Source organism: Malania oleifera, chromosome 4 (assembly GCF_029873635.1).
Source record: "Malania oleifera isolate guangnan ecotype guangnan chromosome 4, ASM2987363v1, whole genome shotgun sequence".
NCBI lineage: Eukaryota > Viridiplantae > Streptophyta > Magnoliopsida > Santalales > Ximeniaceae > Malania > Malania oleifera.
The window spans coordinates 85,678,058-85,750,146 of NC_080420.1; the positions used below are offsets into that span (position 1 = coordinate 85,678,058).

The 72,089-nt window shown below is 35.4% G+C and overlaps 1 protein-coding gene across 5 annotated transcripts; it reads right to left on the reverse strand.

Annotated features, from left to right (window-relative positions):
• Positions 1-2,168: 2,168 nt before the first annotated feature.
• LOC131154075 (uncharacterized) lies at positions 2,169-59,015 on the reverse strand. 5 transcript variants are annotated; one of them, XR_009136320.1, is made up of 10 exons: positions 58,703-59,015; positions 57,591-58,546; positions 55,822-55,921; positions 51,363-51,419; positions 50,057-50,174; positions 29,701-29,780; positions 16,524-16,588; positions 16,305-16,401; positions 3,536-3,642; positions 3,069-3,386 (listed from the first exon to the last, which is right to left on the reverse strand). XR_009136320.1 is itself a non-coding variant. In XM_058106579.1 (9 exons), exons 2-9 carry the CDS (start codon positions 57,920-57,922, stop codon positions 2,670-2,672), a joined length of 855 nt encoding a protein of 284 aa, XP_057962562.1. In that variant the 5' UTR covers positions 57,923-58,546; positions 58,703-58,910; the 3' UTR covers positions 2,169-2,669. The 5 variants fall into 5 exon arrangements, 3 of the variants coding, with proteins under 3 accessions (XP_057962562.1, XP_057962561.1, XP_057962560.1); XR_009136321.1 differs by having other exon boundaries at positions 16,524-16,585; positions 58,703-58,926; XM_058106579.1 differs by lacking the exons at positions 3,069-3,386; positions 3,536-3,642 and adding an exon at positions 2,169-2,678 and having other exon boundaries at positions 16,524-16,585; positions 58,703-58,910.
• Positions 59,016-72,089: the final 13,074 nt, after the last annotated feature.

Below are 72,089 nucleotides of genomic sequence, written 5' to 3' on the forward strand. Positions count from 1 at the left end.
TTTATAGTGTCTTATTTTACGTAGCTGCAATCATATTTTATAGTACTTGCTCCACCTGGCCTTCACTAAGCACCTTGGTTAAAAGATGGGCTCCTGTTTTCAACACATATCAGTCATCCTAATTATCTTATTTGATGATGAACCCAACAATTTCTTCCTAGTGAATTGGTTTTTTTTTAATAATTGAATGAACAGTTCTGAAAAACAGAGACAGAAAATTCTGAAATTCAAAGGAGGGAAAACAAAAATTGTAGAAAACCTGAAATGGAGGAGATGTGGGAGCGGCACAATGGCGGTTCGCAGGCAGTAGCGGAACACAAGCAAGGGCAGGGAGCTGGCATCTGCAGCAAGGGTTGCTCTGTTGCTCAAAGGAAACTAACGAAGATTATGAAAACAAACGCAAGGAAATAAGAGAGAACAAATTCAGAAGGCCAGGAAAATGTTGGCAAACAACAGCAAACTAGGCTAAAAGTATCAACCCCGGCTTGGGCCTGGTCAGCTGGGTTGCCGGGTCTAACCAGCTTTTTCACGGGCCAATATTCATGCCTTTCTTAGCTGTGAGCATACTCATGCCTTTTTCTCTGTCTGCATACCTGAACAAATGGTAGAATATGGAGTAAACTTGACACAGCTTTGATTAATAATACTGGGGTGCAGCAAGGCCTGAGGGCACATGCCCACTTTCAGCTTCCTGGAATTTTTTCTGACCACTATTATTGCCTTGTGTATCTGTTTGGGGGCTGATAGAATGGGGAGAAGGCCATTTAAGTTCTTTAATATGGGGGCCAAACATGACAAGTTTCAAGAGGTATTCAGGTCTGGCTGGCGACATAGGGTTTAGGGCTGCAAGTTTTTTAGGATTGCTAAAAAGATGCAAGCCCTCAAGAAGCCTTTGAGAGCACTAAATGCTCTCCATTTTTCTCATATCTTGGCTAGGGCTGAGAGGGCAAATAAAGACTTAATCGAGATGCAACAATGTTTACATAAAACCCCAGGGAATGAAGTCCTACAGAGACTGATCTCATCTAAAAGAAAGGAGGCTGTCAGGATAGCTGAAGCCAACATATCCTTAATTGCACAGCAGGCAAAGAGTAAATACCTATAGAATAGTGACACATGCACCTTTTTTCTTCGTTCTTTAATGAAAAGACACACCAATAGAAAACATATTACTGCGATAGTTAAGGAAAATGAGAATGAAAATAAAAAATAAGTCAAATATATAAACAAAAATTTGATTTTACATATGACTAATATTTAGTTTTTCCTAATTTTTAGTCATATTAAAACAAACTATCATTTTTTATAATATTTTATAAAAAAGAAAAATACAAGAGAAAATAATTTTTCCCCTTATTTTCCTTTTCCAAAATAAAATTCTTGATCCAAACGGACCCTAGGTGAACACACTAGTGCTCTGCTGGAATTTCGCAAGGCAAGATGAGAATCACCATTGCTTAGCCAGATTAATCCAAGGCCTCTACAAATTTAGCAATAGAAGGAAATGAAAGATACAAAATGTGGATCATCTGTTTTATTAATGACAATGCACAATTCATCACACTATTTAGTAATGGAGATAATTTAGTAATGGAGGTTATTAAGGCACTATTATCGTCCCTGAAAATATATCTTTAAACATAATTAGGTTCAGTAGACTAAAATTGACATGTTATGTGACCTAATTTTGGCTTAAGATTTCACAATTTATAATTAAATGATTTAATCACACCTAAGTTGAATAAAAGGCTAACAACGAATTTCATAGAATTTAAGAAAAATTGAAAACCCCTAATGCCACACATATTTGTCTAACCATCTGTTGAGTGTTGGATCAAAACCTATGTGCAGACACATGTACACGACAAACAATCAATAAACCAGCGCAATTTTTTTTATTGAATCAAACTTTTCCCTCCCTGCATTTCAATATTTGTTTCTCCAAATAATAATAATAATAATAGCATATATTGTATCAGTCCCATCACTATGTTGCTCAAACCATGATATTAACTACTTGAAAAAAACTAGGGTGCCAAACAAACTGGCTGAGCCCAGCTACGGAGTGATCAGCACAGGTTAAGAAATAGGACAAGAAAGAGAGACTGCTTTCCAGCTTGGTTCAACCAAATGTAATCAACCTCAAGCTCCACTCCACTCACCAAAATAGGACAAGAACGGATATTTCGTTCCCAATTCACTTCAAATAAAAAATTTGAACTTATAACATATATAATACGACGGAATGCCCTGGTGCCTACAATTAAAGGAAAAACAACGGATGATGGAAAGAGAGCTTGCAGCTAACCATTACGCAGCAGAAATATACACATTATATTCTCTAGATTGTGCTGTCTAATAAAACCACAAAGAAACAGAGAAGATGCCCCTTCGCTCCTGGATTCTTTAAGATCATTTTATACCATTTTAGACCCCACACCACCTCTCCCGTGAAGTTTGATGGGGATGTACTTCATGTTTATGCCTTTACTAAGCCAGGCCTGGGCCTGCGGGGTTGGCATCAATAAATAGTCCTGAGAATAAGGCTTAAGACGTGGCCATCTAATATACTAACAAACTTGATTGAGCTTGTAGGTGAACCCCAGGCCAAGCACATTATAAGAAGAACTAGGCTCATTTGCAGCAGAATGGAACGGGACTACGACGACCTATGTCTTCTGATAGAATATGAAACATAAGTTCAACGTGTCGTCAGATCATATGCCAAATGGAAATGAAACCATTCTAAACAGCTAAAGACAAAAATGTATTTTGAACCACAAAAGAAAATGCAGCCATTATCCAAAGGGATGGTAAAAAAAAAAAATAGAAAACTCGCTAAATTGAAGAGTTTAAAAAACTTATTCCGCCTCAGATTTAACCATTTTTGTATTTTATGCACCAACAAAAATTAAAAAAAAAAAAAAAAGAATAAATTCCCATAAGAGAGCAAATATACCAATATTGTTTTGGCACATTTACTTTGGATGCCAAAAAAACAAAAAAACAAAAAAAAAAACACGCACACACACACACATCCCACAAAAATTATAAAGGTGAACAAAATATATCAAAGGCAAAGATAATTCCAACAATAATAATGTAACAGTGATATAGGTCTAATAAATGACTGCTAATGTCCAATGGACAGCAAAACAAAAAGAAAAATACAATAAAATTGACAATAAAAGAGACCCAAAATGGTATGGTCACATTGTACAAGTAAGCCAACTCAGCCAAGCATTTGAACATATACATATATCTATACACAAAAGATTTAACTCAAGATTCATTTTAAAATAAATAATCTGGTAAGAGATTCTTCCCTGAAGCTCAGGCGGTAATGGAAGTTGGTTCATTTATTGTCTGGTGTTTGGGTTCAATATCTGGTGAAGTAAATATTTCAGATTCCAAAAATGTCTACAGATTTTTTTTTTTATGGAACCAACATGTGTGATAAGTGTGTGTGTACACAAGGAAGAAAGAGCTCCTACCAACTTCTGCATTTTTACAACAGAAAAATTTTAGTACTTACACAAATCAGATATGGCCAAACTCAACCTCAAGAACTCTCAGGTTTCACCATCAACACCTCGGCTCTTGCTTTAGATGGATCCCACTTGGTGAGCCAAACACCATTGTCTGACATGCCAAATAGATAATAATAATAATAATAATAATAATAATAATAATAAAAGAAGCATTGTGAGTGTGTGCATACGATGTTTTACATACATATGACAATATTTCTTAATCAATAAATCCAGTCACCAAAACACAGAGAAAACAGAAAATTCGTCTGAGGGCATGAGTCAGAAAAAAAATATGGCATCACAACGGAAAGGCCAATTTATTACATAAATCAGGCAAGGGCTACCATAGACAACATAAGGGCAGGTAACAGATCTTATAAGCAAATCATAAGCTGCCAAGCTGGTTGAGTAAAATGAGCTTCAGTTAAGTATATCAGGATCAAGGGAGGAATAATATATAATCAAGATCGTTCAGTACTTCAGTCTTCAAACTTAATTTGGTCATCTGTGAAGACCACTAGAATATTTATCCTTTCAAATAAGGGCACAAGATATTTAAAGAAATATTTTGCAACGTCAAACTAAACAGCCATTGGCAACAGATTCATGTTGGATACCTCAAATAGGGTAAGGGATAATTATTTTCCTTCCTATTTGGAAAAATATCTGAAGTATATTAGTCAATAGTTACAGAATCAAGGGATAAGGATCTCATTAACACAGCAAAGAAAAACAATAAAAAACAATGAGAATCTCAAATCCATTTAGTTTTGACCGCTAAACCAGAAACTCAATATCTTAAACCACATACTATTAATGAGAGATTGTTAAGTTCCCTCAAAAGCTATCAGATTTCCTTCCCTATGCCCTCCCCAAGAAAAAGGTCAGAGGAATCAAGTAGTAACTATGCTCCCTTTAAACCCATAACTATTCTCAATCATCCAGCCAAATCCCATGATATTCCCATAGGTTAGCAATCCAAATTTCATAACTCTCTCCCAGAAAAATAATGCAATAAAAGATGCTTCACTTATTCAGACACATTTATACAAAAGGAAGCATCTATGAACCAAAATCTTTCCCCTTCTTTGATCAACAGTCCAAAATACTCTACAGTGATGCTTGCAAGGGAAGAAAACCCATTTAATGGAGCGCCCAGGTCTTTCATGCTGCCTTAAGGAGAGTTAATCCACACATCATCAATGTTATATTTTACCAATAGCCAGTAGAAAGATTTAAAATCAAATCCACATCTTTTAATACTCCATCTAGGAAAATTCTGTCTTCCCAAATCCAAAACCACATGGCACAATAAACCAAAAATACTTAGCATCTCCAATGCATAGTCAGGAGCACATCACATCACATCACATCCCAAGCCACATTACCATTAATAGAACAAGTTCAACAATGCATCCCCATCCACTGTCAACACAGAATTGCAGGGTCCATTCAGTCCATTGAGATTTTCCAACAGCATTTACTATGCCAAAAGAACATAGATTTCCCATCACCAATAGCACAATGCACATACAAGAAAAATTCATTCCTGTGATGCCCTATTCCAAGTTTAGAATGCATATTAGATTGGACTGCATGATCATTTCATGCTCCCATGCTTTAATAGTTGTCCTGCCTGCTAACTCTGAGAAAAAGCAAATCCTCAAGCTGAAAGTAATTTTATTTCACGGTATATGACATCATTATGGGCTTTCACAGCTGATTGCTTTAAAATGTTATCTTTTTCTGATATTCAGTGTGATTGGATGGCAGCATTGTTTTGATATTTTTCCAGTTCTGTTCAGTTCTCATGTCTTACGAACAGGATTCCTTATGCTCATTCTTGTATATTTCTCTCCTCTTCAATAAAATTTCTTCTTTTTCTATCAAAAAATAGTAAAATTTGAGGAAAATAATTCAAGTTAATTTTTAAATATCTTGCTAAAAATAATGCTGCTATACACATAAAATGATAATAACAATGATTTTCTGGAGATTTTAATACGACCTAAAAATTTTTGTGCAGGCCCTAGGGTAGTGACATTACCCTCGAAATTAAGTGCTACTTGGAAAAACATCTTGGACATTTAAAATTAGCAGGCCAGGGAGGCACAACTGCACATTGACACAAGTCACACAACCCTGTCATTCAGTGAGATGTTGCCACAGCCATATATCATGATAAATAAATAAATATATATACATAAGAAGGAAATATGCAATTTTTAGTAATTAGGTTGTGTGGGTGGGGGTATTTTTGTCCTTAAATATTTTTATTCTTAAAAATACATAAGAGGCAGGCCTGGAAATGTACGTAAGAGCTCCAGGAGAAGCTTCCGATTGTTTCTTTTCTCCTTCTCTTCTTCTCTTCATCTCTAACCATGAGTTCTGTATTTTCTCTTTGGTTCTTCAATTTATTTCAGATTTACATCATGGTCTCAGAGCAGGTTTCTCTGAATGTAATTAAACTGACCTAGTACAGCCTTCTCTTCCTCTCCTTTCTCTTTCTCTCCCTTGTCAACCCAAGTAGATTTTTTCCTTGTTTGAGAGTCATCTAGGGGTTTTTTTTCTCTCCTCCCATCCATGAGCCACACTTGTGGATGTTCTGTGGCTCATGGTAGTTTGCTCATGTAAAGACAGCCCCCTACTGTTTCCTGCATACTGCTGTTGCTGCTCTTATGTTCTATGACTGCAGGTCCAGTGATTATACTATTATGATGTTCTAGCTGCTGCCAGGTTGGTTTTTTGAGTGTCCACACTGCAGTTTTAACTGTGATGCTTCATTATGGTGTGCCCTGTTCTTTGTGGTTAAAAGTGTGGTATTCTCTGCTCTGTGTGCTCAAAGCCAGCTTTGACAGGATTAGTGAGAAATTTTTTATGCCTATGATTCCTCCAAGGATATTGTAAATTCAGTTTTGCGGCCATAGCTTCCTGCTCAAGTTCAAGAACTTTTTAAGATTTGGAGTGCTGTTTTGTGCCTGTGTGTGAGTGCTGTTCTATGGCTGTGATATATATTCCCTATACTGGCGTGTGCTGATTGTAGTGTATAGGAGGTGTTTTTGACGCCCTCTACAGAGAAAGCTTCAGCTGATACTGTTAATGTACAGATCACAGCCATCAAACTGGCTGGATCCTTTAACTACCTGTAGTGGTCTCACGCAGTGCATGTATTAACGCAAAAGGGAAGTCCAAGTATTTTTAGCATTCTCCTCCATCTCCGGGCTCCAAGGATTATGAAGATTGAATGAAAGAGAATGGCATATTTCTGGTGTGGTTGTGGAATAGCATGGAGCCACAAATTGATGCAAACGTGAAGTTTCATAGAACAGCCAAGGCCATATAGGATGATCTTCATGAAAGCATCTCACGAGATAAATACCAAACTTGTGTTTTTTACATATATGAGAAGTTCTTCAAATATGACCTAGAAGATAGGTCCATTAGTGAGAACTACAGCACTTTGAAGGGTATGAGGGAGGAACTCAACATCTATCAACTAGTTAGCTCCAGCATTGATATGATTAAGAGGCAAAGTGCAAAGTTGGCTGCCAAATTTTTGTCTGGGTTGAGTCCTGAGCTTCAATGCATTCATGATGAGATTCTTGCCAGTGAATCCATAACATCCAAGAATGAAGCATATGCTAGAATCTAAAGTATCACCAATCAAAGGTCTCAACCTTCTTCTCAAGCTTCCTCTCATGAGAGTTCAGCCATGGTTAGCACTATCTCCAACCATGGTAAGGGAAGTGTTGGAGGACAAGGACAGGGTTTGGAAAGCAACCATGGAGGAGGTAATGTATCAAGAAGAGGAGTTCATCATGGAAATTCCCACATTTGCACACGTTGTGGTAGGGAAAACCATATCATGGAACGTTGTTTGGATCTCCATGGGAAACTGACTTGTGCCAATAAGTCTCTTGCCAAGGGTGATCCCAGCATTGAAACTTCCAGTGCACCTATCCACTCCACTAGGGAGTTGATTACATCATCTACTATGTCCCAAGAGGAGTATAACAATCTTGTCTGCATGGTTCCACAACTCCAAACTCAGTCTTCTACATCTAATGCTATTTTGGCCCATTCAGGTACAGTTGGGCTTCTTGCCTCTTCATCCTCTTGACCCTAGGTTATTGCTTCTAGTGTGTCCTCTCATATGACAAGTAGTCCTAATTTATTTGTGTCCATGAAACCAACTACTTTACACTCCATTAATGGTTCAGTTACACTAATCTCTGGTTGCAGCTATATTCATTTGTTCCCTTCTATGCTTCTTTCCTTTGTCTTATATGTGCCAAAATTTCCCTTCAACCTGTTATCAGTTAATCAATTAAATAAAGCCTCATAATTTTTTTATGACCTTCTTTCCTTCTAATTGTGTTATTGAGGATCTCCAAACGAAGAAGAGGATTGGTGGAGGGCATAAGAAGGATAGCTTGTACTATTTTGATGGTGGTACTAGATCCAGTTCTTGTCATACAGCTTCCTCAATATCTACCCATGGTGTTTCTCTTGATTAGTGGCCCGCTCGTTTGGGTCATCCATCTCTTCAAAAGCTACTACTAGTTTTTCCAGTGTTCAAGTCTATTTATCATTTTGAATGTTCTACATGTCAATTGGGAAAGCATGTTAGGACATATTTTTCATCTAGGATTGATTCTCGTAGCAAATCATTGTTTTCTATAATTCATTTAGATATTTGAGATCCATGTACAATCAAAAATTTGACTTGTCATCAATATTTTGTCTTTTGTGGATGATTTTTGCATAAGACCTGGATCTATTTGTTAAAGGATAGGTCTGAATTTTTTAATGTATTTACTCAATTCTACCAAGAATAAAAACTCAATTTTGCATTGGTATTCAAATTTTTCAATTTGATAATGCACTTGAATTTGTTCAAAATGCGCTTCAGCCTTTTTGCTTGTTTAAAGGAATTATTCACCAAACATCATGTATACATACCCCTTAACATATTGGAGTAGCTGAAAGAAAAAAATAGTTGACTTAGTACGGTCTCTACTCTTTCATATGCATGTTACTAAAACCTTTTGGACTGATGCTCTTTTAATAGCATGTTTTCTGCTCAACAAGATACCCTCCAATGTAGAAAAGGACAAATTCCCTTCACCATCGTTTACCCAAAAACATCCATGTTCTCTATCGTGCCCGTCCTGTTTTTGGGTGCACATATTTTGTCCATGTTCCACATACTGGTCAAGACAAGTTCTCTCCTCGTGTTGTTAAATGTGTATTTGTCAAGTACTCAAGAACCGAAAAGGATTATAGATTTTCTGATCCCCACACTCATAGGAAATATGTTAGTTCAGATGTCACATTTTTTTAGAAGACACCTAATTTATCTGGTGTAGGATCCTCCTTGGATGAATCTATTTTGAGTCCATCAATGTTTTATGATCCCCCCTCATATGTTGATCCACTTGTCCCTACTATTATCCCTCCTTCATAAATATTCTACTCTTCCAAATCCAACTGTTAATGACCCAAAGAAACAATTGAAGGACTATGAATGATCTAAGCACGCACAAACATCACTATCACTGAGTAGCCACCTCCTTGCCCATCACTATTCCAACTTTTGGTTTTGGAGATCCATACCAATGTGACAAGGATTTGCCCTTTGCTCATCAAAAAGGTACTTGAACGTGTACTCAACAGTTCTTAGTTTCTTATCCTATTGCCCATTATGTATCACTTCTTCACCTTCCTAACCCTATGCATTCTTTTACCTTGTCTATTTCTTCTGTTTCTATCCCTTGCTCACATGTTGAAGCCCTTGTTAAGCCTAGGTTGAAGAATGCAATGGATGAAGAAATGGATGCCTTGACCACTTAAGCGACATCGGATTTTTTGGATTTTCCTCCTAATAGGGAGTTGGTTAGGTGTCATTGGGGGTTTACACCATCAAATATCTTCTTGATGGCTCTATTGAATGGCTTGAGACCTTATCTCCTATTGCTTGACTATATTTTGTTCGTGTATTGATCTCATTAGCAGTTAATTTTGACTGGTTTTAATACCAGTTGGATGTGAAGATTGTGAAGATTATGAAGAATGATTTGCAAGAAGAGGAATACATGAAGCAACCTCTAGGTATTTTTCTCAAAGGGAGGATGGTAAAGTATGTAGGTTTCATAAGGCCATTTATGGTCTTAAGCAGTCCCATCGAGCCTAGTTTTACAATTTTAGTGTGCTCTACATTTAGCTTTATTTAGTGATAGATCATTCGACTGTTATCTGCAAAAAGGCGACAAGAGTGGTACTCCTTGTGGTTTACATTGATGATATCATCATTACTAGTAGCAGTTAAAGCAAGATTGCATATGTTAAGCGATGGCTTCAAACTAAATTTCAAATCAAGGTCTTGGGTAATCTATGTCACTTTCTTGCATTGAGATTGAACGGTGTGGGAAAGGGTTGAATCTATCCTAGCAAAAACATACCTTGGACTTGCTAAGTGAGACTGGTTTGTTGGGAGTTAAACCAATTAACACTCCTACGGATTCTATCATGAAGTTGTCTAGGGATCTTGAACCGAAATTTGAAGGCAAATTTCAATATAGACAATCGGTTGGTAAGTTGATATACTTGACTATCACTAGAACTAATATATATTTTTCAGTGGGGGTGGTGGGCCAATTTATGGAAAATCCCAAACAAACACATTGGGATGCTGTTTGTAGGATTTTGCGCCATCTCAAAGGCTCTCCAGGCAAAAGTTTTATATATAAATGCAATTAAAATTGTGATATCGTGGGATACTCCGATATAGATTGGATTGGCTCTATTGATGATCAAAAGTCTACTACTAGATGTTGTACATTTGTGGGAGGTAACCTTATTACCTAGCAAAGCAACAAACAAACTACTGAAGCAAGATCTAGCGTTGAAGCAGAATACTGAGCTATAGCTCATACTGTAAGTGAGCTTATGTGGCTGAAGTCTCTTATGTCAAAGATAGAATTCTTGGTAACAAAGCCAACAGATATGTTTTGCTATGACCAAGCTGCCATTTTTATCACTAGCAATCCAATATTTAATGTGGACAAAGCACATTGAAGTTGACTACCATTTTGTAAGGGTTGTTGTGTTGAAGGTAGTGAAGGCTCCGTTTGGGAAATTTTTGTATTAGTTAGGGGATGTTTTCACAAAGCTTTTATTAAACCCAACTTGTCAAATAGTTGTAACAAGCTGGGGTTAGGTGATATTTATACACCTCCAACTTGATGGGGAGTATTAGAAGAAAATAAGTTATTTTTAGTAATTAGGTTTTGTGTGTGTGTTGGGGGGGGAGGAGGGCGCCCCCGGGGGGTTGGTTATTTCTGTCCTTAAATTTTTTATTTTACTAGTATATAAGAGGCAAGCATGGAGTAATATGTAAGAGCTCCAGGAGAAGTTGCCAATTGTTCCTTTTCTCCTTCTTCTCTCCATCTTTAACCATGAGTTCTATATTTTCTCCTTGGTTCTCTGAATTTATTTCAGATTTACAACAATATAAATATGTACGTGTACATATAATACACACACACATAGACACACATTAATTCACACAAACACACACACATACACACACACACACACACATACATACATACATACATACATACATATATATATATATGCATATATTATGCCTAATAACTTCAAAGAAGAAGATTCTTCTTCCCACATGTTCACAAAAGGCAAAAGAAAGTCAAACAGCATATTAGGAAAAACAGCTAGTCCATTAGGATGCCATCACCCTAACCAACTTTCTTGCTATAAATCCCACTTCCCTCTGATTCGACCAAGTAAACAAAGGCAGTGTGAGGAATGTCTCTAAGGCCAGTAACATTTAAGAAGGCATTAAAATCCTTAAAACTAAGATACAAGTAACTAAAGTAAAACCTCAAGTTTCAAGAAGATTCCCAATGATATTAAAATCCCCAATAACTATCTAGGGATGACCTTGGAGCTCTAGAGAGAAATTGGTCAAATAGTTCCAAAGAACTCCTGTCACTAATAAAATTGGAAGCATATATCAAATTTGCTCAGAAACAAGATAAACCAGTAGCTTCAAATTTCAAAAAGATTCACAATGATATTCAAATCCTCAATAACTATCCAAGGATGAACTTAGAGCTCTAAAGAGATATTGGTCAAATAGTTCCAAAGAACTCCTATCACTAATAGAATTGGAAGCATATATCAAATTTGCTCAAAAACAAGATAAACCAAAAGTTTCAAGTTTATTACTAATAAATAGAGACTGATGGTGCAAAGCCAGAACATTAATAATTTTTGGAACATATCCCACCGATGTAAAGTAGGGCTTTAACATTGATTTCCCTTCTGAATACAAGAATAGCCCCAAAAATACATTTGATACCAAAAGAATTCAACTTATCCATTCCTAGACATAATTGATGAATGATAGACACACAACCAAATATAAGAGGAAGTGAGAACAAAAGAGCCTTATGGAAGATAATTGAATATGAGATCCTACCACCAAAGACTGAGGATGGCATTTAATTGATGAGAGAGTAAGCAATGAGCACAACATTACTCCAAAAAACTTTGTGGTACATTCTTTTGATCTGATAGGGTGTGAGTGACTTGTTGTGGAGTGTGGGCACAAGATGACTATTGGATCATACCAAAGTTAGTGATATTAGTCAAATGGGTATTTAAGTTTTCTTAAGGATTATCACTATAAATGCGTCCTCGCTAGCATATCAAACCAAGTCATATTTTAGAACAGAAGGCACAAAAGATATTAAACAAATCAAAATGATCTTTCATTAATTACAACCAAGTCATCCTAGAGTAATCATCAACAAATGTAACTAAGTACGGAAACCCCAACTTTGACATGACATGACATGACTAGGACCCTAAACTTCAAAATAAACTAACCACCTGTTTATAGACTCGGGAAGCAAAGTGAACATGACGATGTGCTCCCAATCAACAGGACACATTCATGATTAGACATAAAACTCAAAGTAGGAACTAGCTATTTTAACTTGTCCAATAACAAATGACTAAGGTCATAATGGACTTGAAGTGGTGCAGCAACGGCATTGAAGGCAACAAAAGGAGAGAGCAAAAAAATATAGTCAAATCCACCAACCTCACAACCTATGCCAATCATCTTCCTCGTCTTCAAATCCTAAATAACCACAAAATGAGGAATACAAGGTTACAGGACAAATTAGTGACTTAGCAATCTTACTAACAAACATGAGATTGAAAGTGGATTTAGGAATGTACAAAATAGAAGAAAAAGGGATGGAGGGAGTAGAATTTACTAATCCTATCCCCATTGTGGACTCATCAACGAGGTAGGTTTTTAGAATACTGGAGGGCAAAAAAGAAGTTGGTTAATCCTATCACATGGTTAGTGGCAACAGAATTGATAACCCAAGAGTGGGAGAGTTACCATATGACATACAAACTATAGGATTACCTTGCTAAGATGCAATGTGATGAGATTCTTGTTGGGATGTCTGATATTTCAAAAACCTTGAATACTCTAGAAACCTTAAATAATCCTCTAAGAAAATTAAAGTACATTGTTCACCCAAACAAATGATCGATGAGAGAAACATACTTTTGGGATCTGGGACCTCCATCCTGGAACACACAAAACCTTAATACAGAAGCAAATCAGAAATACACAATGAACAACATCCTTTTGGTATTCATTGACTCCATCCCAACAAACAACCTTCAACAACCAGAGCAAACAACAAGCACCCAATGAACAAGATCAAAATGAATCACAAACACAGCAAATACCGTTTTTTCATGTCTCAATGAACTCAATAAACATTCTCAAACAACTTCAGGCATTACCAAACAATCATTCCCAGAATGCCACACATGAACAACTAAAAAAGATGAGATCTTTGGACAAAAACATAACAAGTTACTTGATATTATGATGTAGGGGAGGATTCAAGACATTTAGGAGGAAATTGGAGCAAAAAGCTTGCTTAAAACACTCTCATACACCAGTGCATGGAGTTGCAGCTGCTGACTTTTGGCTGGCACATGGCAGCATGTGGGGCTCCTCTAGCTGTGAAATTTTTCAGGCTAGCAGGCTGGCAGGTTCTGTGGCTAGTTATGCAGTCAGTTTTGCAAAACATTGAGAGTTCCTTGAGGTTTTGGAAAGGACAGCAGCATCTAGGATTTTTCCAGCAACTGTAGTGTTCCAGCAACTCCTGGACCTGCTTGTAGTCTCTGGTGATGCGGATGATCGTTAAATAGCAGCAGGTTTGTGTGGGATTAAGATAGTTAGGCTTTGGTTTGGTGGCGGCTATGCACTTAGGGTTTAGGTCGGATCTTGCTCTGATACCATGTTGAATTGGGTAAAATGGAAGACCCAATCTCAGCAATAGGTCTCTCCATCTATTTATAATATATGTCAAGTAGACACCATAATAACCTTATTCAACTCACACATACTAACATAACACTAGCACATACTAATAATGCTAAATGAAAATGACCAAGATAACTATTAACAATTATTTTAGCTGGTATTGAAGGAACCAGATGCCACAACTTGCCAATAAGTGGCAAGAAAAAATACTACCTTCAAAGAAATTCCAGTACAGTAAAAGTTCGCCTTGTCAAAAAAGAAAAGATACTAAGGCAAATATAAACATATTATATGCCGAGTGTCTAGTGACAGCACTCAAATACAAGCATGCCCAAAGGTCGACAAGTTTTGTTAAGTTTATGTAACTTACTATGATGATGATTGCTGTACTGCCAATTAAATTCTAAATAGATCAATCAAATCTACTGGTATTTCAACAATGGCCCTCTCTCTCAATGCTGGGTTTTTGACAAAGTGAAGATGTTCCATTGTTCTCTCATCAAGGGATAACAGTTTCGTGTTGATGGAAATAAATCCAATATGGAAGCAAGTACAGATCGAAGGAAATTGGACGTGAGGCTACAGAAAAATGGAGAGTTGTTTGCAGTTAATTGTAGGAAGAATCTTTGCAATCGGTGGGTGATACTTCTGTTGTCAACTATTTGGAGTATTGTTCAGAGTGTGACCTCAATTTGGGCTCAGGTGAGTAGCTTCTTTCACAGGACAAAGTTCGTCTGTTTGAGTATCTGGTCAATTAGACCAACTAGAGCCAGAAAATTTCTAGAAGTGGGTGGGCTTGATTTCTAGAGGTAAGGACTATTCGATTTTCATTCCAGGGGCCCTGCAAGGAGCTTAGATGGATAATTTTTGTCGATAAAATTACAAATTTACAAGGGTTTTTAGGGCAGCAGGGGTCAACCATCCAGAATCAAAGAAAAATCATCATAAATGTCGGAAGGATGTCCAGATAGGGTCAAATAATTTGAGGAAAAATTGCTTTTTCCAGGAATCAGCTTCCCAAGCTGGCAGCAGAGATTAGTATGTGTTTGGGTGCCCCAATGGATACAAAAGAAGATGTGGCAGCACTGGAGAATTTAGGGCTAGCCAGTTTACAAGGGAGAAGGGAGGAAAAGATGCAAGAGGCAGCCCTTTGGCCTTTGTTGTATGAAGTGATTAACGATCAGACGAAGTCAAAGAGTACAATGGCTCCAGATGGGGACAAAATGGTTCCAGAGGCCACTCGGGCTTCCTTCATGGAAGAAGGAACGTGGAATACTGGCTGGGTTGGGACTGGATCTCTAATGATTATGTGCAGTATTTTAGTCAGTAATGCGGACCTCTTTAAGTCTCTGTTGGGTAAGTCTGTTAAGCAGGCCCATAACCAGAGTGAAGTTAATAACTTGGGCCTGTTTACCGGGAAGGGTAACATTCTGGGTAATCCTCAGATGGACCACCCTAATGGGCACACCCAAAAACCTATTCAGAAAGCCTAAAATATTCAGGCCAAGTATCAGGTCCCCCTTTTGAATGAAGCCCAATTTCATTTTTTCAAAACTCAAAAGGAGGCTGTATTTCATCAACCCTCTGAGCAGAAGCTAGAGAACACACAAAGGCTCATTTTCAAAGCAGTTGAATAGCGGCCAAGAGGATAGGACTTCTCAGGAAATAGAAGAGGGAAAGAGGCAGAATTAAAAATGTTAGTTTCCATAAACTCAACATATATTCTAAGGTAGAGTTTTCTCCTGCAGAGGAGAAAGTTGTCAGTGAAGGGAAATCCTTCTAATCATGGAGGAAATGAAGTTCGGCTTGATGGTCGCAAATCTAAGGTGAATAAGGGTCAGAGGAAGTTAGCAAATTTGAATATTCGGTGAATTATGATAGGAAGGTCTTAAAAAGGGTTTTCTTCGTTAATTTTAGATTTTTTAAAATTTATTTATTTCTTTTTTTTTTCCCTTGTTTTCTTTTTGAGGATTTCATATCCCCACTCAGATTGTACTTTCTCTCACTCTCTCAATTTATCTTCTCTTTTATAAAATATAAAAAACATATATATGTATGTATATATATATATATATAGTCAATCAAATGGCCATAGGCATGATGTCCATCCTATATTACTTGTATATGACATTAAACAATAAATCTAATGGAGTTCGAGGGAGGACTTAGAGCCTACAGCATAGAAAATACCAACACCACCAAAAAGGAGATGCATCAGGAAAGTACTAGAGACTGAAGCAAGATATTATAAAAATCAATCCTTACACAATGAACTCAAACAGAAATACTAAGAAGTTGGAAAATTCAGATTTCAAAATAACAAACTCAAGTGCACAAACACGTTAAATCATAAAATATGCAAATTCAGTTAATTGAGAGCTTACATGAGTTGTATTGGGAAGAATACTGTTTGCAAGATCCTCATTTATGCATACAGGAAGTGGTGGCATCTGACTCATAATGCCTGGCATATCTTTCATGCTGCAATGATTGAAGAAGCATATTTAGAGACCAAACAAGTAGATATACTAAACATATACCTGAAATAGAAAAGGCATCATCAGTAACACTACTTGCTAAAGGCATTGATAGCATTCACTTACTTATTTAGGATGGCAGTAATATTGTTCCTTGTCTGGCAAAACAGGTCAATGTTATCCTGTAACTGCTTCAAGAGTTGTCAAATCAAATGTGAGTCACAAATCAGTCCAGCTATAATACATGTGATACTGAGAAAAGCAAGGCAATCTATATATGCACAAAAATGAATATGCCATCAGTGGCACAAGACAACAATTTAAAATATACTGGGGAACAAACAGCAGACCACATGCATCAAGACAGAAAGATGAAGTGTGAAAAGCAACTCCATCCTTTGTCTCTAAAATATTATGTACCAGTACCATGAACTAAATGCAGCAAAATATTAGAACTACAGCACATAAATCAATAAACAGAGAGTACAAAAAGATAAAGGTTGGGGGTGGGCACGCCATTGATACAGCGAAAAATAATGAGTGGCATCCTTCTGTTTTCCAGTAGTTATATCTGCAATTCAAACAGTACCTGCACTTGATTAGTGAATACAATTGCACCATTCAAATTTGAAATAATTGCCTCAATTTTGTAACCTAGACTTCCATAATTAGTGGCCTGAGTTTTCACAAGTTCTGCAACTTCAAAGAATTCAAAAGAAGAAAAGTACAAGAGGGTGACTGGAAGGGAAGGAAATACAAAAGCTTATTCAAGAGAAGAAGAAAGAAAAAAAGGGCTCTGACACCATGCTACAACATTGAAAATTGAAGCTGCTCTCATTCATTCCAGCCTTTTTGGGGGGAGGGGGGTTGTATGGGTGGAGAGGAGGAGAAAAAGATACAATACTTCAACTACATGTATGTTCTACAGCAGTCGTAAACGAACTGATGAAAGAATATCGAGTGAGTATTAGTCATTGTGGAACTAATTAGAGTATACTTTATTATTTTTTTATTTCCTACATCTAAATATTCACCCAAACTTATCATATGGTTAAGGGAGACATCAACAACTACGAAGTGAGATAGAAGGACTCAGAAGAAAGGGAGCATGATACCCATGCTTCACAAGAAGTCACATTAAGGAAGAAAACTAGGAGTATTACACCACTTGCTTTCTTAAAGTGTTATAAAATGAACTTCTTCAAATAGAGAATTGCATGGTTTTTTTTTTTTTTTCTTTTTCAATCATAAGTAACAGTTGGTTAGCATCTACGCTAAACTTTTAAAGACAATTTCGAGTTTCAAAGCCTGGTTTGTTCTTTATGAATTCAAATTTAAATTATTGATTTGATAGGCATGGAATATCCCAAAAATTCAACATATAATATATATAATACATATATACACATACATCTATACACACGCGCATGCACACCAAAAATGATACACATACATATTTACGTGTGCATGCACAATTCACTTGTTAGTTCTTATAACTATTTTTCATATATTTTTCAAACATAAAATTCCAAAACTAAAAATGCTCTTTCCTTGCTTTCTATTTCTAATTTTACAACCACTAGCTTAACTTGACAACTCTACATATTTTTTGGCCTTAAGTCACCACTGACCTAGCCATGAGTTTCCGAGATAATTAATGGTCTAACATGGTATCATATGTCGAGTTTAGGAACTTCTAGCTTCAAGTTCCGTGACTGTGTTGGTTACCCCACTATTTATGCTATAAAGCACTTTGTTCTATGAGTATTTATATATTCTGTCTTTGTTTGGGGACACATTCATGTCAATAGAAGGCCATAAATTATGCCTTGTTAATAGCTATTAATCTAGGCTGTATATATTTTCATAAATAGGAGAGGAGATTTAGCTTACCATGTATAGCTTCCTAAAATCACTCAATGTAAATTAGCTGGCTTACCATATATAGCTTCCTAAGATCACTCTGTGTAATTAGCATGTACAGATTTAAGTTTCCTTGTATAACTGGCAGTCTTGCCTATATAATGAAAGACCTTCTCAAAAGAGGCGACAATTCGAACCATTCTGTTATGGTATCAGGGCCATTCTCTAAGAAATCTCAGTCCTAGTTTTCTCAGTCATAGCCTCAGTACTTATGGAGAAGTTCGATAATGTCTGTGTCAGATTCACTGGCAAAAATTATGCTGCTTGGGAGTTTCAATTCGAGACCTTTCTCAAGGGTAAAGAGCTGTTGGGACATATAGATGGCAGCAGCAAAGGGGGAACTACTGCAGAAAGGTCTGTGGCCAACAAGGCAGCTTGGGATGCCAAAGATAATAAAATCATGTCCTAGATTCTTGGTTCTAGGGAAACATCTGATTCTTTCTATCCGTCCTCATAGGTCTGCAAAGGCTATGTGGAATTATCTCAAGCAAGTCTATAACCAAGACAACAATGCTAGGCGCTTCCAGCTTGAGTTGGCCATTGCTAACTATACTCAAGGAGATCTATCAGTTCAAGACTACTACTCTGGTTTTCTGATTTTGTGGAATGATTATTCCGACCTTGTTACAGCCACGGTCTCTGCAGAAGTATTGGAGGAAGGATTGGTGACAGCACAACACGTACACATTTCAGCATCCCATCTTCCATGAACACACTAAACATATCGAGGTTGATTGCCACTTCATCCATGAGGCATTTGAAACTCAGACTATCTCTCTTCCACATGTGTCTAGCAATCTTCAAGTGGTAGATAATTTCACCAAGGCTCTCACACGGCAACGGCATAATTTCTTACAAACAAATTGATGCTTATGGATAACCCGCATCAATTTGAGGGGGGATTTCAATAGAAGGCCATAAATTATGCCTTGTTAATAGCTATTAATCTAGGCTATATATATTTTCATAAATAGGAGAGGAGATTTAGCTTACCATGTATAGCTTCCTAAAATCACTCTATGTAAATTAGTCAGCTTACCATATATAGCTTCCTAAGATCACTCTGTGTAATTAGTATGTACAGATTTTAATTTCCTTGTATAACTGGCAGTCTTGCCTATATAATGAAAGACCTTCTCAAAAGAGAGGACAATTCGAACCATTCTGTCAATTCATGCTCAGAGCTTTCCACACGTGAAACGGTGTCACGACCCGAGTTTGTTTAGGGCATTATTCTTGCTTATAACCGCTTGCCTTGTATACATGGGATAGGTAACCATCAAGTAGATAGTAGTGTAGGTTTTATTCTTTCAGTAAGATAATGCCTTAGTGTAAAATAAGAGTATGACTTCACAGTCAAATTTATGTTTCCTAGCATGAGAGAGCTAGAATAGCATAAAAAGCTCTTTAGGGGAGGGTGAGTTTGTAAAACTCACTAGCCTTTGTAAACGTGTTTAGCTTACTCGCCTCCCTCGCCAAACACATGTCGCTTGCAAAGGTGTTAATAATGAACCACGTTGCTTTACTGTTTTCTGCATACTCTTGTCTACTTTCATGTTTGAAACTACTTTTTCTTAACTTTGTATTTAGTGGTTAAAAATTTGTTCATGTGGTCAAACCGAGGTACACTTTTGGCTAACTACTTAAACAAGAATGCTATAACTAGCGCCGCACACCCCTTCACAAGGTGTGAAGTGTTCGACACATAACAAACATGGTTGAATGCGGAGAGGAGAGTAGAAAAAGCATGGTGTACACTATTAGGGTCAATTCTTAAAGCCTTAAGCTTTTGGGTTTGACAGTTAGACCATAATGGAATGTGGCTTAATTGTGTAGGGGGTGCTTTTTCCCTACATTCCCCATTGTATTGGCCATCTTTCATAGTTTTCAACTTTGAAACCATAAAAAATGTCACATAATTAATAGAAATTATATTTTTTTCCTTCATTATTAATAATAAGGTTTATAACATGAATCCTTACCAATATCTACTAGGGTGTTCCCTACAAGCAATGCTTTGCACTTATACCACCTAGGTGCAGCAAGAAATGGACAAGGGTGGAGTAGACAAAGTCAATCTAGATGGGAGAGGGCTAAGAAGTTATCATGGGAAACTAAGATTAGATTAGCAACTTAGAATATAGGGAGACTTATGTACAAAAGCATGGAGATAGTGGACAATGATTAGAAGGAAAATTAACTTAATCTCTCTTCAAGAGACGTAACGGATAGGGGAGAAAGCTAGAAAATTTGAGAAATTAGGATTTAAACTTTTGTACACTGGAAAAGAGAAACATAAAAAAATGTGGGAATCATTGTAGACAAAAATCCAAAAAAAATAATGTAGTAGATGTTAAAATAATAAGGGATAGGATCATAAAAATCAGCATAGCTCTAGGCCTAGAGATAGAAAATTTCATTAGTGTGTATGCCCCCCAAATAAGCTTAGTAGAAAACCTTACAAGACAATTTTGGGAAGATCAATAGTATTATACAAGGGATGCCCTAAAAAAAATATTTATAAGAGTTGATTTGAATAGACACATTCAAAAGGACAATATAGGTTATGAGAGCATACGCGGTGGTTATGGATATGAAAATAAAAAATGAGACCAGTGATACAATTTTAGATTTTGCCAAGTCCTACGATTTGGTTATATTGAATACCTGTTAGATAAAAAGAGAAGAACATTCAATAACTTTCAGGAGTGGCAAAATTAAAGTCAAATAGATTTCTTCTTAACTAGGAAAGGGGATCCAATCATGCAAAGATTACAAAGCTATCCCAGATGGAAGTTTGACTACGGAACATAGTCCTAGTAATATATATTTATAAACACTAAAAAATGGAAGAGATTGAGCAACATAAACCAATGTGAAAGGATTAGGTGGTAGAGCTTTAAGGGATAAGGTAGATGCGAATGCTATGTGGAATAAAATGGCTAACTCTATCATAAAGATAGCAAAATAAGTTTTAGATAAATCCAGAGGAAGTTACTCAGGCAATAAAGAAGTTGGTGGTGGGATCAATACGTCCAAAAAGCCATAAAGACAAAAGGAAATTGGTATAAAACATGGCAAAGTTATAGAAATATAGAAAATCTTGAAAAGTATAAAGAGTCAAGAAAAAATGCAGAAAGGCCATTAGTGAAACTAAACATAGAGCTTACGATACTTTATATACTATACTAGGTACAAAAGGAGAAAGAGACATTTATAAACTGATTAGAGCTAGAGAAAGAAAATGCAAAGATTTTAGGCAATATGAAATGTTTTTTTTTTTCGAAAAGTAATAAGTTTATTGATAACAAAATGAACACCAAATACACAAGGAGTGTACAAGGGGTAAACAAATCAAAAACATAAATTACAAGAATCTGGTAACTCAAAAACAAAAGAAAATGATTGGTTTCGCAAAGCAGCCAACCAATCCATCAAAGTTGTAAAGAAAAATAGCTTCAGGTTTGAAATGGATCTTTCCTTATCTTCAAAACACCTACTATTTCTCTCCCTCCAAAGACACCACAATAAACAATGAGGAACTATCAACCAAATAAACCCATTTCGATAACAACCAAATCTGCCTTGCCAACATGCTAGAAGTCCCACTACAGATTGCGGCATAACCTAGTTCACTCCAAACAAATCCAACACCATAACCCACAAGTCCATTGCAACCGTACAATGAATAAAAAGATGATCAACCGTCTCATTATTACACTTGCAAATGTAGCACCAATCCAATATTCAAATCTTTCGTTTTCGTAAATTGTATAAAGGATAAGAATGATAATGCCTTAATCAAAGAAGATATAAAAAGTGGTGGTGGAGATACTTTAATAAGTTGTTTAATGAAAACCAAACTAAAAGCTTGTGCTTGCAAGTGAGGAAAATACTAAAAATAGGAGATTTATTCGCAAGATCAAAGTCATTGAAGTTAAGATGGCATAAAGAAAGATGAAAAGTGCCAAATCTATAGGACCAAATAACATACCAATTGAAGTTTGGAAATGTTTAAAGGATAAAGGAAGTATATGATTAACAAATCTATTCAACACTACTATAAAAACCAAGAAAATGTCTGAGGAATGGGAAAAAGCACATTAATACCTTCATACAAAAACAAAGGTGACAAGTCACACGATAAAACTATGGGAAAGGGTAATTGAACAAAGAATAAGATTAGAAACGAGAATTTCAGAGAATCAATTTGGTTTTATGCCTAGGAGATTGACAACAGAAGCTACTTATCTTTTAAAAAGATTAATCGAAAAGTTTAGGAAAAAGAAGAGGGACTTGCAAATGGTTTTTACTGACTAGAAACTAGAAAAAGCATATAATAGGATACTCAGGGAGGTTTTAAAAAAGAAGCGAGTATACAATAGATATACTGAGGTCATTGATAATATGTATGATAACAACTAGCTTTACAACTGTAGAAGGGGAGTCTAGAAAATTTTCAATCACAATAGGTGTACATCAAGGTTCTACTTTGGGTCCTTATCTTTTTTTTGCTTGAGTGATTGATGAATTCACTACGAATATCGAAAATGAGATTCCTTGGTGTATGTTGTTTGTAGATGATATTGTCTTGATTGATGAAAGTAGGAGTGGTGTGGAATCTAAGTTGGAACTTTGGAGAATTGTTTTAGAGTCTAAAGGTTTTAGGATAGGCAGAAATAAGACAAAATATGTGAAACGTAATTTTTAGTAATTTAGGGGGGAGTATTGGAGAGAAGATCAAACTTGATAATCAAGTAATTAATAGCACCAGTAGATTTTGATATATTGGATCTATTATGCAAGCAGAAGTGGATGTAATACATAAAGTTAAAGCAAGTTGGTAAAATGGAGAAGTGCGTCAAGAGTATTGTGCGATCATAGACTACCTTTAAAATTAAAAGGAAAGTTCTATAAGACAACTATAAGGCCAGCCATGCTTTTATTGATCTGAATGTTGGGCAACTAGGAAACAATTTGTACGAAAAGTTAAAAGTTGTTGAAATGTGAATGTTAAGGTGGATGAGTGGTATAACATTAAAAGATGAACTAAGGAATAAATATTTACGCAATAAACTAGGCATAACACTAGTCAAAAACAAGATAAGGGAGGGGAAGGAATGAATATATACGCAATAAACTAGGCATAGCACTAGTGGAAAAAAAGATAAGGGAGGGGTAGTTTAGATGGTTTGGGCATTTGAAACGCAAGTCTAGTAGTGCCTATGTGAAGAGGAGTGAGTTAGTTATTGCTTTTGGTATTAAAAGTGGAAGGTAGACCTAAAAGAACATGGAATGTAGTGAGGAGGGATTTAATAGCTCTTAAGCTACAGGAGGAAAATTCTCTTGTTCCAATGAATAAGAAAAAAAGGATTTATGTAGCCGACCCCACCTAGTGGGACTTAAGGCTTCTTCTTGTTATTGTTGTTGGTGTAGTATTATTAATATTAAGGTTTGAACCTTTTTCCCTTACCTCGTCCTAAGTCCCTAACCCTTTGACACCAAAGCCAAATACCAAGGTTTTAGATTTAGGAGCTAAGTTCAACCTTGTTAGATTTCTTGTGGAAGAGGGAGAGGGGGGGGTGAGAGGTCTACTTCGAGTATGCAAATTTTTTATAGGTTCATTAAAGATTTGGCTTAAGAGACCTCTCACTAGGTAACACACTTTTCTCTTAGTCTATGAGTTGTGCTAGTGTGGTTGCTAATAGGCTTTCACAATGACAGGGAGGACGAGTTTTCAAATCTCTCCCGAACTATTTTATCTTGAGTTGTCCTATCCTCTTGGAGAGTAGCATGGTTACTTGGAGCCTAGTCCTTTTTTAAAGAATACGTGGCTAGATCATGATTCTTCTTAGTATTCAACTCTTTGGTTAAGAATTCTTGGAGTGAGGATTTGGAGAGGGGGTGGAAAGGTTACAAGTTTATGAGGAAGCTCAAGTGTTTTAAAGAGACCTTGAAAAAGTGGAATATGGAGGCATTTGGTTATATTAGGATTAGGTAGGCTAGCATTTTGGGTGAGTTGAGTTGCGCAGATAGAAAATAAAAAGATGTTAGTCCTTCAAACAATGAGGAGGTTAATTGGGTTTCTTTGAACAATGAGTTGGACGATTAGATTTTTAAGGAAATGAGAAGTTGGAGACAAAAGATCAAATTTAAATTTGTTAAAGAGGTTGATTATAATTCAAAAGTTTTCCATAACTTAGCTAATGGGAAAATGAGAAAGAACCTAATTAAGGAATTAGACTTGGGTAGGGTTGAGATTATTTCGGATCCTTTGGATTGTGTCTGAGATCACTAATTTTTTCTCTAATCTCTATACTGAGAAGGATGCTTGTAGGCCTATAAATAGGGGTTAGATTAGAACCTCATTTCTAGGGATCAAATGTCCTGGTTGGAATTTGGAAAAAAGGATTACTAGGTGTAGGATGAATAGGGACAAGGCTCCAAGTCTGAATAGGTCAAAGGGAATTTGCTGATACTGTTTAATGAATTTTAAAGAATGGGATTCTAAGTAACAACATTAACTCCACCTTCATCACTTTGATGCCTAAGAAGAGTATATCTATCAAGATTGCTGATTTTAGACCTACTTGCTTAGTTTCTAGTGTGTATAAGATTATTGTCAAATGCTAGCTAATATGCTGAGTGCTATTCTCGTAAACACTATTTCTAGGGCTCAAAGTGCATTTTTGGGGGCATAGGCAAATTTTGGATGCTAGTTTTGTTGCTAACAAGGTAATGGAGGACATGGAGGAGAAGAGAGAAGGGAATTATTTTTAAATTTGAACTTTAAGAAAGCTTATGATAGTGTTAGTTGGAATTTCTTGGATTAGATATTCATTAGAAAAGGGTTTGGGGAGAGGTGGCGTTCTTGAATTAGGGATTGCCTGTCCAATGTTTTCTTTTATGTTATACTGAATGGTGAACCTAAATCTTGGTTTAGTGTGTCAAAGGGTATAAGATGGGGATCGGCTCTCCCTTTTTTGTGTTTGTGGTCGATGTTTTGAGTAAAATGATCAATAGGGCAGTGGATAAGCAGTTGGGTTTGGAAGTGGGGAGAGAGGAGGCGGTTGTTTCTCATCTTCAATTTGTTGATGATACTATATTCTTTTTATTTGATCAAAAGAAGTTCTTTTTTTGAATATCTTGAGCCTCCTTTATATTTTGAGCATGTTTTGGGCTTAAAATCAACTTGGGTCACTAGGTAACAGTGGTATTGCTGCTATTAACCAAATTACCAAAGTGCCAAAAAAAGCCAAGGAGTTGGCCTCATTAATGAGTTGTGGTATTTTGGATTGGCCCTTGTCGTAGTTAGGAATCCCTTTGGATGGTAAACCTAGGTCGGGTTGATTTTGGGACCTATTAGTGGAGAGGGTGTCTAAGCTTTTAGATGGGTGGAAAGGCGCATTATTTCCATTACGGGTCTCATTACACTAACTTAGCCCTGTCTTACTAGTATCGATTCTATTATTACTAGCCTATTTTTAGGATTCTCATGGGCATTGTTCGTAACTAGTAATCTATAGAAAATTATGAGAGATGAGCCTTTCGTTTATTCTTGTGGATATTACTTGTCTATCCCTTTGGTCTCGGATGGTCCTATACCTTCTGGGATTTTCACTTTCACAAATCTCTCAATGATTGAGAAGCAAATGAGCTTTCTTCTTTGTTGCTAATAAGAATAATTGTCATTTCTCCTTTTGTTCTTGATCTTTGGATTCTTTAGAGTTTATTCTTGCAAATCTTTTTGTGAGCTTTTGGATAGTTCTAATTTTTCATTCTCACTCCATAAAATTTAGAAGGCCAAAGTTACCCAAAAGTTAAGGCTTTGATTTGGTTGATTGTGCTTAATAGAGTTGCCAACAATATGTCATAGAGTAGGACACCTTCGAAGGCACTATCTCCAAATGTATACTTTTTATGCTTTAACAATTGAGGACAGCTTTTCCTTTCCTCTTTTTTTTTTTTTTTTTGATAGAAAAAGAAAATTATATTAATAAGAAAAGAATTTACAAGAGGTAGAACAAGACATCTCCCAAAGAAAATCTGGAACAAACCAGAAAAAAACAACTAAAACCTACAGAAAAAGGAGAAAGTCAACAAGCCAGCACATTCCTCCAATCATCCAATATCTTTCAATCTCCTGGAAACTATTTCCTCCAAAAAAATCCAAATCCATCACACCACAGTGATGCTAAATACTGTATTTTATCCCATACCAGCGTCCAAATTAATTTTTTCCCCCGAGAATATCCGTGCGTCACGTTCCATCCATATCCCCCATAAAACTGCAAATAAACACCTCCATAAGGCTGTCCCATCCTTCCTTCTACCAAAACCTGTAAAAGAAATGGTTAGTAAATCTTCCACCGATACAGGGCATACCCAACTCTCCCCCACAATTCCAAACTTGCTTGGAAAATATGGAACAATTTTTTTTGGTTTATTGGTAGAAAGTTGGTTTTGCCCAGACACTGGAGAATTTGTTAGTTGTCTCTTTGTCTGGCTCTGGTAGAACACAAGGATGCTATAGAATTATGCAGATGTGAATTTTTTGCAGTGCATCAGGGCTTATGGTTTGTAGAGTAATGTGCATATATTTTCCGGGAAGAAGCAGAATATTTCTTTGTTATGGGATATTTGTTGCTTTAAAGGAGTGAAACTCTCGAACACTCAAAAGAATTGGCTATCTTTGTTGGTTTGTTTGACCTTTTTCCCTTCGTTTTTCTACATTTTGTATTTTCTATTCTGCTTTCGTATTTTCTGTTCTGCTTAGGAGGATTTCTTATTTTCCTCCTAATACATTATTCCTTCTTTCATGAGAACATTTCTTTTCTTATCTAAAAAAAAAATAATACAGGATTATCATCTCTAAATTTAATTAAAAAGTTAGACCTAAGATGAGGAGTACTAATATTGTTAGTTTGTTACTAGAGTACCTCATGAGTTGGAAATACATTTTGCAAATCTCTTCCTTATTCTTCCCTTGTCTAAAATACGACTCAAGTTCATATTTGGAAGGATGTGTGATGGGAGATTTTCTTCTTTTCATGTTGCTTTCTCTCAGCTTAATAGCCTCTTTTTGTTGTAATGCAATCATTACTCCTTTCATGGTTGTCAGAGGGAATTGAATGTTCTGCAATTTTCATTTTACAAGATTCTAAATTTTTGGAAGCCCATTGAAAATTCTTCTTTGTTTGATTTATTGGATTCTTTTCACACTTCCACTAGAAGAGATTCTAAGATTTGTATTTTAGAAGATTTTAAGGTTTTTTCTTCTAAATCATTTTTCTCACTTTTGCTTCACTCCTCTTTTTTCTTTTCTTTGGTAAAAATCTGTTGTATTTTAGGATTTACAAGGCTTTAATTTCTCTTTTTATCAGTAAAAGGAATTTTTTAAAAGGGCATCAAGAGGATGCCAACCCAGAATGCAGAGAGTCAGCTCTCTTGTATGATGTCACAAAAATCTAAAATTACATTATCGTCATTCACTGCATTCCTACTATGCCAGCTGGAAACTGCAGTAATCCACTGCTCTTAACAAATCTGAAGCAGCATGAGAGAGTTTTTGAACACTCCTGTTTCTTCCTTTCCAAGCACACCAGAAAATAGCAAGAGGGATGAAAGACAAGGCCTTCCTTTTCTTCTTGACACCCCGAATCTCTTTCCATGCCCAGGGCTCCCCTCCCACTGAGCCAGCAGAAACCCCACCTTTGTCCGATCATGGTTTGAGCAATATTCCAAAGGTTCCTTGTCCAGGGGCAATGAAGGAGGATATGCTCAACTGATTCTGCATCAGCCATGCAAGGGGAGCACCTATTGACAACAGCCAGCCCCCCTTCAGTAAATTGTCCATGGTTAAGATCTTTCCATGTGTTGCCTCTCAAGCAAGAAAAGCTACCTTTGTAGGGGCAGCCATTTCCAAATGCGAGTCTAAGGGAGATTGCTATGGCTTGTAGCCATTGGGGAGAGCTTCTTGTAGAAACATCTGACTGAGAAGACTCCATTTTTGTCTATGGTCCACTTTGGTTGATTGGGTATGTTTGGTGTTAAAAGGTGTAGAGGTGGCCATAAAAGTTAATGAGATGGTGGAGTTACCAATCTTCCACGTTTCTGAAAAAGGGAATGTTCCAGAAGATCCCTTGCTCTGAAGTTTAAAGGTGATGACTAATTAGAGCTTCCTTATCATGGGCCAAGTTGTAGATGGTAGGAAATGCCAACACATACAACACTTTATGTCCAAATGATTTTGTGAAATGTTTTGATACTCAAGAAACACTTTCTCATTATTTCCCCCCTGCAATGTGGCTTGGAGTTTGTCGAATAGGTTTTTGTTTTGCGTGCATCCAAGTTCCTAGAGGATTTTTGCTTTTTCCTCGTGTATTTTGGAAAAAGGAAGGATGTACAAAGGTTGTTGAACTGTGCTGTTTTACAGTGCTCTCAAGTATTTGGATAGAGGGGAATGCTCCATCTTGGACAGTCCATCTCTATGTTTGCAGCTGCTTTGAGATAGAATGGGTTTTCTTGCTTCTTCACCAGCATTTTCCTTGGGTTGCTTAAAAGGATAAGCTTCTTAGACTTTCAGCAGGATTAGATGGCTTTGTTTCCTTGATGTTTGCTGTTATTATGCCGAGGATAATTCTCTTGTTTCTTAATGTAATAGGGCATAATAGTCTCCTCAGCATAATTCTCTTGTTTCTTAATAAATTTTCTTCTTTCTATTAAAAAGAATAGCCCTATGACATGCACAAATAAGAGACGGCAAGCATAATTTGTGACACCACATGTTTATCATATACACAATTCAGTAGTTGCTTTTTATAATAATCAAACCTCCAAGATGATTAATTAAAAATGCACAAAGAAATGAAATAATATGCTTTTAGACATAGAAAATAAAAAATAAAAGAAGAAGGCGGGGATAACAAAGTTGCTCTTCCAACAAATCAGTGCAGATTTGTAAATCAGAATGATGTTCCCAAAATATAAAGACATACCCACTGCTTTTTACTAAAGCATAAACAGTATATACATCAATCATATTCAGATCATAATTTCATTCCCACTAAAAAGGAGGTCTGGTTTGATAATATGAATTTACAATGGCTATTAATAGGTAAAGCTCCAGATAAAGGATATGAACAAAATTTCATCAGCAATAAAGATTGTGGCAACAGTATGTCCCAGGCACTTCACAAATTAATAAAAGATTTGGATAGAAAACAGTAGTTCCATTCTGTTCTGGCATTTTGTTCATAAATGCCCTTTGCATTTTTTTCCTTTTGATTAGTCTTTCTTACCAACATATATTGCAAATTAAATGTGAACAAAAAATAATATTGAAAGACCTTCAAGACAAAACTAGGATGATTCTGTTCACCTTATATACAGAAATATTAGCTGTGATTTGATCAAAAACTTGAGCATTCTGTTCCAAAAGATGCTTTGCTGTTCCACCTACTGCAGGGACAATCCCAAATAGAGGTTAACACTCAAATCACAATACAATAAAATCAATAAAACAATTAGCACATGAAAAGTAACCAACAACAGCAGCTATATATAACTGCACTGCTAAAGCAAGGAACAGAAAATTAAAATAAGCACTGTTCAATATATCTTCTAAGCAAAATGATAATCTCCAACAGAATGAGAAGGCTGAAAACCACCAAACTGACAATTAAAATAACAGAATATCTAAGAAAACTAATGCCCCACATGCACCAACCAGGAGTTCCAAAAAGGTTGGGACACAGTCATGCAATTGCCTCACTTTCAAAGCATTAAATATAAATGACTTGCTTATTGAATAGGCAGTTCTTTAGGCCAATGACCAGCTCAACAAAGCCCTCGCACTGGGACATACAAGTCTCTCCTGCCCATCAGCACCCAAATGTAGTACACTCATTGTAAAAGCAGACATGTAGATACATTCTCACATCAGTTAATGCTAGTATAGCACAAAAATTCAGAAGAATTCAATGCATTAGATGAATAAGAAGCTTGAAGATCTATGAAACTTTAATATGTGAATCCAAGCCAGTTGAGTAGTCAGACCAGTACACAAACCAAGTGTTTTAACACTATCTTTTCCCTAAAATCACAATTAGCACAAAATTCTTAACACAAACGTTTTCATCCTAGAATGCTAATTGAGATACCCAAATTTATAAACTAAATATTTTAATTATGACACTTTTACTAGTAAAATGAAGTATTAAAACTTCATAATTTTATTCTCAGTCATTATAAATCTTCCCTTTACATGTATAAGTTCCATTAATTGCACATACATATCTACAAATCCTACACAAGCATAGCCTATTTGTCAAGAGCCAAGCTTGTCCAGGGCATTATTCTGGCCTATGGCCGCTTGTTTTGTAACCACATTAGTATAAGGTTTATATTTTGAGTTGAGGGCTGCAGAGTAAATAAGTTTTTTTTTATCAGCAAAGAATATTTGCTAAAGGGCATCAAAGGGTTTCCATCAAAGAAAAAACAAGGCAATTTCCTGCACTGCAGGGTGTCTAAGAAATCAAGAGTTGCAAGTGAATCAACCAAAAAAAACTACTATGTCATCTAGTAAGAGTAGTTATCCAACAAAGGGTCCAAGAACAAACAACAAGTCAATTACCTGAACTGCTGGGTGTCTAAGAAATCCAGAATTGCAAGCAAATCAACGAAAAACAAACTACTATGCCATCTAGTAACAGTAGATATCCAATGGAGAGTGACTCATGCAAAGTGATGTTTCCTTGTCATACAGAGAGAATGGTATAGAAATTCCTTTAGGTGAAGGTGAGTGTTCATCAATCTAGCATAACTCACTAGAAAATGTATTTGTGTTCAGCCAACTTGCCTCCATCGCATAACACACATTGCCTTAAAAGCGTAAAGAGATCCATCACGTTATTTTGCTAAACCGCTAGATCAGGTTTGCGGTTTTGGCAATATGATGGATGTGTGATTGCTTATCTTCTCAACTACTTGGGTTCAGCTGATTTTATTGTTGACTTTTTGAGTCTGATCCCTGTTGTGATGCTGACAATGCACAAGTATCTTATGTGTGTTTTAAGTGCTTGAACAGGTCTACATTTCAACAAAGACATAAGATACTAGTAAATGGAAGCCAAGACGGACCTTAATGCACATACAACTTGGCGTATTCCATGAAGAATCAAAAGAGCAAAGAAGAAGAAGAAGACATACATGTTTTAAATTGTAATTGCATTTAGTTTCTTTATTTCATCTGTAATAATGCATGGCATGCATGATGTGATTTAATGCACAGATGACCTTAAACTGACCAATAAGGGACCAATACTTTCAGGAAAAACCTTTTCTAAAAATACTAAAATCATACAAAGATTTTGTAATAGCTTAAGGGTCAAAAAAAGGGTCAAACTTAGGTTTCATAAAGACCTCGGTCGACCGGCCTTCTCAAGTTTTAAATGCCTCTATCAACCGACCACCTCAGCCAACCGGCCTTGTTTATAACTAAAATCCTCAATCAACCGGCTTTTAATTTTTGGCCAGTTTCTAAAGGACAGCCGACCGGTCACTTTAGTTCAAAAACAGCCTTAGCTTACCTACCTACAAGGCTCAGCAAACCGACCTTAAGCCTCTGTCAACCGAACCTACGAAGGTTCGGAATCACCTTCGGCCAACCGACCAAAGCTTCCATGAGTCAACCGAGCCCTTCAAAATTTTCAAATTTTTAAGTAAGGTCAGCCGACCGACGAAGTCGTCAGTCGACCGACCCTCTCGGGAAAACTTATTTTCCAACGCTAAACGTGTTTAATTTTTTTATTAAACAATTGGAAAATGCCTAATAGGTCCCAAACGGTCATATTTTTCCCAGAATTTATAAATGCCCCCTCATTACTCATTTTTAAATCAATGCTTAGATTGAAAATCCTCTGAAAATATTTTTGAGTTTTATTCTTTCATACTCTCCGATATTTATCATATTGAAAATTCTTTTTAAGAGAGCATTCATTTGGGCATATATTTTTCATATCAAAACTCATTTACTCTCATTCATTCTTTTCTTTTCAAAATCATTCTTGAGAGTAAGATTATAGTTTCTCCCACATATTTTGTCTTGATAAATATTTTTGGAAGAAAACTTTCTATTGCTTGTGAATCTTTGCACAATCCATTGCAAGATTTCAAAAGCTCCCTGTTCTTTGTTGCAAAAATCTTTTTGAGCTAAAACCTAGTTTCCCTTAAACCATATTTTTGAATATCATCTTTGGGAAAAAAATTTTAAGGGTTTAAAGATCTTTGAAAAACATACATTTCCATATTTCATTTTTCATCAAAGATCTTATATATTTAGTAGGGCAAAAATCATTTGAAAGCAAAACCCCTTGTTCTCCTACATTTTTATTGAAATATATTTTTGGAGAAATATTCATTAGGGTTTAATCTTTTTTAAAGTTTTTATTATATACATCTTATTCAAAAATTGCAAAAATAATTTTGAGAAAATAGTCCAATAATGTACTGAGTACGAATCATATCATCTGAGAGTATATTTTTAGGCTTCATTGTGTACATATTTACTTATTTCAAAAGCATCTCTTTGTACAAAAAATATTATTTTTATTTGTACCAGTTGGCTCAGCCTGTAAATTGAACTGAGGAGACTCTGCCCCGTAAAGGAGTCCCGGTTTGGCTCGAACCCGATTAACTTAGGAATATTTTTTAATACCCAATTCACCCCCTCCCCTCTTGTGAATACACCAATTCTATCAATTGGTATCAGAGCCTCGTTGCAAAAAGCTTAACCGCTTGTGTTAAAGATTGCAATGGTTCTTGCTGGTGTATCCCCATTGAGTGAGGGACAATCACTTACCAAGCCTCCATTATTTTGTGGTGTTGATTACACCACCTAGAAATTAAGGATGAGCATATTTGTAAAATCAATGGACTGGAGGGTCTGGCAAATGATGGCTAAAGGAAGTTGTGCGCAAGTCAACGAAAATGATTTTAAATTGATTAATTCTAATGCCATAGATATATTATACTGTGCTTTAGAGTCTAATATCTTTCAGCAGATCATGGCCTGTTGTAGTGCATAGGAAATCTAAGTAGAGCTTGAAAAGAAATATGGAAAGGCTCGGGAGAAAGAAACCACCACTCCAGAAGTTCCAAGCTCAAATGATCAGGTAGTGGCAAATCATGGGCAAGTAGTTTTAGCAGATGCAGAGGCATATGATCCTCACTCTATCTCTATTGATGATTCATGTATTGAATGCAGCTATACATTTTGTGCTGAATCATCTGATGCCTCTTGTGAAAATTTTGCTAATTCTTACGAAAATTGTGTTAATGATGCATGCACTGATTCATGTGATAATTATTGTATTAAATTTTGTGATAAATCATGCAATGTGTTTAACGATGAAAGCATGCCCTTTAATGAAGAACTAGAAAAAGCTTTATTTGAAATGCATAAGCTTCTAGTTAGGATGTCTAAGCATAAAATCTTCTTGAAAAATGAAAACAAGAGGTTGGCAAAACAATCAGAAAATCTAAAAGAATATCATGCCACCTTAGCAAAGAAAAAGATTGAGAAGATATTGAAAATCACTTGCTTAGAAAAAAAAATGGAAAATTATCCTGGTATGATATTCAAGGTTGCCAGTGAAAAGAACAAATCAAATGAATCCTTAGGAGTTCATAGAAATAATTCATTCAAAAAGGATTCATCTTTTAAATCCCATGACCACTCTTATGCCTCATCAAATAGAAATAGGAGATATAAGCAAAATTCTTCACATGTATATGATACTTGCTTATATTATAAAAAGAAAGGGCAGACTTGGTTTACTTGTCTATGTAGAAGTGTCAGAGGCATGGATAAAAAGATGAAAAGGATTGTCATGAAAGCAAACTCTTTAGGACTAAAGGAAGATCAGAATCCAATTAGAATAACATAATTATTTAAATTCTTCCTTAGATCTTAGGATTAGGTCTAGGGGCAATAATGACTTAAAGGCTTGGGAAGTGGTGTGTGTTTAAAATGAAAAATCTTATTATACGTATTCATTACCTTTTATTATACTAAGAATCTTAGAGAAAATCATGCCAACATATATATTTAAGTAATTTATTCAATCTTGTCCTTTAACGGATATATCATAGTGATTGGACAAAATGAAAATATTGGCTAAAACATGATCCAGAAAATCCACTTCCAAATGGACAAGGCAGCTCTACTTGGTAAATAAATCCCAATGCTTAACTCAAATTTAAATATGAATATCTCAACTTAAGCATCTTCTATCCATTTCACAGAATTGAGTTATAGGGATCCATCTCACACTATATATTATTTATCCCTAAACTCATCTTCAAACATAAATCAAAATTTAGTCTTCACTCAATTCATAAGCACTAGTTATAATAAATTCCTAATCTTTTAAAGTACTTATTTAAAGACGTCCTATCTCAACCAAACTAGGGGCATCCACCAAAGGATTCAAGTTTTATCGTCTAGTCATATTAAATTATTCCCCTTGTGCTTAAAATATAAAATATTCTCTAAGTTTGGTTCATCATCTCCTCCATAGGAAATCTTTACCATACCACGATCATATTCGGTAAAGATTTTTCCTATTCCTTGGGTGGTATCCTTGGTCAACATCATATTTAAAGGATACTTTCCAATTTCCAAAGAGCTATGTTCAAGAAACTCATATTCTCCATAATGCTCTTTTCCGAAATAAGTTAGGGCATATTCTCTAGCTTGCTTATCCTGTATATTGTCCTGCGTCATTTAAATACTCTTCTGAACTTGATAGAAATTTAATCTTTAAGCGCATTTATTGAAATTCTCTCATAAGCTCTCAAATTTTGATCATATCCTTTAGAGCTTCACATCTTTAAAATGAAGTTGAATGGCTAAGATGATTGGACTAGGTTTCAATCTAGATGACAATTCAAAGTTCAAAGAAACTTATGCATGAGTAGTTAAATTTGAAAGTCATTCAAACTTGAGCCTCTCACGAATTGAGATTCATATGAAAAGAGGCGAATATATGCTTTGAAGAAATATTCATTGTGACTTTTTGGTCCTCTAAGTCTAGGCACTTAAAGCCAAGTTTTAAATAATTGAAAATCTTTAGGGCTCTTGGCTAAGAAAATGAAAAGAAGAAAAATGCATAAGATTGTCATGAATGGAGTGCACAACTCAGGGGAGCATTTCCTCTTTCATGGTCCTATAATTTAAATGCACTCATGATTTTATCTCGCTTACATGCCTTATGTGAACAGCACTGTAGCATACCATCCATATATTGCTGATTGATTAAATTCATTTGATGGATAGTTAGTTTTTGATCACTACACTGAACTCTCACTATCCATTTTTGCTTAATGCTTATATTGTCTGATGGATGGTTAATTCTATTTAAACGCTTTTAACTACTGGTTTGCATGCTTGTATTGAATGTCACCTGCATGGCTGATGCAGTGATGTGAATAGCATGCTGGTAGTGGATTTAGGTTGTTGCATGCTTAAAATGAATTAATTGCTCAAAACAACCAAATTTCAAGTACAGGTTTTATGGGAAAATGTCCAATTTACAAACGGCATGCTGCCGAAATTTTCATAAAAATTTTCTCAAAAATGAAACCATGTACTAAGATGATTATGATAAAATAAATATTAAAATATTTTTGAAATGATGAGTGAAAGTTAAATGAATATTAAATTTCATCCTAACATAATCATTGCATATTCAGGGGAGCTGAGCTCCACTCCTAGAAGTAAGAGCATAAAGGACTCATATGCATCACTTTGCTTTTTAAATATTGAGGCTCTTCTAAAAACCTTGAACCTCATATCCAGCTCTTAAAAGCTTTATGAATAGATATGGAGTGTTCTTGGTTATGTGCACTATGTCATGCCTTAATACTTTTTTTTCTCCGATGCATTTGAGGCCTGTAGGGACGACCATACTGATTAGAATATAGTTGATAAATTATCAGTATGGTTGGTTTAAAGATTTAAAATGATGGCTTATACTTCTAGGCATAGTGAAATTAGTCTTTAACTAGTATAAGCAGTTTATTTCATCTAAGCTTGGATTCAAATTGAAAGAGGGAGCATCTAAAATTAAATCTCCATCTTGTTTTGCCCTCCAATAATTTTAGCTTAGATCTAAATTGAACTTAATGTGGCATGTGCATTAAAGTATGATGAGTTTTGTTGAAAATTTTAAATTGAAATATGTTGGTTTGCCACAATCATTTGTTGTGCCATATGATCTTGCATTTGAATTGTCTATCTTTAAGATTCATATGGCTATTTTTTTCTAGTTATATAATGGAATGTGCTTAAATGCTTACCAAAAAAACTTTACTTGCTTGAGCTTTATATTAAAGTTTCTTTTTTAGCAAGCAACGTCCCCGGTACTTTTTGAAATTCTTGAAGGGGTTATTTTCAAACCTAAAATTCTTTATCTCTTACCTTATTATATATATATATATATTGAATTGCATAACTGGTTCGGTGATTACATATGAAAAATGCATGCGAACTAGTTAGACTGAAATCATGCACAAACCTACTTTTGCTATCATATGTCGTGTGCTTTGAACTCAAATTTTTCATGGGTCTTATGAAATGTTTCAATTGCAATGGTTTGTGTATATTTCTATTCTAACCAAGCTTATCATGTCATTTCAATCTTAAATGACCAGTTATACTGTTGTGTGTGTTTTCTTACAATTTTTTCAAATCAATAGTAAAATGTTTTTATATGTCCAAGTTTTCAATCAAATAGGGGGAGTTCTCTTAAATTAAGGGATTGTTTTATGCTCAAATGGTTTTATAGCTTAACCCTTTTGCTGATGCCAAAAGGGGGAGAATTTTATGAGCAAAATGATAAATGAATTAAAGGGGAGAATTTTTTTAGGAAAATATTTTTAAATGGGGTAATATTTGAGTTTTAATGTGCTTTAATGCTAAAACTAAATGCATGGTTATTTGAAATGTCTTCTGTCTTTTGATATGCTTGAGCTACAATGCTTATTTTTTTAAGTTATGCATACTGTCAAGGGGAACCTTTTCAAGCGTAACCCATTTTGCTCGTGTGTGTTTGTCATTATCAAAAAGGGAGAGATTGTTGATTTTTTGAGTCTGATCCCTGTTTTGATGCTGACAAAACACAAGTATCTTATGTGTATTTTAAGTGCTTGAACAGGTTTACATTTCAACACGGACATAAGATACTGGTAAAAGGAAGCCAAGACGGATCTTAACGCACATATAACTTGGCATATTCCATGAAGAATTAGAAGAGCAGAGAAAAAGAAGAAGACATATATGTTGATAATTGTAATTGCATTTAGTTTCTTTATTTGGTCTGTAATAATGCATGGCATGCATGAATTGATTTAATGCTCAGATGACCTTAGACTTACCCATAGGGGACCAATACTTTCAGGAAAAACCTTTTCTAAAAATACTAAAATCATACAAAGGTTTTTGAATAGCTTTAGAGTCAAAAACAGGGTCAAACTTAGGTTTTATAAAGACCTCGGTCGGCCGGCCTTCTCAGGTTTAAAATGCCTCAGCCAACCGAACACCTCAACCGACCGGCCTTGTTTATAACTAAAATCATCAGCCAACCGGCCTTGTTTATAACTAAAATCCTCAACCGACCGGCTTTTGGTTTTTGGCCAGTTTCTAAAGGACAGCCGACCAGTCACTTTAGTTCAAAAACAGCCTCAGCCGACTAGCCTTGAAGGCTCAGCAAACCGACCTTAAGCCTCAGTCAACCGAACCTACAAAGGTTCGGAATCGCCTTCGGCCAACCGACCGGTGCTTCCCTAAGTAAACCGAGCCCTTCAAAAATTTCAAATTTTTAAGTAAGGTCAGCCAACCGACGAAGCCGTCAGTCGACCGACCCTCTCAAGAAAACTTATTTTCCAATGCTAAACGTGTTTAATTTTTTGATTAAACAAATTGAAAAATGCCTAATACGTCCCAAACAGTCACATTTTTCCCAAACTCTATAAATACTCCCTCATTACTCATTTTTAAATCAATGCTTAGATTGAAAATCCTCTGAAAATATTTTTGAGTTTTATTCTTTCATACTCTCATATACTTATCATATTGAAAAAATTTTTAAGAGAGCATTCATTTGGGCATATATTTTTCATATCAAAAATCATTTACTCTCATTCATTCTTTTCTTTTCAAAATCATTCTTGAGAGTAAGATTATAGTTTCTCCCACATATTTTGTCTTGATAAATATTTTTAGGAGAAAACTTTCTATTGCTTGTGAATCTTTGCACAATCTATTGCAAGATTTCAAGAGCTCCCTATTCTTTGTTGCAAAAATCTTTTTGAGCTACAAAACCTAGTTTCCCTTGAACCATATTTTTGAATATCATCTTTGGGAAAAAAATTTAAGGGTGTAAAGATCTTTGAAAAACATACATTTCCATATTTCATTTTTCATCAACGATCTTATATATTTAGTAGGGCAAAAATCATTTGAAAACAAAAGCCCTTGTTCTCCTACATTTTTATTGAAATATATTTTTGGAGAAATATTCATTAGGGTTTAATCTTTAAAGTTTCTATTATATACATCTTATTCAAAGATTGCAAAAATAATTTTGAGAAAATAGTCCAATACTGTACTGAGCACAAATCATATCATCTAAGAGTGCATTTTTAGAGCTTCATGTGTACAAATCTGCTTATTTTAGAAGCAATCTCTTTGTACGAAAAATATTATTTTTATTTGTACCAACTTGGCTCAACCTGTAAATTGAGTTGGGGAGACTCTGCCCCGTAAAGGAGTCCCGGTTTGGCTCGAACCCAGTTAGGTGAGCTAGGAGGTGCACCATCCTGTAAAGAGTGTATGGCTTGGTTCCGCCCGAAAAGTGAACCAAGGTGTCTCCGCCTCGTAAGGAGAACTGGTTGTGGCTCAGCCTTGTAATTGAGCTGAAATGACTCCGCCTCGTAAGAAGTACTAGTTGTGGCTCAGCCCTATAATTGAGCTGGGGAGTCTCCGCCCCGTAAGGAGAGTGTAAGTTGCATCGCTCTGCCCAGTTAAAGTGAGCACTTAGTGAATCCTTGAGCTGCTGGCTTAAGGCGGGGACGTAAGCAGTATTGGCCAACCCTCAATAACAAATTTTGTGTTACGCTTTCTCTTTCCTTGCACTATTTATTTTCCGCACTTGTATGCTAATATTTAACTTGTTGTGAATGGTATATTTGTTTTTAAATATTTGCATATTTGTTTATTCGGGGAATTTGGTAACTGCTTAGAAAGACCCAACCTCGATAACAAATTTTGTGTTACGCTTTCTCTTTCCTTGCACTATTTATTTTCCACACTTGTATGCTAATATTTAACTTGTTGTGAATGGTATATCTGTTTTTAAATATTTTCATATTTGTTTATTCGGGGAATTTGGTAACTGCTTAGAAAGACCCTAGGTTGCGAAATATTATTGGAAATTTGAATTTAACCGAGGAATATTTTTTAATACCCAATTCACCCCCGCCCCTCTTGGGAATACACCATTTCTATCATTTACCACCAATGTTAGTTTAACTAACTCGTTATTGGGTGGAGGTGACTTCAAAGGAGAAGTCTTGGAAATGAAGATTAGCTCACGAGTATAAGGAATTCATATCTTTATCCCAAAAGGATCAATGGGAGATTGATGACAATATTTTAGAAAGACAGTCAAATATTACATAACATGTGAACCAAGTAGGCATGGTGCAAGTAGTTGGAATGATGTCATTTGGGCAAACATTTCCCCTCAAGGACTGCAATGCACTAATTGAATGCTACCAAGTAAGCAAGGTGCAAGTAGTTGGAATGATGTCATTTGGGCAAACTAATGATTCATTCTCCCCTCAAGGACTGCAATGCACTAATTGAATGCTATGCTGTTGAAAATGCTGGTCCATTAATTTTATAGAGCAAACATTCCTTTCCTTTGTATTGAGTACTAAAATTTTGAACAAAATCAACATCATTCAATCTAGTGTTTTTAAAGGCATAAATGAGGCGCGCCTTGAGGCGTTTTAGGGAAAAAACGCACCAAGGCGTAAGTTAAAAGGCGCAAGTCCACAAAAGCGTACGCCTCAAGCGAGAAGGCGTACGCATCAAGCAAAAAACCTTGCCTTTTTATGCCTCAGCATCCAGGCGTACGCCTTTTGATATCCCTAGCTAGAACCCAGAGCACAACCTCTACTCTCTTTCGAAGCCTCTTCTATCTCCGACGAAGCTCGACGAAGCCTCAACGAAGCCTCTGCTCTCTCCAACAAAGTTCGACGAAGCCTCTACTCTCTCTTTTGAAGCCTCGACGAAGCTCGACAAACCCTTTGCTCTCTCTCAAAGCTTCAACGAAGCCTCTGCTATCTCCGACGAAGCTCAACGAAGCCTTTGCTCTCTCTCAAAGCCTCAATGAAGCCTCTGCTCTCTCCAACGAAGGTCGACGAAGCTTCAGCTCTCTCTAACAAAGCTCGACAAAGCCTCTGCTCTCTCTCAAAGCCTCTGCTCTCTCCGACGAAGCTCGACAAAGCCTCTGCTCTCTCCGACGAAGCTCGACGAAGCCTCTGCTCTCTCTCAAGAATTATGTTTTTATTTGTTTCTCCATTATTTGAGCATTTTTCTCATTTTTATACTATATATAAATTTTTTTATTTATTTATTATTTTAAAAAATACAGTCCCGAAATGCTTACGACGCCTTCGCCTTTTAAAACACTGTTTCAATCTGAATTGGATACAAAAAATGCTTTCCAGAACCAAAGATTAAAGATATCCAGTTAATCAAATTTTGGTTTTATTGGTTCTATTTGGTTATTGTTTTAGCTATTGTAGCAAGTAGCAACCTAGCTTCTTTGGGTTGTTTAAGAGTATTTGGACCTTGCTTAGTTTAGTTTATTTCATGCAACTAGGACTAACTGAACATAAAATAAGACTAGAAACGAGGACTTTAGAAAATCAATTTGGTTTTATGCCTAGGAGATCAACGACAGAAGCTATTATCTTTTAAAAAGTTCAATGGAAAAGTTTAGGGAAAAGAAGAGGGACTTGCATATGGTTTTTATTGACCTAGAGAAAGCATACGATAGAGTACCTAGGGAAATTCTTTGGTGGGTCGTAGAAAAGAAGAGGATATGCAATAGATGTACTAAGGTCATTAAGGATAGATGTGATAGAGTAGTGACTACCATTAGGACTATAGTAGGAGAATCTAGAGATTTTTTAAATCACAATAGGTGTACATCAAGGTTCTACTTTGAGTCCTTATCTTTTTACTTTAGTGATTGATGAAATTACTAGAAATATCCAAAATGAGATACCTTAGGTATTTTATTTGCAAATGATATCATGTTGATTGATGATAGTAGGAGTGGAGTAGAATCTAAGCTAGAACTTTGGAGAGCCACATTAGAGTCTAAATGGTTTAAGATAAGTAGGAATAAGACGGAATATATGAACGTAATTTCAATATTGTAAGTAGTAGCAGTGAAGAGAAGATTAAACTTGATAATCAAGAGATTAATAGCACTAATTAGATATCTTGGATCTGTTATGCAAGTGGAAGGGGTAATTGAAGAAGATGTAGTACATTGAATTAAAACATGTTGGGTAAAATGGAGAGGTACGTCAAATGTGTTGTGAGATCGTAGAATACCCTTAAAATTCAAACAAAAGTTTTATAAAATGGCTATAAGGCCGGCTATGCTTTATGGTTCAAAATGTTGGGCAAGTAAGAAACATGTACAAAAAGTAATAGTTGCTGAAAATGTTAAAGTGGTTAAGTGGTATAACATTAAAAGATAAAGTAAGAAACGACCATATAGGCAATAATTTAGGCATAGCACTGGTTGAAGACAAGCTAAGGGAGGGGTAGCATAGATGGTTAGTGCACTTGAAATGCAGGCCTAGTAAAGCAATTGTGAGGAGGAGTGAGTTAGTTATTGTTTTTGGCATGAAAAGGGATGGGTGTTGCCGTGTAGGCCTAAAACAACTTGATATGAGGTAGTGAGGAAGGATTTAATAGCCCTTAATCTAATAGAGGAAAAAGCTCTTGATCGGGTGAATTGGCAAAAAAGGATTCATACAGGCCAACCCCACCTAGTGGGACTTAAGGCTTCTTCTTATTGTTGTTGCTATACAACTAGGACTAATTGACATCAAGGGTTGTCATTTGTCCTTGCCAAGGTGTTGATGGTTTGGTCAAAAACCTATTATGAATAGAAGCTTATGGGTCATTCCAAGGGTTCGGTCCAATTAGAAGTTGATTATCAATTAAATTTCAGCCTTTGGCTTTTAAGTTCTCTTAGGAACTTAAGTTTCCATGATCAAGAATCCAAGTAGAGATTTTCCTTTGTTTCCTTCTAAGAAACAAAGGCTTCTATTGACAATAAAATTAAATTTCTGTCCCATTTGACTCCCAAGCGCATTAGCTGGTATTAGAGCCAAATATGGTCCCAACTTTGCATCAAAGTAGAATGGAAAAACTGAAAGAGATCAAATTAGAATTGGAGTGATTATCTACGTGGCTTAATGAAATTTCTGGACATACCATGAGATAATTTCGAATCTGAAGATTATGATTTAGAACAACTAAACCCTTTTCACGATTTTGGATTTGTACACCTGTTTGGTTCACAAGATCTTTCAACGTTCCTAGGAATTTAATATTCATGGCATCCATTCACATATCTGTTTTTCGACTGAAAAGCAGCATGGCAGTAATTTGACATTCTCTTGGAGCAAAGGATCCCCACAGAACATAGGAACCCCATTCCCATGCCCAACCACAAGAATCTTAAATGGCAATTCTACTGGGTATTTAAATTTTGGACTAAATTATTGCCACAATTTTGATTGCTTGGACAGTAATGCTCCAAAAATATAGTATTATTACAGACTATTATAGTATTACTATATTTATAATAATAAAATTATGATTATATTAAAAAATGAAAGGCAATAAAAAATGAAAATAATATTATCATAATGCTATAGTAATATATTATTAAATTATATAATAAAATATTGTATTCTTAGTAGTATAACACAATTAACCAGATGCAAATGTCACATGCATATGATTTTTTTCGACCATATTGCCCCCACTATTTTGGTTCATTGGATTATTGAGTTGAATTGTTTTCTTAGTTAATGATTGAAATTTTTTGGACAAGGATTTAATTTGATAGTTTGTACACATTCTCAGTAGTTTTCTGTGTAGAAAATATGATTATTCTTTGCATATTGTTCCATGCACAGGGGAAGGGTACTATAATAATCTTTTTGGAATGGCTACCAAGATTCCGACGTTGAACTAAACACCCATGGCACACTACGTACATATCCAGGAATCTTATAATGTGAGCTGAACAAAAATATTCCCAAACATCCCATTCCCAAGGATGTCATTCTAGGGGAACATTTTAGATCTTGTGATCAAAACAACATGAATATGACAAGAATCAAATTACAGAATTAATTGTCTATGATTTTTTTAAAAAAATTGTGAAAATAGATTCTCCATCTATATGCAATGTTTACATGGATGAAGATCATAGTGTGGGTGTAAGTCTTCACTTTATAGTTGAGCAATCGCTCAAAAAGAAAGCATGCATCAAGTGATTGATGAAAGTTTGGGGTTTGATAGTGAGCAGCCTATTTGTTTTGCTTGGAATATCTCCTAAAAGAAGTCAAATTAGAGAATATTTTTATTATATCAAAATTTCACCATATAAGTTGATTTTTTTTTGAGAAAGATGATTTCTTTGAGTAAAATTCTTATATTATTTCTGATTTATTTGGCATTGAACAGCAGGGATTAGTTAAAATCAAGGGTTTTAATTTTTAGAGTCTGATCTTCCAATACATAGAACATTATGGGTCATGGTTAGTACCTCAACTTATGTTGCCAATGAAATTTCAGCTTCTGGCTTTTAAGCTCTTCTAAGAACTTAGCGTTTGCATTATCAAGAATCCAAGAAGAGGTTTTCCCGCAAAAATCCCACCGAGCAGGCAAGCTTAGATTAACAAACAAAGAACCTAGGGTTCACATGATCAAGAATCCATGAAGTTTTACCTCTGGATCCCTCTAAGGAAAAAAGGCTTTGACCAACAGTCAAAGTAAATCATCGTTCAATCTTGGTCAGGCTAATACCCTTCTTAATCTAGCAAACCTTGCACCATTTTGCATGATAATAATTTAAGATAGCCCCATGATATATTGTTGAGTGTGATGGCCCTAAACGATGGCGTAAGAAAAGGATGTCGGTCTACCAAATGGCAGTAATCATAGTGTAATGGACATGACTGCCACAAATGTCATGGTAATAAATGTGTGCCACCAACTTCACTTTTAGAATTAACAAATTTGTAAAAGACCATACAGATCACATGTTTTGACCTCAAAAACATACTACTTTTTTAATTATTTCTAGTAAATCTTAATCAATATATGTGCAACGAGTAAAATGTTACATTGGTTTCGTAGTCGCCATTGATGAGAAAAACCTTGTCTTTCTCACTTTTTTTACCACTTTGCAGGTACAAATGTAATATAAATTCAGAAATCATCAGTATAATGGAGTATAAATTTTAGTATGTTATAGTTCATAGAAGATAAGGGAGGGGCGATTTAGATGGTTTGGGCATTTGAAATGCAGGCCTAGTAGAGCACCTGTGAGGAGGAGTGAATTAGTTATGGTTTCTAGCATGAGAATGGGTAGGGGTAGGCCTAAAAAAATAACTTGGTAAGAGATAGTGAGAAAGGATTTAATAGCCCTTAATCTAATAGAGGAAAATGCTCTGCATCTGGTGAATTGGCGGAAAAGGATTCATGTAGCCGACCTCACCTAGTGGGAATTAAGGATTGTTGTTCTTGTTATTGTTGTTGTTGCTGTGTTGTATAGTTCATACAAGGAGATACTTTTCCTCTTCTTGATAAATTTTTTTTATTGTCTATCAAGAAAAAAAAGCAATAGATGCATCATTATTCATTGAATAATGGAGCAATAGGACTGCAAAGTGTTGTCAACTCTAACTGAAAGTATGGTAAAAAAGAGAGATAATTAAATTAACATCAGTTAGCATATTGCTATGTTATTTTAGGGGAAAGAAGAAAAACTGAATTTTCTTGAATAGTTTACCAATGGAATACAAACCCAAACCTAAACTACATCAAAATCAAAAGCAATGGGAGTCACTCAAATCTTCAATGCAGGGGGCGCCACAATGAGGGTATGGATGGGTTATAGAAGTGACAATTGGGCTTCCTGCAATTCCAAAGTTGACGATGCAGCGTGTATGTGTGTATTGTTGCAAACCAAAAGTTGCAGCCACTAAAAATTTCTTGTCAAGCTGAAATCAAGGCCCAAGTCAGACTGTACTTGGATTACAGAGACAAAATTTCAACTAGGGGTGTACAAAAACTACTGGAAAACCCAAAACTGGACTGTATTCCAAAACAGCTCAGTTTTTTATTTTTATTGAAATCAATTTTTTGGTTTCAGTTTCAGTTTTATGAGAAAACAGAACCAAAAAACCGAAATATTTATATTATTTTATGTTTTTAATATTTTTAATTATATAATTATTATATATTAACATTTTTACTAGTTTTTCATTTTCACTACTTTTTCATTTTTATTAATATTAATTTTAAATCTTATTTATAAAAATGTTATTGATTTTCCGTGAAAACTGTTATTAAGTTTTTATAAGAAATAAGAAATGATAGGGAGGAGAAGAGAGAGGGCAGAGGGGCTTTATACACAAGAGGGCGTCCATATATTATGATTTTCCAATGTGGAACGGAGTACCCTTACTCAGCTTCCACCTGCACTTGTAACTTGTTTTGTTTGTCTTCTCCCATTTGTCCCGCACCGGTTGGAAGTAAGAAGGCTAGAACCCTCTCCTTCATATAAAAATCCACCTCCATCCCCTTTTACAAGCACACTTCGGATTTATCCCAAAGCCACATCCAATATTTGGGCTTTATTTTGGAAGGTTTGCTTCTAGAGTGTGGAGGACTCCATTCGGATGTCCAAAAAAACTATCAAAGTTCAAAAACTTTTTAAAAACTGAATGGTAACTGAACCAACTGAATAACCATCAGTTTTACCATTCCTCTGAACCAAGGGTTTGCAGTTTGGTTTCGGTCTAACATCTTGGAAACAAAGTTGTTCGGTTCAGTTATCAGTTTTGGCAAAAACCAAACCAAATAGAACTGATTTCACCCCTAATTTCAACAGCTTGACCAAGATCTATATAAGCAATATTTGATTTCAAACTTGTTTGAATTGAATTTTTCCAAACCAGGGAGAGATGACAGAAAGCAGCCATTAGAAGTCTAGACGAACAGAAAGCAAAATATCAACCACAATCACTGATTTCGTAGGATGGGAAGGGAGGCTTGATCTGGTAGTTAAATTGAGAGTTGAAGTGGAATACCATTCACAGTAATGTAGCATGAGTACAGTCCATAAGTACCGTAGTAGTACTGTGCAAAAGGGCATTTGGAGTTATTTTTATTTAACAATAAGGCCATTTTTAAATCAAATACTCTCTCTCTCTCCTAGGGTTGATTTGGAGAACCTATTAATGTGATGCTAATAGTTATATGTTATCATAGCTCTATTCCTTTAATTAATAGCCCCCAAACCATATATGAATCCCTATTTTCTAGGCTAATTTCACAAATTCCTAATTTTTTCCACAAACTCTACCCTAATTTTTCCCTACTTGTCCAGTTGTCCTACACTAGGTGTCAAAGGTAAATCACAATCACATCATTGCAATTTGATCAATATTGCCCTCTACTCCACACTTTTCATGATACTACATCCACAATCTCCGTTCAAATTTTTTAATGTTAAAAGGTATAAAGAAGAAAATGCCCATATATTTTCTATGTATGTAGATAAAGTTAAGAGTCTTTAATTTTTTTTTTTTTATAGCAAAAGAAATTCATTAGATAGAATAAGAATGTACAATCAAGAGACAAGACATCTCCTTGACCAAGTCTGGGAAACCCTATGAAAAACAAAATAAGAATATCGAAAAGCGTAAAAAACAGCCCAAGGAAATCAGCACAGCCTAAGAAGTCAACAGAGAATGCCAATCCCACTGAATATCAAGAAACACATCCCCTTGAAATTACCATTATCCATGCACCATGAAGAAGCCAGAAAATTAGTCTTCTCCCACACCAACAGAAATGCTAATTTATTCCCTCAAAATATACACAAGTTTCGTTTCTTCCACAAACCCCAAGATACCGCAAATAAAGCACTAATCCATAGCCCATAGCGCTTTTCCTTCCTTCTTCCTACCAAACCCAACAAAAGATATTGCCAAAAACTCCTCCACTGTCCCTGGAGAAACCCAACTTTCTCCAAAATAACTGAATGACTTGTTCCAAACCTTCCACGCAAAATTACAATGCAAGAAAAGATCCGGAGCATATTCTGAGCAGTTAAAACTTAACACAAAGGCACGCATATATCTGGAGAGAGCCTTTAAAGGTCTGCTAATCTGCAGCAAGTTATTAGAATATTGATCCCATTAGGCGCAACCAACCAAATAAAAGCTTTGGTTTTAGAGGGAATTTCGGCCTTGCAAATAGTTATGTAGAGTTGAAAGGAAAAGTTGGTGCTAACCAAGAATTCACAAAAAGATTTACAAGAATAGATGCCCAAGGGATCCACCAACCAAGATCGGCTATCAGCTTCCGAAGATACCCAAAAATTATTCAACAGGATCTACAATGAAGATAACTCATTTGTTTCCCTATCGTTCAAAAGGACTATCCGGATCAACAAGGAAGTTAGAATCTTTAATCAACTAATAAATATTGTAGATAAAGTGAGATTCCTTAATCAATTAATAAATAATGTCCTTAGCAAGAACCTAGCCAATTAAGAAGACGAATTTCATAACAAGAAAGCGTTTTCAGCTGCGGTCATGTAAAAATATACATGTATTTAAAAGTTAAGTATAAATGCTATCTCTCTTTGATTTATACCATTTACAACATGGCATAAATATGCATTATGTTAATGACTTCCCTTAAAATCTAGCCTGCATTGGAACTCATTGAGCCTGCGTGATTTCATGTACAAACTTTCGTATTTGTCTTCTATATATTTTTTTGTTAGTCATGACACATGAGTGACATCGGTAACATTGAGGGCAATTCATTCAGTCGATAAAAATTGAAAAGTTTGGCACATAACATATTACAAGGGCTTTCCATTAATGTTACCGTAATTGTCAAGCAATTGGAGCAGCATGCAAGTTTGTTAGAATCAGGATCATGCATAGGATCATTGGGGGAGTCTGCAGGATCAGATTCAAAGATCATGGATCATAAGATTCTACTTACAATGTAAAATAAATTAAAATTTTATGTATTTGGAATTTCACGAAAACTCTCAACAAATAAGCTTAAAATTTTGGTAGTAAGTTAAATAAATTAAAACAAATTTCAGGAATGTTGCTAGCTCGCCAGCCAGCACCTAGCAGAATTTCCTTCAACAATTTTGACCCTAAAAAAAAAATCTAAATTGTCTGTATTACAAAGTTCTCCACAAAGGGCAGACTGTTGCTAGCTTGTTTATTCGATAATTGTAATTAAAAAGAGAAGCAAAAAGAATGAAGAAAAAAGGAAGAAGAAATTTCAAGTCTTAATTTGAACTGCTGTAAACTTCTCACTTCTGTGGCTTTGTCATCAGATGATGAGAAGAAAAAGAAGAAGAAGAAAGGAGGAAGAGGAAGAAAAGAAGAAAAGGAAAAGCTTTTTGCTTAAGGAGTAAGAACTTTTTGTAAATCGAAACCAAAAGAAGAAGAAAAAGAAAGCTGTCTGCGCTCTTCTTTGGGGGAGGGGGAGGGGGAGGGGGAGAGGGAGGGATGTGGGGGGGAAGGTCCCTATCTTGTTGATGATAAGAGAAAAGAAGAGAAGAAAGTAAGAAACTACAAAGATAATGTATAACTGTTACAAGCTGCAACTTTAAGCTCTCAGTGTGACTGTAACTCCCTGGTTGTTGTAGCTCTCTGCTGATCTCAAAGCTCTCAAGCTGGCCTCTGCTGCTTACTGGAAGTAAGAACAGTCCCAGCCTGCAGATAGATAACTTGGGGTCTGCCTATCAAGACCCCTTAGCTCTTAGAGAGCTTTTGGTCAAGAAGGAGAGCTTTCAAGAGATGCTCAACTGCTCTCTTGACTTGAAACGGACAAATCCTAGGAGACTAGTTTGCCCTATTTTTTATGCATTTGGACCAGAGGGACCAAATTTTGTGTCTATTGCAAAAGGTGCTTGGGCCAACAAAAATAAAAACTGGTCCCTTTTTTTAGAATCCTAAATAGAAAAAATTCATATTCTGTTGCACAAGCAGGATTGGTAGGATCCCAAGTAGGATCATGATCCTATGATCCTACTTGATTCCAATTCAGCAAACGATCCTGATTGATTAGGCAAGACTGGATCATAGGATCGCAGGTTAGTACAATCTGGAACCAGATTTTGATAACCATGGCGACCTAAAACATAATGATGTGAATTTAATATGATCAAAAGTGTAATATTGATTAAACCTGAATGATATAATTGCAATTTAACCAATAAATAACTGCACACAGATGCACGCAAACAAATATAAAGGACAGAAGCAACCATAGCTGTTTATAAATTTTGTAGAAAACTAACCTTCACAGGATACATGATCATTCTGGTCCATGTGGTGCATCAAAAGAGAATATGTAGCCATGTTCAGTGGTGGAGAAGAAGCTATATTTGTCTTTGATGATGATTCCACTAGCTTATCCTGAAGAAGCATGATCTTTAGAATACTGGTTCTTCAATCAACGTTAGATCCTAAAGACATTAATTGATTCAACAAATTAAAAAAAGAAATCTCGTCCAAGGTGTTTTAAAATATGTAAAAAGAGCCGTAAACACATGATTTCCTGAGTTTTGTGACTTGCTCAGTAGTTATGTTTAATACAATGACTTGTATTGGTAACAAATGAGCTAGACATGTGCCCTCCAACAATAATGCTATGAAACAAACACAACCAGACAAAGCATATATAGAGCACTGCATCTCCCAGAAATTAAAATGATTAAGCAAGGTTTGTAGCTTTCCATCAGCTCAAACAGCAAGTAATTAAAAACACAAAGAGGATGAAAAGGAGGCACAAAGAGGATAAAAAAGCGCAAATGATGTTATATAGATAAAGTAATAATTGGATTTTGGCGGGCTGGAATTATGCAAGATTCACACAGATAACTTGAAGCAATATAGGAATTGATTTACTAGCACTACCACGACAACATGTGGGAGCACGCTTGCAAGACATTTGACAAAATACTGGCTGTTTATCTGTGGTTACTTGCAGATCACAAATCAAAGTTGAATTGAATGCATCTACTAATTTATATTCATGTTTTTCAAATAAGATTATCCCACATGCATTTAGGGACGTTGAATTAGCAAGGAGGGAAATGATATGGTATTTGTTGTACTAGAGTCAATGAGAGACAAAGAGAATGGATAACTGCAGCCCTTTTTTTCCTATAATAGCTTTAGTTGTTATTCTTGTATTAGAATACAGCAAGGACCAAGGAGAGTAAGAGGTTCTCCTTTGAGTAAAAAACCAAAGAAAAGTTCACAAAACAATCAGCTGTCTCTCACATGAGAAGTCAGAAATGAACCTCAAAAATGTTTTAAATTAAAGCAATGCAAGAGCTAAAATGATTAAATCCCCTTTCTCTTTCTTTCCCACTCTCTCACACGCATATAGTAAGAGTGCATGCCCAACACACAACACCACCTCCTCCCCCTCCCCCGCCCCCCCACATTCAAAAAAAACCACATTCACTATTACGCGCATATTTTAGTTTCTGCAGTGGCATTGTTTATGATTGAAGCATTAGGAAAATATATAACATTAATGTGATGATGTCAGCAGAACAAAAAATAAGGAATTTATGTAAGTTATATCACGCATACCTTTCTATCCTTTGCCCTTTTGCCAGCAGTGTGTTCTTCTGGTTTTCTCCTCTTTCTCTGTGAAAGTTATATACCAGAGATCCAAAATAAAAATAAAAAAATTAAACAAATAAAAAAAAAAAACATAAATAGGAAAACCAAGTCAATAGTCAATACACTAAAGCAATTTTAGCAGCCAACAGAAATGGATAAAAAATGAGCACTTTGTCAAAGGAAAGTAGAGAAAAAGAAGAGCACAGTATTCACTTGATTTGTCCGACAAATGGTGACTGAGTTGCCAAATGCCCAGAATGATGCAGCAAAGACTAACAATGGGAACTTTTGGCTTTTAGGATATTCTTCAACACGTTGTTGCACATCCACAACATAGATAGAAAGGACCCTTGTAGTTACTAGATTACTAGTCAAATAAATTGTCAATTTAATTGATTTTTTTAATAAAAGAGTATCTTGGTAATTTTAGCATTTCAGGAAATGGATCATGGTTGTGCCCCATGACTCTTATTTGGGTCAATTTAGGATCAAGATAGGCCTCTACAGTTGTGGTTTAGCGGGTTTCTATTAGTTTTTTGACATAATTTGTTAAAAATGGGATCCAAGTTTAATTGGTCCACAAGAAGTTCTTGGTCCCACCCTCATCCATACATGCCATATACTAGCTTTACAAAAGGGTTGATTTAATGAAGGTTTTAGTTAATGAAACCTAACCTAAGCATTTTCATATTGAAAGCTTGCAAACCAAAAAGCAGTCAAAAGGAACATTCCCAACCCAAATATCCTACTGAAAATTAATATATGCACCATTCCCAATTTTATAAGATGGGGAAAAATAAGTAAAAAAAAACTGAGAGAACTTTCAGGAGCACACATGTACAGCATTTTTTTTTTTTTTTTTTTTTAGATAATAAAAGAAATCCTGTCAAGACAGGACAAGAAATCCTCAGAAAATAAAATTTAGAAAAAATAAAAAACAAAAGCAAAAACAATAACAAAGGCAAAACAGAACATAACCTAATGTGAGATAACTAAGAAACCCCAACCCCTTTTCAATCCCTCTCCATCATAATAGAACATTTCAAACTAGCTAAAATTCCTTCTGCCCCTTATTACCTTGCTTTTACCATCATCCAGATGTACTTCTTTGCCTACAGGTCAGACAACAACAAACCCATTAACTCCCCTGGCATCCCATTGATCCAAAGACCATAGTCTTAATAACCACATGGCATAAAGTTTTTTTTTTTTGCCATGAACCCCAGTTAGATTCAGGCATGATACTGGAAAATATCATGAAAAATATTAATTTTAGTGGGATCTCCAAAACTATTGTCCTACCAAGGAAATGTTTTAGACGTCAAATTTCCAAAACGAAGATCTCCCTTTGCTTTAGGCTGACTGACAACCTCCCTACCACCCAGAGGGTCTCTCCTCCCATCCCCAGCGACTGAGCTTCAAAAATCTGGCATAATTTTCTCAATGCTACATCTACAGGAATCATAATTAAAGCCATAAAGCAAGAAGGCACAGCATAAAGACAATAAGATATAACTATATAAGAGTAATTATAACCCCCCCCCCCCCCACACACACACCCCCAAGGGAAATTTTAGTTATTTTAAAATTTTCCAATTTTGATAAGAGTCACTATTAACTAGGAGTTTTTATTTTAGTCTATTTCTACTTAGGGTTCAATTAAACTTTTTCTTGAGTCGCTAACTAGCTTATTAGAAGTTTTAGAAACTTCCTATTTTAGAGAAAAAAATTGGGTTCTAGCTGGCTTCTAAATTGGTTGGGCTTTCTTCTCTCTCAATCTCTATCCCTTGCGAATTCTCTCTAATTTTCTTTTATCTATATTCTCAATCTTCTATGCAGAAATTCTTGGCTTTTAATGCCAAATAATGATATTGAATATGTATAGCAATAGCAATCGATTCGTTTGCAATAGGGAAGCCTTTTCCTAACCTCACAACAAATGGTAAACACCACTTCTCATCACTGTTTCCATTAAAAATGTTTCCCCAAAGCCCATCCCTGCCTGATTTTTCACATGTTTTCGACAGTAAATGTTTTTCATATAAACAAAGTTATCCATGGTCTTGCAGTCAAAGACACAACATCAGCACTTTCTAATTTTACAATCCCTAATTTGCAGAGAGAGAGATGGATTCATGAATCATGAACCCTAATTTCCTTGGCCAATCTTTGCAACCCCACTCCCCCTGCACACGCCACATCTCATAGGGTTCTCTCCAATTTTCAAAACAAAAAATATAGAAATTTAAAAAAATAAATAAATAAATAAAAACTTTTAAGATGGGATGTGCAGGCATTAATTTTTTATGTACTTGCATTCTCAACTGCTATCTGCAACATTCCTCCATACAGTCTCCCACGTGTATGACAACTACATTCTCAATCATAACAGAAAATGATAAAATACATAAATATAGGGGCGGAAGACACTAAAAAAAAGAAAAAATATAAACCTGGAATCTCATAGCAAAAGGCAAAAGTATGTACAAAAAAGACTATTCCTTCTTGAGTACACTTTTCACCTTTCACCAATAGATACACATCAGTAAAAATTATTTAAACAAGCTTTAAGAACAGTAGAAACCAAAAAAAAATAAAAAATTAACAGAATGACACACAGCATAACAGATTTTTGATTGCAAAGTTTGGGGCGGGGGGGGGGGGGTGACATTTTCTAGTAAAGTTTCTATATGCTGGTTCAGTCACTTCGCGAATGCTATGCAAGCTATGAAAAGAGAGTGGACCAGAACATAATATACCTAGGATTAGAACAGCACATTGGCACTGTAAAGTATCCCTCAGTTTTTATATCACATCCGTACTGACAGTCCATAACACCGGTGCAATCCTGATTCCTGAATCAGCTCAGGTTTTTGTCATCCATCTTATGTTAGAAACATACTTACAGTGTTTGAAGCAAAAAATGCCGCGCAAAAAAGATGACAAGGATATGGATATGGGTAGAAACATGGAGGATACGCTTCTGATATTCCACCTTTTCGACACATACATAACATGACTCTGCAAAACAGGAAGTGAGGAAACCATTCCTCATTGATTTGAAGTGCCATAATGATACTTCATATTATGTTTCACTATTTCATCAACATCTGAAAATTACTGAGGAGTGAGGACTAACTGAAAGGGATTAGCATAGGCCGGATGGATATGAGGATTATCTATGTCACCCTTACTATTTGCAGACGATACCATACTTTTCATGTTGGATGATATGCCTAGTTTTTTTCTTAATGTGTTAACTATTTTGCAAATTTTTGAAGTGTTTGACTTGAGCATTAATTTGTCAAAAAGTGGAATAATACGCGTTATTGGAGAGCTGAGTGTTCTTTCTCAGTATACTAATGAGCATCATTTTTTTTAAAAATGGTCCAATTGTTTATGGTAAAGGTTGCTTTGAAACCTTCTTGACTTGACAGTCACAAAAGTGACGCTGAATCGACTAACCAAAGCCAAACCAACTTGTGAGTTGTGACTTGAGGTGAAATCGCGCCAACCAAACCTTATTCATCAACCAGACCAACTTTAATTGTGTACATTGATTATTTTGTAGTGTTACACTCATCAGATAAGAAACAATGATTGAAGAGTTGTTTGACAAAGGGATACAAAAGGGAAATGAAGGAAGGAGCACAGGAATGGGCACAGTATGATCAAGCTAGTGCATATTTGTCTCTCAAAGGATTGATCCACTAAAGAGAAACGGAAATGGTTTAGTGTGAACTAGTTGATACACCTATGAAGCAAATTTACAAGCTTAGTAAAGATGCTACAAAGACCAAAATATACATGTACAGAAAGCTTCATGGAAGATCATATATATATATATATATATATATATATATATATATATATATATATATAAAAAATAAAAAAGAGTATATGGACAATCCAAATATCATAAACATTCAAAAATAGGTATCCACCCCGAAAAACAAGTGCCCAAGAAAGTAGCTAAACCACTGTAATTAAACCTGGGCTATATCAAATCTTGATCACCTATAACAATCTAATTAAATAAACACAGGAGATCCCAAATACTGTAATATTGTTTCACAGAAGTAGGATACACTACCAATACTTCAATTTTTCCACCATACAACTTGAATTTCAAGGGATACACAGTCCCACAAAATAAACACCAGGACGAAAAAAAATGTACATTTAAGGAGAGCACCAACACAACTTGAATTTTAAAAGGATAAACTATGCATAAACTATTATAATGTACTGTTAAAAGGGTATCTTCACTGGTTTCAATTTTCTTTTTAACTGAAAACAAGAACGTGCCAATGTACCATTTTGAAAATTAAATTTTAAAATTTCAATATATTCATTTCCTTTTCCTTTCCCTCTAAAAATATTGATGAAACTTGCAGAAATTCATTACAAAGACTGAAAAACTCACCGTCATCCATCTACACCTCAAAGCAACATCACGCACACTTTTATCGTGCAATGTGGCAGCAATCTTGATGTACTTCATAATGCTCGGTTCATTGGCATATCTATGGATTTTCATACAAGGAAATCAATAAATTAACCCACCAACATAGAAAAAATCAACAGACAAACCCTAAATCAAAATAAGTGAAGGAACTAATTAAACAAACCAATGTTTTAAAATGTGTAATGAGACATTTTAACACTCATCGATGTGTTAGCCTTACAGCGTTAAGGCATAAGCCATTTTGGGAATTTAACTTATTATAAATAAATAAATTATAATTGGAAAAACAGAAATTTTGAGGAAATTACAAATTGGAATTTCAAAAAAGAAAATTCAAATACAAATTCTGAACTACTCATTGGTTATTCTAAGCATAAAAACTTAAAAGCATTCAAGGTAAACAGCGTTAAGAGATAATCATTATTACAATTCAAGTTGCAACCTTAAATTGTTTTGGAAAGGTTAATGTTTAAGAATTTTTGAGATTCACTAAGATCAGACCATCCATTAATCCTTCCTTATATACGCCTAATTAAATTTCATTAGCCCGATTTAAAACAAATTTGATTTAAAATGCACGAACTCAAAATTCATAATAAAAAAGTGCAGAAGGCACAAGTTCTACGCAAATGCGTAAGCCTTATTCTATTATTTCTTTGCCTTTTTAAGTATCAGGTATTTTAGACTATACCTCAAGGTGTTTTAGACATACCAACTCCTAAGGCGAGCAATTGCACTCTTTAAAACATTGAAACAAGCAACGGTACAACAATTAATTGAAGAATTTTCAGCAGTGGTGCAATGAGCAACAACTAGGAGAAATGAAGATGCAAGAGCGAGTGTAGCATGTGCAAATAAATGTAAATCTAAGGAGCACGAAAAGATGTAGCCTAAGGAGGAGGTGAAGGAAGAGTTGAGGAAAGTATACACATTGATTGAGACCTATGGAGTTTAGACCACCATGGATGGGAAATCACCGTACCTCAACCCAAGAAAAATAAACGTGCAAGTATGGATGAATCCCAAGACACAAATAGCAAGGGAGCCTTTGCACTAGGTGTTACATTTCATAAATCAATGTCCATGAAATTCATGATTTTATCAAATGAAAGGATGATTCAAACATATCCACTATGAAGATATCATAATACGAGAATAAGTAAGATTTCTAGAAGCCGTTTTCCCCAGAATAAGTACAAAATATAAGTTCGACTGGTTCCCTAAATGGTGGAGTTAAATCTTATTAAAAGATTTTTAATGAATATTAAACTACCATAGTTTCGCCAAAGAAAAGAAATTGGGACACCATGATAATGTAGACAAAATGATGCCCTATGTATGCAATGTCATCACATGTTAGGCAATCAAAAATGGATTTATAGATATCTAAGTTAAAGCAGCTATTCAGCATTATAGTTTCTTATATGCATCCATCAATTGAAAATTTCATCCATAAGGGGCACTGCAGATTGATTCACAACTATTGTACAATTTTTTGTCCAGGGAAGGTCTTTGATGTCATTCTCATAAAAAATTTTATAGAGCCATCCAAAATCATAAATTGTGGCACAAAGAGCAACAGCCTCCCTAATGCAATTTGCAGCCTCAAGAAGCTTCCAAATGGGGCAGCACAACTACATAATAATTAATCAATCTAATTCATCACACAACAAAATAGATTCCACGCAAGGAAAAGCTCACATATGACCTAAGAAGAAACCACATACTTGACAAGGCCTTCCTCCAATTTGTACTGATCCTCAGCTGACCATTCAGCAAGCAAAACACTCTCATGATTGGGCGTTGGCACTGAATCAAGAAAATGGGAACCAGAAGAATTGCTGGCTTGCGTCACTCCTGGCGCATTACTAATGATATTTGCATTCCCAGGCAAAATCATGGCAGTTGTACTATTTACCCCGAAGTAACTCCCCATAGGAATCATCTCAGAGGTGCAATTTACCGCATGAGATTGGAATGATATGGAATGTCGATTCAGAGCCGCAGCTGGAATTAGAGTCTCACTGTGGTGAAAGCTACTGTTCGACTCAGCTGCCATTTACACACTTAATTACTCTGAACCCCAAACACCATAACCTGCAAATATTTGATAGATGCCAAAATTGCAATTTACAGCCCAATATTAATCCTCGTATGATATCGCGTAATATTCATCAAGCCACGGACTACCATAGCGGTGAAGCCGCTGCCGTTATAATAAAACACTATTAAGATTCAGAAGTTCAACTACTTCTCCCAAAAACCCTAGAATCCATTATTCACACCAATTTGAGCTCAAGCCAGCTAAAATGCAGCAAAAATAGTCCAACCATGAAGGCAGAGTCCACAAATTCAGCCCAAGAAAGTATCTCAAGAACAGCCTAACACCCCTGTCCTCATGTCCCAGATTCTTCCCAAAGAACCACGGTTAACGTGCACCCAAACTAAAATTTTGAGCTCAACGGCTGCAGAAAATCGGCATAGCACAAGGCAAGGCCCCAAATCACAACGATAAAACCCCTAAAAATCCACACAGACGGCTCTAGAAACCCACCCAGCAACAGTCCAACCGCAAAACAAGCCCTTACTCATCAGTAGAGAAACGTAAAAATCCTCCACAAGCTCCAGATAGCTCAGTTCAGCTGGCCCCAAACCCAAACCTCTGTATAGCGAAAAACTCGAACTGCAGGAAATTCAAATACATGGCCTTCAGAAAGGAAAAGACAAAGAACCACGAGGACGAGGAGGAGGAGCAGGAGCAGGAGCAGGAGCAGGAGCAGGAAGAAGGAGGAGGCAAGAGGCAAGAGGGAAGAGCCAAGAGGGAAGAGGGAAGGCGTACCTTTCTTTCTGTGCTACTCCCGGTCGGAGCCCTGTTTAGCTGTGCCTTTTTTTTTCCCCCCTCTCGGAGGACGGCCTTTATTTGGGTCCGTGGAGGTCAGGTCAGCCAATGAGGAAGCGGAGAAGGAGGGAGGTAGTGGTGGGGGTTTTAAATAATTGATGCTGTTGCAGATCTTGGAATTCAGCAACAGTGCGAATCCCAATAAGCATTTGATGCCAATTATTGTGGAGTCTCCACTCCACCTCTCCACCCCAAACCCCTTTTTCTCATTTCTATTATCATCCTATGGTCTACCAACCATTATTATTCCCTCTCTTTCTATTCCATCAAATTGAATCTTTTCCTTCCCATCCTTTTTTGCTTTTCTCCACCTTTCTAGCATTTCTTTTCTCCTCTCACAACATTCCTTTTCTCCTCTCTGTATGGAAAAAAACAAAAGATGCGTCATCTGATAATTTTCTTTATTTGAATTTCTTCCATTGGAAGATGATGCATTAATGTTGTATGCCAAATAAATATGTAATTCGATAACTTTTTTATGGCAAGATGAGGCATTAATGTTTAAATTTACAAGTATGAATGAAAAGACACATATTTTTATTTTTTTACTTTTTTAAAGAGAGAAATTTATAGAATTTAAGAATTTACTTGAGATAATTGGAGAAAAAAGAGATTGAAAATTGCCCAAATGTCTTCATCAATCCATTTTTTTATTCTTGACTACTTATTTCTCTCTCTCTCTCTCTCTCTGTTTTTTTTTTTTTTTTTTTTCTAGGGTTGGTACTAGGCTGTGTTGAATTTTGCTTTAAATAAATGGGTTTTCAAAGGAGGACCAAAGCTTGTGGTTGAGTGCCGGAAATGGGAAAGGGTACTTTTATACTGTCAGAATCCAAAGAGAGGTTAAATGAATCCTACCCTCCACACTGTAATAAACAAAACTCTGAAAATGGCTGTATGTTAGATGCGTTGGAGGCAATAGAGAGGTTGGGGTAGGGCCATTAGGGAATTATGGGGAGTCAGCCTCCAGTCCCATTACTCCTTTTTAATGTGATTTTTATTATATTGTTCCTTCTTGGAGAACGCACCTCATCCGTTGGTGGGATGCGCCTTTTGGTCCCTAGAAAAATGTGGCTGTAAATAAAACATGCTCACCTAAATATGTTAATAGGAGTTATTACCTCTTACACTGGTGGAGGGCATTGTTGGCATAGACGTGAAATTAATCTGATGCGTAAGTTCAAGATATATGGCGTTATTTAAAAAAAAGTATTGACATGGTTGTCACGAAAGATAAAATACTTTTTTAAGTACTCTTTTTTTGTCCATTAACAAATTATTTGAGTCACATAATGGGAGGGTAACCCACCACCAATGTTTTTCTATTTTTTTTTAAGAATTCAGACTCAAAATCTCTAAGTCTCAAGTTTTACCTATTAAAATCTCTTGGGAAACATTTTTAAGCACAATTTTTACAAAAAAAAAGTAGTGGCTATGTAAAAATTGAAATATATTTTAAGCTGTCTAATATTATTTTATATGTATGTGATATTAATAAATGTTTAAGCTAAACCAATGAATCTTACAAACATTGCCCCGCGTCCATTCAGTGGTAGACTTTTCTACCCGGGATCAATGATTTGTAAATGTTAAAGCACAAAAGTGAAGTTTTTTTTTTACGGTTAGGCATTTGACCGCCCATATAAGTGTATTTTGGGAAATACAAAAAAAACAAAAAAAAATACATATACATATATATATATATATATCAAGTATAATTCGATGCAAATATAACTATTCTAATAAATAATTTATTGTTTTTTACAACTAAATAGCCTCTTAGTTTTTGTCGGTATAAAACTCAAATCCTACACTTAAAAAAGTATACAAAGATTAAATTTTCCATAAGAAGAAAAAAAAAAAAAGAAATAGTGAAAATATGCAACAGTAATAACAAACAAAGTCTTAAATCCTACTAGGTGATGAATAGTGAGAACATCTTTTATATGATTATTAAAAGCAGTATGTAGAAATTACTTTAAACAAGAAAAATGCTTGAAATTTTTTTTTATTTTCTTTTTCTTTTAACCTTTGCAATGAATGGGTTTGACTAAGCCACTCCAAGCTTATGTTTAATTAAACAAGAGCAGAAGTTAGGATTGGGGGTTCCTTGATGGGTTATGGCTAGCCAATCTCCCGCCCACACCTCCTACCCCCAATGGCTAATTCGAGTCAAAGCAAAGTAAAGACTTAAAAATCAGAAGGAGGAAAAAAAATGTGTGCTCGTGTCTTTATCGTATCCCGTATAGTTAACATTACCAAACACTAAATATGATAATTGTCATAGTCAATTAGATCTAGTGCTCCATTCCAAAAAATTGTGGTCCATGTGGCAAATGCACCCATGGTACAATGTGGAACATATATTGTTTGTAGGGTTCACTTAATGATGAAGCATGCATTCATTCAAGTACTCCTTATATTCATCGTTTCAAAGCAAATATAGTATAAAAAATTTATGCTATAGCAAACCTACTCAATGGACCATATAAATAAGTACAAAAGGGCACTTTTTTACTACCAAAATGCAAGTGAAGATAAATAAATCCTACCTCCAACCTATAATAAATGAAAATGTCAAAATATTGCATGTTAGATGTTTTGGAACCAATAAAGAGCGTGGAGGAGGAGACGGGTGGGCCCTTAGGGAATTGTGGGAAGTCACCCTCCAATCCCATTACTCTTTTTTTAAAGTATTTTTTGTTATTATTCTTGGAGAATGCACCTCCTTAGTTGGTGGGACCCATATTTTGGTCACTAGAAAAATGTGGCTACAGACCAAACATGTTTACCTAAACATATTTAATTAGAGTTGAGTTGACAAAACTATGGATTAAAGGTATTGACATGGTTGCCATAAGAAGTCAAAACGTTTTTTTAGTACCTTTTTTTTGGTTAATTGAAAATTCAAATTGATTTTGAGTTATGGAATAGAAGGCAGTTCACCTCCCATCTCATATCCCGGGTTCGATTCCTTTTAGAATTCAACCTCCAAGTCTCAAATTTTAACCACTAAAGTATCTTATAGGAGACATTTTTAAGCGCATTTATAGCAAAAAGAAATTATTGATTATGTAAAAAATTGCAATATGTTTTAAGTTGTCTAAAGCTATTTTTTATGAATATGATATTAATAAATGTCTAAGCTAAATCCAATGAATCTTGCAAATATTGCCTCGTGGTTATTCATCGAAGGACTTTTTTTCCCCAAGATCAAAGTTTTTGTAAATGTTAAAGCACAAAAGTGGGGTTTTTTTTAATGGCTATGCATTTGACATTGCATATGAGTATACTTTAAAAAAATGAATATACATACATACATATATATATATATATATATATTCAAGTATAGTTCAATGAAATTGCAACTATTACAATAAATAATTTATTATTCTCAACAACTAGATGAGCCCTTAATTTTTGTCGATGGTAAATGCAAATGATACACTTGAAAAATACACAAAGATAAAATTTTCCACAAAAAAAAAAAAAAAAAAAATATATATATATATATATATATATATATATAGGGAGAATAACTTTTAAATAATTATTGAAAGAAAGCATGTAGAAATTACTTTGAGCATGAAGTATGCCTAAAATTTCTAAACTTGAAGCATTGATTTTATTTTCTTCATCCTTTAACCTTTGTCGCGGCTCTTTTGTTTAATCAAAGATTAATCCCCAATGTGCCTGAGATGGCTAATGGAGTCACGTTTCATGTTTCCAAACTCTAATCTATGTAAGTGGATAGGTTTGACTACACCACTCCAAGTTTATGTTTAATAAAACAAAAGTAGAAGTTAGGATAGACTAGATGGGTTCCTTAGGGGACACATGGGCTATGGCCAACCAATCACCCAGCCCCCTCACCCCTGATGGCTAACTCAAGTCAAAGCAAAGTAAAGACTTGAAACCAAAAAGGAAAAAAAAAAAAAATTCACTTATGTCTTTATGTTATAGGTGAGATACCAAAAATTGAGCATGATCATTTTCATAGTCAATCATATGTAGTCCAGCCCATAGAATTGTCGCTCATAAAGCAAATGCACCTAGTGGTACAATATCGGGTGTATATTGTTTGTAAGGCACACTTAATGATGAAGTATGGATCCACTTAGTCACTCCCTATATCAATCATTTCAAAGCATATATAGTATGAATTTTATGTTACGGTGGAGCTTATACTCAATGGACCATGTCACTCTTAAAAAGATTAACTTACGGTCTACGAAAGCACCTAACACATTACAAATCAAACACTCACATCCAGCTATCAATGCTTAATATGAAATTTTCAAGTGATAACATACTCCACTCTCATAGAGTATAATCTACTAAGGCATATTCTAATAGAAATTGTTATGCTATCTACATCCACATACAAATGGAATCATATGACTATTGTCACACTATTTGTGCAACCTTTATGCACCTCCTTTAAATATGATGCAAATAGTTTAATAGTTAGCCATGTGGCATGTGAAAGGTCGTGATTAATTACTTATAGGAGGACAAGCATAGACCAAATTAATGCCCAATGCCAACTAGCTTCCTTAGTCTCCTATTTCTTCTGGATCGTCAAGATACCCTCTAAAAATCTACCCTAGCTCACTCCAATGCCAATCTTCAGCCTCCTATTTCTTCTAAACTTTACCAGCTACCTCTTGGCCTTGACTCTAATTGTTCTAATCAATGCTTATGTAGGACTATCATCTGGACCAAAAATGAAAAGTTGGTCTTGAGCTAACTTTGGGAATTGAAGTAGCTCCTCATACTCCTTAATAAGAGGAATCATATTAGTCTGTCCAAAAGTGAAGCACCTATAGATTGGATACCAATGTTATTTCGTAACGTTAAGTACCCTCCAATCAACATCTACCCTTAAAACATTTATGATACAACCATAGTCAACTGTGAATCTCCTTTAATCATTCTCATATAGGCAATTCCTACAATGTAGTCCCATTTTTATGTGTAATTTTTCATCTTCTTTGGCAATAAGTTCTATTAACCTACTAGCATAATGTCCCTCTCACTAGCCTGATACTTCTCCAAATGGTATGCCTCATTTATGACTCCAACTATTCTCATTGGCATGTTGTATACCTATGTAATTAAATTCTAATGGATATGGACCAGATGCATGTAATAAAAACTTAGCATACCCTTAAGGATCATGTGTATAGTAGCTCCATGTGTCTTAACATGTCATTAATCTCCAAACATCAAGTAAGGCTCTATGATCTTAGAGGTATATGATAAAGTTTTCTAGTGCATAGTTGGACTCTATTCAACACAAAACATGTGAAGGCTCTCAGATTATCTTTGAAAAGAATAAACAAGGAGAGAATTTTCATGAGACTTATACAAAGAACAAAACCCCACGAAAGCTTCACAACTTCTTCACAACCCCACCAAATCATTAGTTATCTACCCACCCTTTTTATTTTGGAAAACAAAGTCACCACTTTATTTTTATTTTTGAAAACACAAAATAAAGGGAAATCTTTATCAAAGAGTTGCAGATTTGAGAGTTCAATTGTGAATAAGGAAGATAACTTTATATTTCTCTTAAAGTAGAATTAAAGAACTAACACCTTAAAGCACCCGTTCTAAGAATGGCTATTGCTCTTACCTTGTATGTGTTTATATGTCTTTCCCTTGAAAAATCCATTTTATGAAATTAATTTAGCCAAAATTTTATGAAAAAAATGAGGGGAAGCAGGAACCGGTCGGCCACTTAGAGAGACTGATTGACCTACCTTACTTTCGGGTAAGGCTAGTGGACCGTCCTTTAAAGGGCATCCGACTGCCTATAGAAGGTAGCCCTCCTTGTTTATTTAAGTTTCGAAAAAAATTGGACTACCCTACCCTTTGAAAAGGTTTTCATGGTATCTATATAGAGGCCAAAGCCCCATGGAGACCCTACTACTTGGTGCCATTTTCAAATTGCCACACGAAAACATAAAATAAAGAAACACATATACAATTATAAGAAATACTTCGGTTTTTTCTTTTTAAATATTGATGTGTCTATGAAACTAGGTTGTCTACTTACCCTGATAATGGGATCAAGCAACTTGTAGTTCCCCAAAATATTTTCAATTTTTTTGACTAAAAATATTTTGGAGATTTTGGAGAACACTTGAAATCTTGAGTGAAAATTTCATATTTTAATTAAAAAACTCTCTACCAAAGTAGAGCCTTGAAGTTTGTTAATTTTAGAAAATAGACATTTTTTCTACCCTCAAGCCACGTCAAAAGTAGAATCTTGAAGTCTCCTTATTCTAGAAAATATGCACTTTTCCACCCCTAAGTCACTTCACAAGTGGTTACTTTGAAACTGACAAATTTTCTACAACAACTTGAAAATAGGTTTTTCGGCAGGACTACAAACATACCTTAAAATCCCTTGAAAAATCAATTAAAAATCTTCAAAAAAATAATACAAAATCCACATCATAGATATTCATATTTTGATATTTTTGAAACATTTGAAAAATGATGTCTTTTGTTTTTTGTTTTTTTTTCATGGAGAAAACTTTTAAACCACATCAAACCTTTAGCAAGCATACTTGATCATACACTCTAGTGAGTGTTTAGACCAATCATTGACTCAAAAATCAGAGAAAAGTCCAAAAAAAGAAGCTGATGAACAACCTTTGGACTAGGCGGTCGAGCAAGCCCTAAGGGTAACTCGACTGTCTAGAGAGAATGGGTCAGTAAGTCGTGCCCTCGAGGTCAATTGACCATCTGCATGCCTATTTCATATTTTTCCAAAATTTCATGCAATTTTTAGGAGCTATGCATAGATCTTGTCTACTCCTAACCTAAATGACATGCTAATTTGAAAAACTAACTTGTAAACGTAAAGAAAAGGGTAGAAAGATGTTGGAAAATTCATTTTCTTATATATGCATTTTTTGGATAACAAGATGCCAAAACGAAATGTGGTTTTGCAATATGCATGCTAACCATTCCAGATGAAAGACGAGGTGTAATCCCAAGAGGGAGAGTGAATTAGATATTTAAAAAAGTATGCAGAAGCTTTAATCAATTTTCAATATAATTTTCACAAGTGATTTTCACAATAGTATTCCCAGCAAGCAAATCTATCAATATGGATATCTTTAAATATGAAGGAAATTATTGCATTGATTTCTACACGTGATCAACTACACAATTTTAACAACATTCACAACAGATCAATATTAATATAAATATCCTTAACCACAACAGATTTGGTGCAATGATTCCAACAATTAATCTAACAACACAATGAGAATAATATTCACAGCATATAAATATCAATATGTTTAGCTGTAAAATATTGTTTGTCTATAAATCCAACAAGTGTAATCAACACAATGAATATAAAATTCACAACATTTATAGCAGATAAATAACAATATAAATACACTCAAATATGAAAGAGATGAGGATAAGAGTGACACTAGAATTTCCTGTACTAGGCAGAGTTGCCTCTCTCCTTTACTTAGGTGGAGTTACCTTTCTCCTCTAATAGGTGGAGGAGCCTCTCAAGCGAAAATCCTCTTTCGCTTGTTACAAAGATTTAATCAGAGAACAGTTATACAAGGATTAACTCTGTGAAAAGAATAGATGAATACACAATAAAATCGTATACACACTTAGAATGATATTGCTGTGAAGCTCGAAGAGATTGGCTAGGTTTTCTGGTTTTGAAAAGTTGTGTGCTTGAAAGAACAAACGCAGAAAAGGCTTTTCAACAAGAATGATGATTCTATGAATTGATTAGTGTAAATCATTATGTTCGTATCCAAAACATATTTAGGGTTAGCTATTTATATTTAGGTTCTAATTATAATCGTTGTGTGTTTTGGTAACTTAATATTTGAGAATCAAAAATATTTTCTACCATTTGCAAAACTTATCGCAGCGCTTCAGTCGTTTGAACTAAATGTTCAGTCACCCAAACCATTTAAATCAAGAATTTCAAAACTTGCAGTGGTCATTCGGTCAACCGAACTCTAAGTTCGGTCGCCCGAATAAATTCGGTCAACGAAACTTGAGGTTTGGTCACCCAAACCAACTATGTTTGGAACTTTAACAATGGCAGTAGCCCTTCAGTCGACAGAACCTAAGGTTCGGTCGCCCGAACTTCCTGATGCCAGACTAGTTGTTCAGACTTTTGCATTCGGTCGACTTAGTATGATGCCTTAGGCACCCGAACATCCTGAAATTCAAATTCCTTTATAGTTTTTATTCTAAAAATGATTTTAATATTTTGAAATAGCATTTGGACTTTTAAAAAAATATTTTTCAAGACTTTAAAAGGTATCTAGGGTCCAAATAAATAAGCTAAGAGTTTCGTAACAAAAACCAACATGAGATGTACTTACATGAATCCCTATTGTACAGTACACATAACAACCTATCTAGGTCTTCATATCCTTAAGCTTGGTCTTCATCCAAGCTTCATGTCAATAACCATCTTTCATTTACTTGTGTGCTTCATGGCTTTCCATTTTGCATTTTTCATTGTGCTTTATATAGTAATACATATATACACACCTAACGACACAATTAGATGCCTTGGTTTGTCATTATCAATACGAGATTAAGCCTTATTAGGCCAACAATCTCCCCCTTTTTTATGATGACAAACAAGGAGCAAAATAAGATAACCTTGATAAGGCTCTCTCTCATAATATGCATAAACGTAAGAATAAACAATGTAAAACAGTTAGGCTTATTGAGATTAAGGCTTAGAATTTTTAATTTAATAGCTATAATCCTCCCCTTTTTTACTTAGAATTCAAAAAAGGTAATTTAATAACCATAATCCTCCCCTTTTTTACTTAGAATTTAAAAAAGGTATTTTATAATAATTTTTGCATTTTGCTAAAAAAGTTCTCTCCCTTTTGACAACAACAAAAAGGTTTAACAAAAATCATCATACAAGTTTGAGCCATTTTAGGTTTCTAAGTGCAATTTTATATTCTGCTCAATATATTCCCATTTAGAATATATATAAATATATATATATATATACTATTTCAGTTTTCTCAACAAGGAATTCCATATAGCTAATCAGCAACAGTTCACAAAGATATAACCATCAACAATATGTCACAATCATACATTAATCAGCCAAAGTCTGCCAATATTTAGCATTATGTCACAACCAATGTTCATCAGCCAACAAAGATAAGCATATATCAACCAGCATGCATTATCAATATTCAACAATCAGCATGTATAACACAGTCAACATTTCTAGCACAAAACTCATAGTGGTTGCAAACCAAGCATATATTAATATCGGGAACCATTACATAACCAAGTTGTTTTCAAAATAGCAATAAACAAAACAAGTACAATCAGAATACAATAAGTTTTCATCCTAAAACTTAACACTCTCCAATCTAGTCCTCATCAATTACGTCGCCACTGGATGAGCTCTTATCCTCCTTACCATCTTCGTTGTCCTCTTCACTCAAGCTTGCTTCCACAGGTGCTTTCCCTTTAGACGAGGAAGCACTACCCATGTTGTTTTCAAGCCTTGTGAGTCTCTGATGTAAGGAACTAAAGTTAGAGTGAATATCTTGCTGCATAGTGAATCGGAAATCCATATGCTGACAATAATCATTAATAGTTCCTAGGATGGAGGCATAATCGGGAGGAGCAGTGGTTGTACCAGCAGGAGCAGGTGGCTCTTCATGAGATGGATCATCCCTACGTGCATATTCCCGTTCCTCCTCCATGCACACATTCACATTATCTCGCAGAGGTTGACAGTTTTTAAGGATCCAACCACTATCCAATTCATAACCCATTTGTCTTACAATGGTAGATGAGAATTAATCAAATGTTTTTAGTCTAACGAATAAGGTGGAAGAACGAGCAACGCCAAGATGTTGAAAAATAAGATTGAGAGCCCCTCCGTAAGGGAGAATGACTCGACGAGTTTATTCCTTGGAGATCATCTATTTTATGATAAGAGAAGTAAGATCAAGACATCATCCAGTATATATACACCACAATACAAAATAGTCTAGACAAGACATGTGATCCCTATACTCGGATCTAGGAAGGATGTTATATGTAATAAGAAAATGAATAATTTTGGCCTCTAGGGTTAAACTTTTGTACTAGAGGGGATGCCCAAAATTGTTGCTTTGTTGAGTTAAAACAAGAGGAAGAAAGGCTTGGGGGGCAAAATCATGTTCCATTATCCAAGAAGGTCTGACTCTAGGATGCTCGAAATCTCCATTGTCAAGGTTGAACCGTGCAGCAATGATGTTGGGAGTGAGCGTGAAATTTTTTAACATGATTTGAGTAGTATATTGTTCACCTTCCTTTCCTAAGTTAGCATAAAAGAGGCATACTAGATTTGGGTATTTCCCTTGGGGTTGATAAGACAAAAACCTATCCCAACCTAAGTCAGAAACCCTATGAAGAATGTTCGGAAAATGTTCTTGCATAAATGGAATGTCAAGAATCTTATCAAGAATAGGTTCTAAAGATCAAAGGTGCTTGTTATAGAGCTTCTTCACACCCGGCGTCATGAGCCATCAATAAATGAACTCAGTGTCATCTTGACCTGAGGTGGGAGTTTTTCACGCAACACTCTTGGCTCTGGGCATGATTTTGGAGTTTGAATGTAGATAAATCATGAATCCAGAGATGAAATCTGAGATTAGGAAGTGAAATTGGAGCGTACTAAGGTCGAATAGGAAGGGACGCACCTTCGGGTGAGAGAGGAGTGACGTTTGGGGAACTGAAGAGGCAAAAAGTTAGGGTTTTTCACAAGTTTAAGTTTTTTAAATACTCACGGCTTGATCGACCGAAGGTGGGGTTCAGTCACCCGAATCACTTGACACACCCAATTAATAAGGTCAGTAAAGGTTTGGTTGACTAGACAAGTCTTTCGGTTGACCGAAGCATTCAATTGACTATCTGTAGTACGTTTAGTCACTTGAAACACTTAATACTCACAGCAACCAAGTTAATATGGGTTCATTGACTACCCTTTACCCTTTAGTCAACTGAACTGTCTAAAAACTCAAAATCACTTAAGATAAGTGCATTCAATCGACTGGTCTATAATGTTTAGTCACTCGAGTGTTCTGAACTTTGCCAATTTCTTAGATTTAGCTTGGAATACTTAAGATAATGAACCAAATCTCTTCAAACACCTTCCTTAACATGTAATAAGCTTGATTTGCTTTAAATTCTCTCCTTTTTTTTTTTTTTTTTATCCAAGATCATTAAATTTGCAAACCTCTATATAAGATCTCCATTTTACTAAAGAAGAGCATTATTATGATTAGCTAAGGTCTTAATGGTTTTCCAATTTAGCTTAATTGAATCCTAGTGCAACCAATGTAGATTTTTTAGGCCAACAATACTATTCTAATAATCCAAAACTCTAATTTTGATAAAAGATTGAGAGCTGATTATGAACGACTAACTTAATATTGAGTTCAGAGGAGTATTTTGATAAGTTCAGAAGACTAACTTATTCCAATTTTATTGTACTAACACTTTGAATCTCATGGATGAATGTGGGTTTGTCAGATAACCATTCATTTAGAGAACCTAGCCCTAGTGGCTAAGGTTCTTCATTCCAGCTTATTTTGATGATAACAACCCATTAGTGGTTCTTAGGTTAGCTAATATTTTTCCTCAAGTTTAGTTCAAATAAACAAGTGGATACTAAAGCAAGCATAAGGATTAGACGAACCTTGATGAAGCAATGAGCAAATGTATACAGAAAGAATGCTCAAGGCACAACCAACCGAAGTCTACATGAAGTTTATATGTATAATGGGTTGTGAGTGAGGTAGAATATTCCTGTAACTCTTATGGCATGATGTTGGTAAGAATACTTAGCAAGAGTTGAGCAATTACATCTATATGATAGTTTATAGGATATCATTAACAAACTGAATAAGCTATCAAATAGATTTTTACAAGATATCCTACACTAAAACAATTTTTTATAAGGACAAGTTTAAACAAGATTAGTATTTTAAATGTCTCACAAACTTAGTCCCCACTTTTGTTTAAACAATGGTTAAGCACCTAAAGGAATGAAACAAATCAAAGTGCTTAGACAGTTTTTAGAAAAGGGCCTGGCCTACAGAAAATCATCGATGATTTGTCTTGCCTCAATAAATGCCTAACGGCTAGCCAACGATTATTTCGTCTCCTTGGCCATAAATATACCCCTTGAACATTCATTGAATACATTTATTGAGCACTTGTTGTTTAAGAAATTAGTTGAAAGCATTCATTCTTGTTTTCCACTTGCTCAAAACTCTCTTGCTACTTATTCTTGTTTACACATCACTTGCAATAGAGAGTAGTGTGAGGTTTATACTTGTATCATCAGCTCAAGAAGGAGCATTTCATATTGTATCTACTTGCTTTCAAATTATTGTATTTGGAGGTTCGTGGTGAACCATTGGAAGGTGGTTCTTGGTGAACACCTTGGTGAAGTTCTTGGTGAGCAACTGAGATTTGTTCCCTCATTGTAAAGGCTACTTTAGCTTGAAAGGAGATTGTTTAGTGGATTTTGGAATCCTTGGCTTGGAGATAAGGCATGAACGTAGGCTTGGAGCCGAACCACGTTAAATCATTGTGTTGAGCTTTTCTCTCCCTCATCTATTTATTTGTGTGTGCTTATTTGTTTTGGAATAATTGTGATATATTTCACTTGCTTTGCCTAGTTATTTTATTTTGTAAAAATATTTATATATCTGCGAAAGAAGTCTATTCACCCCCCTCTAGACACACACCTGGGTTGACAGAACCCATTAGTGTCTTGAGATAATGAATCTGCTGTTTATTCAATATTTGACACGTTGACTTATAAGTGATTATTGATTTTTAATTTTTGAATATCTTTCAATTTTGATTATACATTAAAGTTTCAACATAAGTTTAGGATTAGATAGTACACAGTATTTACGTTGTTATGGTTGACTCCACTAAACCTCAAATCAGTGCATTGGACAAAGTATGCTATACTTTAAATATTTAAACTTAAGCATACATAAATCATTTAGAATTATCTTTTAACTTTCTCATATTGACTTGATTCCCTAAAATCCTTAGTATAGTAGATTCATATACTAAGATTTGACATTTTAAGCATCATCCACTATTAGAGCATTATATTGTCGTTACTAAACATCTTCATTTAGACATGGTTGAATCGACTTAATCCCTAATAGATGACTAATACTAAGATCTAAGGTAGAATTATTTTAAAAATTATGTCATTATTCTTGGTACCCATTCTTCCAAGGATTTCAAGGGTTTAACATTAGATGTTTCC

Excerpts from the sequence above, each read along its gene's own strand:
- LOC131154075 (XM_058106577.1), bottom strand. The coding sequence starts at position 57,922 with ATGGCAGCTGAGTCGAACAGTAGCTTTCACCACAGTGAGACTCTAATT. Across the intron at positions 50,175-51,362 it reads AAAGGGCAAAGGATAGAAAG|GATAAGCTAGTGGAATCATC; the intron begins GTATGCGTGATA and ends ATGCTTCTTCAG. Across the intron at positions 16,402-16,523 it reads ATTACTGCCATCCTAAATAA|CATGAAAGATATGCCAGGCA; the intron begins GTAAGTGAATGC and ends CAATCATTGCAG.